At 40.4% G+C, this 71,785-nt stretch overlaps 2 protein-coding genes across 7 annotated transcripts; one reads left to right on the top strand and one right to left on the bottom strand.

Annotated features, from left to right (window-relative positions):
- The first annotated feature begins 16,668 nt into the window (after positions 1 to 16,668).
- Positions 16,669 to 33,481, top strand: METAP2 (methionyl aminopeptidase 2). Of its 2 annotated transcripts, XM_074902719.1 has the most exons (11): positions 16,669 to 16,917; positions 17,740 to 17,841; positions 21,045 to 21,110; positions 21,446 to 21,548; positions 25,993 to 26,154; positions 27,834 to 28,015; positions 28,100 to 28,194; positions 28,282 to 28,378; positions 28,885 to 28,988; positions 31,404 to 31,519; positions 32,691 to 33,481. In XM_074902719.1, exons 1-11 carry the CDS (start codon positions 16,737 to 16,739, stop codon positions 32,941 to 32,943), a joined length of 1,461 nt encoding a protein of 486 aa, XP_074758820.1. In that variant the 5' UTR covers positions 16,669 to 16,736; the 3' UTR covers positions 32,944 to 33,481. The 2 variants fall into 2 exon arrangements, with proteins under 2 accessions (XP_074758820.1, XP_074758821.1); XM_074902720.1 differs by lacking the exon at positions 21,045 to 21,110.
- Positions 33,482 to 39,725: 6,244 nt separating this feature from the next.
- On the bottom strand, positions 39,726 to 60,740 carry USP44 (ubiquitin specific peptidase 44). Of its 5 annotated transcripts, XM_074902718.1 has the most exons (7): positions 59,116 to 59,213; positions 54,170 to 55,111; positions 53,600 to 53,857; positions 43,040 to 43,238; positions 42,467 to 42,575; positions 41,493 to 41,698; positions 39,726 to 41,106 (listed from the first exon to the last, which is right to left on the bottom strand). In XM_074902718.1, exons 1-7 carry the CDS (start codon positions 59,140 to 59,142, stop codon positions 40,907 to 40,909), a joined length of 1,941 nt encoding a protein of 646 aa, XP_074758819.1. In that variant the 5' UTR covers positions 59,143 to 59,213; the 3' UTR covers positions 39,726 to 40,906. The 5 variants fall into 5 exon arrangements, with proteins under 5 accessions (XP_074758819.1, XP_074758817.1, XP_074758818.1 ...); XM_074902716.1 differs by lacking the exon at positions 59,116 to 59,213 and adding an exon at positions 60,650 to 60,740 and having other exon boundaries at positions 53,600 to 55,111; XM_074902717.1 differs by lacking the exon at positions 59,116 to 59,213 and adding an exon at positions 60,415 to 60,453 and having other exon boundaries at positions 53,600 to 55,105.
- Positions 60,741 to 71,785: the final 11,045 nt, after the last annotated feature.

Here is a 71,785-nt window from a genome sequence, read left to right as displayed (position 1 = left end):
ACGTTTTTTCTTGAGTTTCCACTGGGTTTTGAAAAATAAATGCATACATATTAACAAGGACAAAGCAAGATGCACCAGGAATCCTGAGATTTAATGTTTGCACCTTATATTTTCAGTGTATTTTTGCTTTCTTTCCATAATGTAAGGTTGGCTGGTGTAGGTAAATTTGCTTGGTTTGATTTTATATCCTAGTTGAGAAGTGTTTTAAACCAGCATTTTTAAATATCTTTGACTTCTAGTCTTTTTTTAATAAACAAGGGTCAGCCCCTTCCAGTAGTTATGAGGGCACTGAACTCCTTTTAAAGTCCTTTTATACAAGAGCTGAACAATCTTTCTCTGCATAGCTCCAATAAAAGTATTTCTCGAATCTCAAGAGCTCATTCATCAAGAGCTCATTCAGGAGGGTAAGCCAATGAAGTTGACTTCTTTAAAAATGAAGCTGCAAGTTAATGTGTCCCTCATTTATAGCTACTGTTCCTCTCTGCAGAGCATAAAATTTTGATTCCAGATGTCTTGAGCACTCCAAAGTCACTAAAGGAGCGTAACAAGGAAAAGACTGTGCTGTAAGTAATCTTTTCTTGTATCATGTAAAGGTGCAGAGAACTACACAGAGGGATACAGTTAGTAACACTACCCAGAAGAGAACTGTTGATGCATAATTTACATGCTCTAGTGTGCCTGAAACTTCAGAGAAAATCACCTGTGTGTATGCTTTCCACAAGTGGAAATCTGCTCTTTACAACTGCATTTGAAATCAACACAGAGGATATTGAGAATACCAGTGTTCATCTTTCAGCTTTTGTTAGACAGGTTTTTAATGACAGACCAACCTATGACCCTTTAGATAGCGAACTCACCCACAAAAGGAAGAAAGCTGTATAGAAGGATAAGTATCCAAACAAATCCCTACAACTATGTTAACGAGATGATGTAACACAAACCTGAGAGAATAAATAAAACCCAGTGAAAGAAATAGAATCACGATGAAAATGCAAAACCATGAGCAATACTTTTTAAAGGACTTTTCTTAAAACATTCATCTAACTAAGATCTAGAGAAGGCAATTATAGCCTTAATTTCCATCCTTATTAACAACAGACCATAGAAAAAGGAGCTGGAAGGGACTTAAAGAAGTCACTCAGACACATTTAAATAGAGGGAGGGACCAAACAACTTTGCGAATACTTGGTGGTGGCCTGGCACAAAGATTCTTTAAGAACAAAGTTCTTAGTTGTGTGTAAATTATTCCAAATTATGACAGTACTCCTAATTTCTCCATAAAGTTATGCCAATTCTTAATACATAAAATCGTAATGATGATTGAGCAATACATATAACAAATAGCATTTGATCAGCTCTTTTTATGACCTATATAATGCACTGCATTGTGAGGCACTAAGTGGCAGCAGGGAAGGAGGGAAAAGGGTGTTTGCAATTTGTCTGTGTGGAATACCCACGTGCAGCTCATGTCACAACTCAAGGCACCTAGAAGGCTGGCTCCCAATTGCCTGTTGTCTCCTTTGTATGTGTAAATTTTCTAGTAAACCAAAGTGCATCCTATCCTCACAGCATTGCTTTCACAAATGGTAAATTCCACTTTCAAAGTGACTTCTGTCTAGCTTAGCAATTTAGATATTGTAACATAGTGCTTTTGGGCTGCTTGAAAAAATGGTGGCATTTGACTCCTAGCGGGGACTTGTAGAGGGGACAGGTTCCTGCACCTCCACATTCCTTCACTCTAGACAACCTGCAAACAAGATGGAAATAGTGTTTTTCATCTTTCATGACACGTGTAGATATCAGTCTCCTCCAATGCCAAATTCGCCATGAACTATCAGTCTGTCTGAATGAAAGTTTGGTCACCAAAGACTATGCCTGGCTTTACTTTTTAGAGTGAAGAGGGTAGATGAAAAACAACCAACCAAAATAAACCCAACCCATTGTTAGGCACCCAACTAAGATATGACACTAATCTGCAGAAAAAAAATTGTGTTGCACAACATACCACCTTTCTCATTTCAGTTATGGTTTTGAACACTGTTCACATCCTCGTATAACTTCATGCTCTCTGCTCTAATTTGTAGCATCAAAGAAGTGCTCATAGTGCATCTACCTACCTGCTAGGAAGGCAGATGCTGCCATGTCCAAAAGGGGTGAAAGTTCCAACTATAGAGTGATCTGGGGAAGCGCTAAATATGTTGGTATAGAAACCCCCACATGGGAGATTGCAGCAGCTCTGGCAAACAGCAAGGTACTCAGAAGGATAGCTAAAATGAGAGTCAAGGAGTTAATTTATCATTCTCTAGTTTCATGGCTTCTGTTACATGCTCCGGCAGAGAACACAGGGTCTAACACTCTCTATCAGCTCTATATCCTGGGTGTTGGGTCCGGGTACATACAGATAAGTCAAGCTACTAACCCACTCATGTCCTTCCTCGAACAAGTGAGTTGGGAGGGATGGAGGATGGGCAGAGCTCTCAGTACAGTCCACCCACCTGGCTAACCTAACATGGCTGGTAGAGGCCAAAAGTGACCTTTACAGGAGCAACATGAATCAGATATATGTTTATGAAGCACAATATCTTTGGTGGTTTTCTCTGTGACAGAGCAGACTGTTCCTAATCCAGTTTGAACTGGTTTTGAACTGGTTTGACTGATAAAGTGATCTTTGTTCAAGATAAGGTTACACCCTAAATGGATTGCAGTTTGATGACACTAAGTTGTAACTGCATTTTTCATTCTGGAATGTTTCTTTCTGAGGCACGTCCACCCACCTGACACATATTGGGCTTTGTTGTTATAATCTGACTAGCTGGCTATAGCTCTGGTACCATATAAATACAGTCTGATAAGTAACAAAAGAATGATGTCCTGTTCTTTTTCATGTAGTGGAGTCTTGGAAGCTGTCCAATGACACATTGTCTGAGTCCTCCCCCTGTAGAAGTTCTCCCACTACTCCTCACACTCTTGCTAGAATTCATATCTGCTGTGTAAACAGAAAGGATATTAAATGAAAGACGAGCCATCGTTCAGCCCATAGTGCAGTTTTCTCTGTGCTGTGCCTGCTTTCTTGACCACTGGGATCTGAGGTTTGCCATATGTCAGCTCTGGTGTGACAGTCATGCCAGTCTGAACATTCCATGTCCTGGAGAAAGTTTCTTCTCTATGATCACCATAATGCCGGATAATAATTGGCTTGTCAGACCCTACTTCTTTCAGCTTGGATGTTTGCTCCTCTCTGTTTACATGAGGGAGGAAAAAAATTACACCTCTGATTAGTTCTTGCTCAGCAGAATCATCAGGCAATACTTCCATTATGTTTAGAATGAAGGTTGACCGAGCAGAAAACATACCTTAATTTGTAAGTTTCTCAGCTGAGGTAGAAATTATCAGGGTTACCAATTTAGCTAGAAATTCAGGCAGCCTCACAAGCATCAGTGAACAGCCCCATCACCTGTTAAATTTGCTACAGACATGTCAGTGCTTTGTGAATGGACTCAGCCCATGAGTTGCAGTAGAGTGTGGAGGTTCAGACTTCTTACTCATCAGCATGGCCAGCGTGACTGTGAAAATCTCTGGTTTAAAGTCTCAGCTATTGTACACTTAGCAATTCACTAGGTTTATATCTTCAACTACAGTATGAGTAAAATGCGCCTGAATGATTGTTCTTCTCTAATCTCCTCCTTCCTATTTAATTCAGAAGAACCTGAGGATCTCCCAATTCCCTCCCCAAGCAATATCAGCCTGAAGTGGCAGATTTCTGTTTTGTTTCATCAATAATCTTTCATTAGGACCTCTCTACAGCTAATGATATGATTTTGCACTCTTCCAACTTGTTTTTCAAATGAGAATCCTGAGGAGTTTTGTAAACATTGATGATAGGTATTATTAAACACATTACTCGCAGACAGAAAAGCATCAGGAACATTGCCCAAGATCACATAATTCGCTTGTGGTTAAGCTGGCACTAGAACTGACTGCACCAACCCTCTACACATGTACGTAGCAGAAATCCTTTGATGCTGAGGGGCAGTCAACTTCACCCCTGTTGAAAGTCTGTCTACCTGATTCTTTTCCTTCACCTTTACTGTCCTGGATTCCATACACCTATTGTGTACTCTTCATATTGCTTACTTCATCCTCCTGGGAAAGAACAATACTTAAATATTTAAATATTTCTTTATCTAACAGCCAAACTTTTATCTATTTCAGTCCTGTGACTGATCTTGAGAAAGAAACAGAGAGTTTGAGGCTGGCTAAATTAATCCAGACCTAGGATGTTCTGCATGTACTATTCTACATGTATATATGAGCACATGCATCCATACTTTTATCAATTAGTCTTTAAGCAGTTATAAAAATATGTAGGTCATCACAGTAGTATTAGGTAAAACCATTAAAGGAAAAAAAATAAGCACAAAAGCTGGGCAATTTTGAGGCAAGCTAATTATGTAAAACATCAGCTGACAGAAATCAGAGGAATATTTTTGTCTTCAAGCCCATTTTTCTTGCTGTTTCAATTTTACCATAAAATATTGCTTAGTATAAACTTTTTGCCAGGCTAAGCATAAATATTCAGGAACACTAAGCCAACTCTCATGGCGCTGACACAGGAATCTGGTGACAGCATCAGGGTATTGCAATACGAGGAGCAGCATTTTACTTCCAACCTGATGGGCCAGCAGGGTCTGCAAATCCTGAAAACATGCTCAAGTCCTGTGAAAGTAAACACTGCTTGTCGGGACACCCTATGACCCTATTCGTGGCATAAATGTTTTTTTCAATTAGATGATTAAATCAGCTGACTGCAGAGCTTTTGGGAACAGTAATATAGCAGACCCCAGAACAGTTGCACCACAGACAACCACAGGTATCCTCAGTGTCTGGATGAGCTCCATCCAGTTCTTAACAACTGCAGGCTGGAGTGTATCAAAACCCAGAATCCAGGAGGATGAAGGGCAGACACATTTCAGAGTGTTCTCTAAAATCGGTAATTCTAAGACACGACATGTCTCAAGGGTGGGAAGACAACAGGACTCATTTAAACAATAAGAAAATACGATGTTTCCAGTATGAGCTGAAATGCTTTGCAAGCACATTATATAGCTACTGGAGGGTGACATACAAAGGTTGGTCAAACTATGCAAGCTCCAGTTTTAGATGCAGCATCAATTATTTTGGACTTTGGGCTACTCAGTTCCCAAGGAATAAAGCAGCGATACTAACCCGTTTCACGATGAACAATATGCTAGTATACTATATTGTACAATGTACAATACATTGTAGCATATACACTCTTACACGCTGAAAACGGCTTGATTTTATACCACCACTAGCTGCTAAACCTATTGTTATGAATGATGATTTCTCACCTAAGATACAATGCAGATTTTATTAAATCTGAATACGTTTATAATTTTGCCAGTTAAATAGCAGGATACATAACAGCTGAAATTCAGAAGCTGTGCTGTAGATACAAAATTATACAGGTTAACTTTAATAACTGTCCTTGTGAGTAATTAATGTTTATAATTAGTTATCAGCAAAATTTGTTTTCATTTAAAACTAGCCTGCTTTATAAATTCCAGTACTTCTTCCTCAGAGAATTGATCAGGCGGGGTAAATCCTAGCTATTTCTGACAGGAAACTAAATCTTAACTATTTCTCCTCCATCCCTTGATACTATTTTAGCACTATAGTTTGTACTCACAGAATGGCTGATGCATTTGGAAGCTACCATACATTTTAAACACATGACCAGTCCTCCATGGGGAGCCTCCAGGGTTTTAAGGCTATCTTGTGCTATGTAAAAGTAGAAAACTTAAGTATAAGTATCATAAAGAAGTCTAAAGCCACAATATCTATGGCAATCTTCTTTCAGGCCCTGGCAAGGCAACAGGCTACAGATCACAGCAAATTATCAAAATGCAAAACGGTTTCATGGAGAATGGTTTCATTTGCAAAAGAAATTCAAACAGTTTTTCACAACTGTTGCAGATTAATCATGATCTGAAAACGTTGTCTCACCACTAATCCCTGAAAGTGTCTCTGTTGGGATAATTCTTATCTTCCATTATAGTAGCTAAAATAAAACTAGATGTTTCTCTCTCATGCATAGTGAAATGTTAAGCAGAACCCTATGAGTTTTCAAAGCAATAGCACTCTCCAGACTAGCATGTTCGTTTGGTTAAGTGGTCTCCCATAATCCATATTCTACATCACGAAAATATTGCCATTTATTCTAATTTTGCTTATGAAAGTAAAAACCTCGGTTTGTTACATTTGGTTTTGAATTTGTTCTAACCTCTCCAGTGTCCCCACATAAGGCAGCTTCTCGTGAACATCTTCAGAATTCAAGTCAGAAAGTTGGAAAATCCAACCTAGAGAAACAGAATGAGAGATCAGAGTTAGATGCATAAATAAAGACTGATGTTAATGTCAGTCCTGTTCTATGGCATCTGTCAACAGAATGTTAAGGTTCATTCATATGAATACAAAGTGATGAAGCTTTGGAATTGCCTTCTTAAACAGATTAAACAGATTCTTTGCCCTGAAGAATACAATGGGAGAAAGAGGGAATGTGCATTGTACATGCCTTCAATTCAAAACCAGAAAATTATGTCTAGGAAGAAGATGGGCGTACAGAAAAATTGGTTATTCAGATAAATTTCAGGTCAGACCTTCAGATGAACTACATTAACTTCTCACATCAATCCCAGTAACTGTTTGACTTGTGTACAGCCCAGGATCAGGATGCAGGTAATGCAGACTCTTAAACTATTCTCAGCATCGATCTGGAGTAGTTGGAAAATTAAGCCATGCATCATCACTTTAACCAGCAGGGGCACAGAGTTCTTTTAGTGCGCATTTCTGTAAAGAGATCTGTGGTTGCAGCTGCACTACGGCAGGTGTATTTTAGTTAGTTCTCATCTGCAGCATTTGTAGTGATTTCAGGAGGCCTGTGGGAGTGTGGAGGAAGATGTTCCTTAACTTCTGGAGATTCTCAGTTGCTCTCACTCGATTTTCTAAAAAGGTGAGAATTCGCCCAAGATGAATGGTCAGGGTGTGATTTCTATTCAGTCTGAACATCTGTTGCAATGATTATTATCAGGAAACCAGATTACTTGATGTGAAAGTCCAAATTAAGTGACAAAGAATGGCTACAGACACAGACTGCTAGTGAGGGGACCAAGCAATTGTTAAAATTAATGCAGGGAAGCTCAGTTTCCCTAGATTTACTGTTTCACTACGAACAAGTTGAAAAGCAAGTGATCAGAAACAAGAATTCAGTGGGTTAGAATTGCAGTCACAGAAATGCATGGCCTGCTGCTGGGCATTCCCTTCACCAAATAAAAAATAAAGCGTGACAACAGACCAAGCAAATGGGAGTTCCCAAGTCATAGGAAAGGGTAGGGAGAGTTTAGTGGAAGCTAACTCCTTTTCGACCCTTTAGATGTTCTTCTGTGATTAAGAAAACTCCAACAGCTGCCTGACTCTACAGTGCACTGGCAGATCCACTGGTGGAGCGCTGAAGGGAAGTGTGCACGATCTCAGGATCACTGAGACAGAATAAAGAGGCCGCCTGTGGGCACAAGAGCTAAAGGTAGAATCAATACTCTTGCAAACTTGATAGCTCAAAGACACCAAGAGCATGCAACACTACAGCAAAGCATTTCAGAAGTGCTGTTGCTTTGTCACAATCAGAAGAAACTGGATGCCACATTTTCAGAAAACAACAGAAGAGGGTATAATTCCCTTCGGTGCCTAGATATGTGTTTATGGAGTTATTCTTCCATGCGAGGATGCTGGGAGTCTCTGCAGCACTTTTAACCTTCACCAGCCAAGGAATTTTAGTTCTGCAGTCCTGGTGGCACCTGACCAACTTCATGGCCAGGATTTGGTTTTTGTTTTGTTTTCCACATGGCAATGTTCTTAAATCCATCCTGCTGAATAACAGTTCCTCCCTTCAGATGATCAAATTCGTCCACGTTTTAGGCAGAACTGGTATAATGCTTTGTGAAGAACTTTTCAGTTAGTTCATTAGTGCTCCCACTCAGAGCAAAAGTTATTAACTCAAATATATGTCGTCAGGTGCTTTCCCGTAGGGAAAGGCTTAAAAAAATATCCGAAAGCAGATATTCACCCAGTATTCTGCTAGCAAAGAGTAGTGGACCTGCAGTGGCTGTGTAGAAAACCCTGTTAACAGATGATCAGAGATAACAGAGAAGGACTGGGTACTTAAAACCAGATTGTTTCCAAAAAGTAGGGGGGTGAGAAATGGTTATTGCTTGACAATTACTCCTTTCTCATGCTAATCCATACTTCAGTTAATTCAGGCATTCAGAACAGCTGTCCAGGTACTGCATAATTCTAACCACCTCTGCTAAGCACCAGCCTCTAGCCAAGCTGCCTGTTACTCTTACCTCTCTCCTCACAAATGTTGGATGACAGTGAGAAGCTGATTGTGACGGGTGACTGGCCAGCATCATTTTGTACAACAGGAGCTAGACAGAAGAAAATAGAGCACACAATGTTTATGATCATACACGCAACGGTGAGTCAGCTTTCAAAAACATAAAACCAAAGATTTTTAAATTTTTTCAAATTTTTTTTTTTTTTTTTTTTTAAAGAGGAAGACTGCAGTAGCATCTGGAGAGCTGTAACAGACTTGACCTACAGTTCTGCACTGAGGATTACTGACGCTGAATGAAATGCTGTGGATGCAATGATTTTTACTGGCGCAATATGCTATGACTCTATCACTCACCTTGAAAGAGGAGACTAAAAATGCTTTGATAAATGGTTTGAAACATTGCCCAGTTTCACCGGCTTTGTTCTTCTAAGTGTTTGTAACTCTTGCTTGAGCTACAAAGCTATTTCATCATGTCCTAAAACAATGCTTTGCAAAAAGAACTGCAGTACAACAAGCTATAAAGTGGAGCATATTCACCTACGCAGCCCACAGAGAGTGTAGTCTTAACAGAAAAAGCCTACACTTTTCCCCTTTTGCAGCCAAACATTACAACACAACACGTTTACACAGCACGACCTTACCTTTACTTCCTAGAGACATGTTTAATGCCGTCTCAGGTTTTCTTTTTTCCTTTGTAGTGCAGGCTGGTAGTAGAGCACAGCTTTTCTTGTATTGTTCTCTTCTGATAGAAGTGATTTCACGCTCTGTACATTTGGACCCCAGAACACCACTCTTAACTTCCTCTGAGGCTTGGCTTCTCCTGGATTTCACACTTTTGTACGCTAGTGATTTCTGGTGACATTTATGGTAATTGATCCCCTCAGTGAGTTCTCTCCAGCTACAGGTTAGCACATTCGCAAGTTCCTGAGGGAAACCAGTCTCAGACCTAGCAAGGAGCTGCAACTTCTCTCCAAGCTCCTGTAACATGCTGTCAGTCACAGACTTACTCAACATGTTGAGTGGTGAGTCCTCATCCGCCTGTGGGATCAAAGATGCTTGGGAGATCTTTGGGTTTAAGTCCTTTGTAGTGGTTTTACACAGGGAATGACAAGATACTTGTTGCAAAATTGAGTTTTTTTCTTTTCTTGTTGTATCATCATTTAAGAAACCATTTTTGTACCTTTCTGTATGCTCCCCAGTACACATCCTGAAGGCACTCCTGCCTTCAATCGGGCTGAGGAGAAAAAAAAAAAGCTGTATCATTAAGAGAGAGCAGTAATAGTTAAAGAACACAGAAAAGAGACCTGTTAGCTTTGCTACCTGAAACGTATGTGGACAGGCTGGCAGTGCTCCCTTTCACAGTTGAGACTGAGCCACATTTCCTTCCAAGGAGCACACTCCTAGATCAAGCTCAGAAATACCTGTGCAGAGCAGCACAAGGATGTTTAGTGCTGCCATTGCCAAACCACGGAGTCTCTGCACTGACAACATATGCTTTGGACTATGCCTGCTGGAATGCAATGTAATGTAATGTAACATGCTGATTGATTTCTTCTCTCCTATGTAAAATTATCTTCTCTTGCCTCAGTAAAATGGTAATCAAATAAAACCAAAACATTGTTTCTTAGATGTGACGTGCAAAGAGCTTTTTGATGTAATAAACTCTGAGTGTCTAAAAAAGTCTTCTCTGGCAGCTGCTGATTCTATATACCCTATTTGGTGTTGGACTGTTTTTTCCCCTCAGTCTGGGAACTCTGATCTCCCATGGTTGTGAGAGGACCATCTTTATTTTAAACTATAACAGTTTAATTAGAAGACTGTCAATATGAATTATTAACAAGTTTTAGGAGTTTGAAAATCTAAAATACAAAGAAATTTACCAAACGGTCTTAGTCCTCAAGCCTCTAAACATACACAAGCTTAGCTGTAACCACAAGGTTACCCCCTCCAGTTTCAATAGTAGCTGCTTACACTCTTTAAGTGGCGTGCACACAAATGTGTTCATAGACTGAAACAATCTGAATAAATTTCAGAAATTCAAAAGCAAGGTAGGCAAAACAAGGTTTGACCTTGGCACAAAAATGTCAGTTTAAAGCAAATGTGATGAAACCTGAATTTAAAACTCAGTTATCCGGAGGAGTCACACCCCAGAGGAATGCTGTGAATACTAGCTCCCAGTACATCAGTCAGCAGACATGAACTTCATCAAATCCACAGAGCTCTGCACCTAGCAATGTGCTGTTGTTCAGTCCATGCCAAAACAGTAAAACAAGGCTATTATGTGCCATTCTTTAACTAACTACTCAAGGTTTATATATTAAATATATTAAATTCATGAAATGCTGACAGCAGAAATGAACATTAGGTACTACACCTCAGGGAGTTAAGCTTAGGTGTGGCAGGGTGACAATTGTGGTCATGTCCCTCCCCATCCCTGCCGTTCTGCCTTGGTCACATGTACCTTGGGACTCCTTTTTGTGTCTTCCCTGAAAAACTAGTTGACAGAAACTTCCCCACTCCCACCACTACTGGCATCACACTATTACCTGGGAGTAAAGCCATGGGAAAGATCTGTAGTGAAATATGAGGACAGTTCTTCTGGTATCATCTTGACCCTCTCTTTCATTCTAGTTTTCATCTACAACAAAATTAATGTTTTAAATTTAAGATTGGAGGAGATGTGAAGGGGAATGGGGAAGTAGAAGAATATCCTGGACGTAAAAGGAAATACCTGGTCAAAGAAATAGACAGGTCCTGCCTCCAGCACTGCAGCTGTAAACATTGGTTCCATTACTCCCTAGAATGAAGAAGGGGTGGAGCACCCCAGAGAATAGTTATGTCAGCAGGCTGTGAGAAAAAAAACTATTTGTTTTTTACACTAACAGTGAAGCTGAGGAATTACTTTCTGTGTGAGGCCTTGAAAATCTGCTTCAAATAATTCAGGAACCACTACTGTATGAATGGGAATACATTAATGTGTTAGCAGATTAAATTACATGAAGTTGATTACAGAACTGAAGATCAAAATATCAGCTTTTGATAATTTACATTCATAGAACACCAGTGTTTTCATGAGATATGACCTACAATTATTTCTGAGGATAGGCAATGTTTCAGTTTGTTTAGTGAAAAAGAGGACTGCTTGCATCTGCTGTTAGGACTCGGTATGTCAATAAATGTTTTATTTAAAAAAGGATTTTTATGACACCATCATAAATATAAAAAATCTTTTTTAAGATACCGGTGTAGGGACCCTACAGTCTTCCATTCCCTACCTACACATAGGCAGAGAGATCTGCTGCTCACGGTAGCATATCCTAACACACATATCTGCTTACATACTAATGCAATAGCTGCTTATCACAGAAATATAAGGAGTCTTTTTGAATCACTGCTCCAGACAAGGGATTGTTTTATTCATGTGAATCTTGCCACTTAAAAGCAATTTAAAAAATGAGCTCCAGAGGAGGCAATAAACTGACTTATTTTTATATTTCACAGCATGCATCTATTCATGCAAACTGAAAAGAGTTTGTTTTGTCCCAGTCTGAGTGCAAAAACTGGTCTGTGCTTCTCAAGGTGACTTTCAGCAGTAAAACAGATTTGTTTCTTTTTAGAAGCACTCCTTGCATCCTTTGAAAATCTGTCCTCCAAAGGATGTTGATGTTGTGACACTAGTTTATGCAAGCCAGGATGTTTGGATTACAGCTGACAGGCTATAATCAAAGTGGTGTTTGATAAAAAGAAATCACCAAGGAACATGTAAAGAAGTCCACAGTGAACAGTGTTAAACATGAATTCTGTGGCTGCTTTTGTCACTTTTAACTTTGATTTAGTTACTTCATCTAGGTTTTAGGTAATATCTTAGAGAAGGAGTGGTTTTAGAATTAAGGAAGTCCTGTATCTTGCCCCTGCTAAGGAAGACACATTTGGTGACAGCTGTCATTCCCATAGTAAATGCTATGGGTGATGATGGCTGAGAAAATACAAGTGTCCCCTGGCCTCAGCAATTGGTGAGGGGGATTATCTTTCCTTCTAGAGTTCATAAGGCATATTTGCTCTCATACAAGAAACATTGTCTACATCCAGCCTTTAGACCCAATGCTAAACCTCTAGTCATAAAAATTGTCCTGTTGAATTCAGTGGATTTTTAGAGCTGAGTAAGGACTATGAATTTTGGCCCTAAGATAGGGAAGAGTATTTAAGTGTCATAAACACATGAATAATGCATTAATCCCCCAAATACAAACAGAAACAAATATAACATCCCTCTGTTCAACTCTTTGGACTGGTATAAGCCACTTACTCCCTAGTTGTCCTTCCTCCCCCTCGTTCCAGGATTAAACTGCAGCTGTCAGAGACAGCTCCCCCACTCCATTCCATGCCATTTCTTGACAGTTACACACAGCTTGAAAAGAAAACACAAAAGAAAACATAACATACCCTGAAAGAAGACTTTTCTTGAAGATCGGAACTTCTTTTGCTAGAAAAATAGTGCAATGGGAGCTGCCTCTTTGGAAGACAAAGAAGAGGTGAGTCTCTATGTTGTCTTTCAGGAAAGTCCTGCTGCTTGGTTACCATGTTTTGGACTGCATTCAGCCCTTCCCCTAACTCCCCAACCACTGCCTGCCTTTGTATGGGACGCTGGTTCAGAAAAAGGAATAGCCACTGTGAGAAAACAGTATCTTTCTGCACCTAGAAAAAGTATTCACATCTCTCTTCTGCCTTATGGCCTGTCTGATACTGCCTTCTTGTCATGCTGCCTAGTATAGCATGAAACTGGAAAATGTATTTGTTAATATAGCATGTACTAAATGCTAGGAACAGATGACTGGCAATAACAGAAGAAGGACAAAAAAATCTGAGGTGGTGAGGGCATGCTACAACATGTGTGGCTTATTCTTTCTGCTTCTAAGAGAACAGGTCCTCTTAAAAGCAGCCAGATGGGTAACGTGCAGTCCAGTTGTCAGTCTGTTCATGTTAATGTTCTCTTTGTTAATGCAGTTCTTACTCCCCCTTTGCAATTTTTTCATTTCATTTGCATGTTGGTTATTAGGCTATTATCCTGATGGCTATTTATATATCACAGAGTATAGCACTAATTCTAGGGCTGGAAGCAGTGTAACCTGGAAGGTGCTTAACTTTGCTCCTTCCAACATGCCCTCTTCTGTGCAAGCCTAATGACCACAGTTTATGGAGCGTTCCTGGTCCCAGTAACAGCATATCACCTCAAACTATAGGGACAAATTGTTAATTCTGCCGCTTCTTAGCACTGCCAATTTTCTTTCACTCTCCTAGTTTTTATTCATATTCATTGTTAAGTAAAGTGTGACTCCCCTCTACAATTTATTTTCAGCCTACTTTTCTGAGGAAAGGAGGTAGATGCAAACATTCGGTTTCAGGCAGATTTGGCAGAATAACATACACAAAGATTATGACCCCTGGACACACCGTTAAAGTCAGCAGTTGGGTAGATGATAGAAGCCCAGGGAAGTGTCCCCACCAAGAAAAAGGCAAGCCAAACTCTGCTGAACTCTGTGGCACCAGTCAGCTGGCCAACTGCACATGCGGTACTAAAGCACAAACCATCTCTCTCTTCATTGGGGTACTTCAGTGATTATGAATGGTGCTGGAATGAGTCATTCTGGGGAGGAAAGAAACAACCCTCTAAGAAAACTGGCTTCATGAATTCAGAGTATCACAGAAATATTTGTTCTACTTGTTGTTCCTTTTCCTCTGATGCACTTACTTCTAGATCTTATGTCTGTAGCCAGTTCACAGGATCTACTCTTATCTGCCTTATTTTTCCTTTATCTATCTCTGGTCAGTATATCTCCTTCTGTATTCCTTGGCCTTCTGTAGACTTTACAGCCTCCTTTATCTGCGACTTCAGTTCTAGAGTCAACAAAATCCATGGTCTGGCAGCTTGTCTGTTTTGGCACATACCAGAGTGAGTGGAGCACAAGCTAGTAACTCTCTTTTTCAAGCTCTCAAAGTCACCAAAGGGGATACAGTGAGGGGTAAGAACAGCCTGGTACATGAGAGACTAATGGAATAAAATCAAACATCAAAGTAGAAACACTGCTATAGGATCTCTTGAGACCATTACAGTGCCCAGCTACAATAAATGTACAACAGCAAGATCTGACTCAGAACAGAGAATTCAGTGAACATGACCCCTGATGTTCCCCCTCCCCTGCCACCAACCACAAAAAGAACAGTTCTGTAGATTCTTTTTCTACCTAATTAGAAAACTAGAATGGAAAGCAATAAACAAAACATGTTCTAGGCAACATTAGTGCACATGCTTTTGTGTCATCCATTCTCAGTATGAGAAGGAGCTGTTCTTCCATGGCGCTCTTCATCAGCCTCAGACATCAACTCTGACTGGAGTAGGAGCAACAAAAAAGCCAGAAAATAACAGTGAACGTTAAATGGCTCACCTACTCTATCATGCAAGGTTTATTCCGCTTTAACCGTTGTAATAGGACCCTCCTGGAGGTGTCCAGTTGTACTGATTTGACACCAGCATGTAACGATGTGTTTTGAAGGGGGAACAAGTGGTACCACAGCAGTTCCCAACTGCTGAGGCACATCTCACTGCTTTGAACATGCCTCAAGCCCAGGGGAGTCAGCTTCCCTCCACCCATCCCAGTCCCATGAAAGGCCCAGCTGGATGTTTCCATGTTTGAGAGCTCTTACAAGCAAAAGCACTGGAGAACATGCTGCTGTGACACTTGCACAGATTGGGATGGAGTTGATCAGTACATTAGCTTAGTCTTTCAAAGCCTTCTGCTTGTTGAGAATTGTAGCAGGCCAGGAGTGAGGAGCTGTCCTTGGGTGTGAGCCATGGAGGAAAAATGGAAGTGAGCAGCCAGGCTCAGTGGGGCCAAGGGGACAAAATTTGTACCTCAGTAAGGTACAAGGCATTACCAGTTTTCCCAAGCAAAGTCCTGGCTGCAGAAGCATTTTAAAACACAGTTATGCAGTGTAAGGCCCATTTATAACCTTTATGTATTATAAATTAACACGACACTGTATTATACTATATACTATAAATACACCTCAAGCAACAGCTGTTAAAATACACCAGTAAGGAAGGGAAAAAAAAGAAAGCATTTTTAGCTAGCATGGTTATACTAGTAGAAAACCTGTGAAAAGTGTAAACTCAGTACAGGAATTTTAAGAAATAGGCTGATTTAATGAACCATTCGTAGATGCTGGTAATACCGATATTTCTTGGTTTTCTGGGTAGTTGTGGAAATAAGGCAGTGTCCTTTACCATGTGGCAGAAGCTTCCCTTTTTTGCTCCATTGGATTTGGAACAAGTTCTTTTTTTTTTCTTTTCTTACATCATTTTCTTTCGGTACAATTTATTTCTCCTGTGACTTAAGTTAATTTGTTCAGTGCTCTCAAGCTGTGAAATCTTAACAATCTTAAATGCTGTAAAACATTTAATGACAGCCATTCCTATTGGGAAGAGACTGCTGTGTTTCAGGAAGATTTTTTTTTAAATTTTATTTCCTCCGAAAGATGCTTGCTGATGAAGACAGAGTTAAGTCTTCTCTGCTGACCCTCAGCCTCCATTTCTGAAACTTTCCGACAGCTACCAGCTTGTCGTTATTTTTCCATGACTCTCTCCAGGGTAAAAAGGAGACCAGGTAAACCCTGGTATGTGTTTTGTGTCACTCAAGCCATCTTAACTGGACTCCCCCAATTCCAGATGGCTGGAAAATGCAGGAGACCAAAAAGGGCCTTTCAAACTCAAGGGCACATGCTGCCCCTGAAACACTTTAACACATGTAAAATGTCATCTGGTCATAGCTCTGCGTGTCAGTGGGGACTACAAATAGGAAGCAGGAGATGGCCGAGCACAGGACAGAGGCTGACGCCAGCGATGGCGCCGGCACCCAGCTGTGCCCCACGCCGCGAGCTGATGACTCAGGGGCTGGCTGCGGGGGACAGCGGGGCCGCCGGGCCGCGGCGCTCCGAGAACACAGCCGTGTGGGGCCCGGCACAGGCGGCCCGGCACAGGCGGCCCGGCACAGGCGGCCCGGCACAGGCGGCCCGGCACAGGCGGCCCGGCACAGGCGCCACACGCCCCCGGCACCCCCTCAGCCCGCCCGCGCAGCTCGGGCGCTGCGCGCGTGCGCGCCGGAGGGGCGGCACGCGGGGGGAGGCCCCTTCCTGCTCCCCTCCCCGGCGGAGTCCTCCAGCCTTCCCGGCGTGCCCCGCGCTCACCATAGAGCGGAGGGCCGGCCCCGCCGATCGGCCGCTCTCGCTCGCTCGCACCGTGCGTGGGAGGCGGCGCGGCCGCGGCGACATGGCGGGCGTGGGGCAGGCGGGCAGCGCTGCCGCCGAGGCGGAGAAGCACCTCAACGGCGAGCTGCCGCCGGAGCCTGAGGACAAGGACGGCGCGGAGGGCGGTGCGGCGGGGCTGGGTGCGGAGGATGGTGCCAAGAAGAAGCGCAAGAAGAAGAAGAAAGGCAAAGCGGGCCCCGCGGGTAGGGACCGGGCCGGGCCGGGCCCCTCCGCTGACAGGGCGGCTTGAGGGGGCTGCCACTCCTTAGAGCAGGCCTCGTGCGCGGCAGCGGGCTGCTGTGGGTGGCTACGGAGCCCTACCGTGCGGGGCGCGGGTAGGGTGATGGGCGCCGCCGAGGCCGCTATCCCGGTCCGTGGCGGGTGTGTGGGCTGAGGGAGATCCCCTTGGCGAGGAGGGGGCTGGCGAGTGTCGGGAGGATGCTGCTGCTGTTCAGCACCGGGGAAGTAGGGGCAAGAGAGGTCCTCCCTGCTCCGGCGCGTGTAGGAGAAGCCACCCCTTCTCTCATCCCCTCCTATGCCCTGAGGGTGGAAAGGCGTAAGACTGCCGCTGTAAAAGTCATCCCGCATGATGGAGTCTCTGTACCCCTCCCAGGTTCTCTGAGAGAGCTGGAGCAAGTCTGGGCAAATAGTGTAAAGGAACTACGGTTTGGGTTTGTTTTAGCAGGAGAGTAGTTAGTGATGATCATGCTGTGCATTTATAATTATCTACTTCACGCCCATATTATCTCACAAGAGCAGGCTGCTGCTATGGCAAGAAGAATTAGTTACCCTGGCTGAAAAAAGTAATCGGAACTGTCTGGATAATGCTACAAGTTTCAGTAACAGTACTTGTCACTGTAGTGCCATACAATCTTACACATTGGGTCTGCTTTAAAAAAGAAAAAGCATCATGTTCTCTGATATGTCGGATGAGTACAGCATATTTTTATAAAGTTTTTGGGGGTACTGTTTACTAATGTGGAGCTATCCTTTCACTGTAAATCATACTTTAATTTTACAAACAGGTCAAGAAACAGATAAAGAAATAGAAGGTTCTCTTGATGATGTAGCAAAACAATTGGATAAGCAAGCACTGGAGGAGAAAGAAAAAGATGATGATGATGAAGGCAAGTATAACATCTTTTATCTTAACATTTCCAGTTTCAACTCCTTTCCAGACTCCCATTTTAACAAACCTTTTACAGATGCCTTTTGATTAGATTGGTTTTGTTTTTTTTTTTTACTTGGGAGAGGTGAGATGCAACTATGTATACTTTTCACTTTTTTGGCAACAATTTAGCTGCCACACATGTGTGTGTATATATATATATATATATGAAAAATAACAGGGGTAACAGCTTTGTTAAAGCTTCTTATTTTCAGGGATCTTATTACCGAAGGGAAATACTTAGATTAAAATAAGGTAAACTATAAATCAGTCTCTCTTGCATTACCATGGTCAGTAGTAATTTATGTTCCAAATTACATCTCTTATTCTTGGCTTAGAACAAAAAATACATAGAAAATTTAAAGGGAGCATTTACACAAGCAGGGCATACACCTCCTGTGTTGCTTGTGCTGTGGAGCTGATGTTCTAAGCAAGTGCCTTGGAAGTGTCTGGTATTGAAATCCAGGCTGGATGCATCTTTTTTGTAGGAATATTAGGTAAAGAAGCTATATTTCGTTTGCTTTGGTGGATGGTTCTCAATAGAAATGGACACTGAAGAGAATACATTCCTTAAGTTAGTAATTTGGTTTCCTTCTTGTGAACTAGCATTTAAAGTTGGCTCAGCACCCTAAGATGTTTCTTAGTTGACTATTGCTGGAATTTGTCATTCCAGAACTTAATTTAATAAATCGGATATAGAAGCCTAAAAAAACCGAAATAAGTGTGCTGGCATGTATAAAATGACCAATAAATCGATCTTTTAACATTATTAATCTACATATAGCATCCAGTTTTATGCAATTACTTTCTGTAGAAGTGTATTCTGATGGTTTATTTGGTTTAGGGTATATTTCAGGTTATGGAGTTGAAAGATAATACAGTATGTGATTTGCCATCATTGTAACTAAAGAAAGAAGTATTGAGGAGGATAGTGAAAATTTTATGCAATGAAAAGAATTCTTTGAGAATTATTAGAATATAGTTCCATCTCAGGAGAAATAACACTGTTAGTAGCAGATCAAGTGCTGTGTTCATTTATTCTTTTTACAGTATTAGCAATTAGTATTACTGTTAGAAAGTATTAAAAAAAATATGAGGTGATGCTATTGCTGAAATAATAACCTTCCTTTTTCCACATACTAGACTTGGATATGTTTTTCTAAAAACAGTAACATTTTTGCAGAAAAATAAAAATTGCTTGTTTTTGAAGACAACTGTGTATTCTCGCCTGTACTGGTTCTCACCACTTCCCATCTTAATTGTGTAGTTTCAGAGGTGTTGCTTGAAACATGATGCTGCATTAAATGAAAACCAATAAAATACCTATTGCCCTCCCTCCCCTTTTATTTTTCTACCTTGATAAGCCCATAACTGAGGTGGCCTCAGAAATGAGACTGTATACCTTTGAAATCTGAGAGAGATGAGGAAGTGATCTTCAGATTTCCATTGCAGTGTTAAAACATGCTGATAAGTAACGTTTTTGTATTATATTAAGCTAAATTATTAAACAGCTATACCAAAATGGCATAAGGTTGGGCTTCAGTTTTGAAAAGGTCTTAAATTGCTTTTTTTTTTTTTTTGGTGAAAATTTTTTTCATTACTAAACCTGAGGACAAACAAGGTATTGGTCAGATACAGTAGTTATGTTTCTGGCAGTGCGGTTAGTCTGCAGCAGTCTTCAAGGATGTGAAAACATAGGCCTGGTTAGTTTGGCTTGCAGTTGGCAGATTCATGTGCAGTGATATGTGAAAAAGCCGCAATAAGCAGATAGCGACAGCAACATTTAAGAAATGCTGTAGTCTTTTGCAGTTTAGGCCTATTGTTTAAAAAACAAAGAAGACAAAAATCGCTTGGTGAAAGAACTGGAGTCACGTCTGGTTTATTCCTTGATGAATGGTTTGAGCACAGCTCGAGGTCAACAGAAATGTGGCAGTTACGACATTTTAAACAAATTTATATGTGCTGCTAAGGATTTTTGGCTGCCTATGAAATATGAATTGATGGGGAATCTGGTAGGCTGGAGTACATTGTAGTTACAAAGTATACTTGCAAATTTTTACAGAAATTTTAATTAAGATACTTAATGCTAAAATGAGCTGGAGAAGGGTGAGGGTGACACATTACTGAAATTTGCTTCAGCTGCAGGATTACAGTACTCACCATGGCATAAAAATGCAGATGACATTGACCATTATGAGAGGCTTGAAAACTAGTGACTGGAACAACTGGTCAGTGTTTTGGTTTGGTTTTGTTTTAAATAAATGAGCAAATACAAGTTTCTGTATAAGTTCATTCAAAATGGCAGTGCTTTGACTTGATTCTAAAAGTTCTTTCAATTTTACTTTTTGTTTTAGATAAAAATAAATGTTCTAAATGTAGATGACTAGTACTTGCTCAAGTGAACTTGTGTTTAGGTCCAGAAGGTTTAGTTAGATGGTACCACATTAGATAAATATTTCATTGTGTATTAAGCAACTAAGCATTAGATGTAGCCAGATATGAAGTCAGCAGGGTTACTGTTAACTCCCAGATGTGATTGTAACATGGTGTGGCCGATTCTTAGTGCCTATACGCTGTGCTCCCTGAAAGCCTCCTGCTGGTTCTTCCTACACGCTCTGTGTTTTGCTCAGTGATGGTTGTGACTTTCCCTGTTATCTCCAGATTAAACTCATCCTGACCTAAATGCTGTCATCTTTCCTTGTTTAGGTGTTTTTTGTCTTTCTGGATACGTTAAGTTCCTTTAACTGAAGCATCAGAAGATGGGTTTGAAATAATAGTTCTGAGTCTTTTCTTAGTTGTTGTGTCTAATACAGTTCTCTCTCATACCCTCCCCCAACACCAGACATCTTTTTGGGTGAAGTGAGAATAGAGGAGTTTGAAGTAGGACTTTTTGAAAACTCTTTCCCTGAGCTGCTTTTTCCTCTGTCTGCTGATATGTTTAAGTCAACAACTTTAAAAAGTATTTTCTTAGCTATGTGTTTGGTGTAGGCACTGCAAATGCTAATGGCTTGGTGGCAGCTTCTAGCTGTCTTCTTTTAATCCATTAAATTCTTCTGTGAAAGAAGTGTTCCAGATAGTCCAAACAGTTTTGTGTCTCATTGAAAATTCTTTGGTTCTTTAAGGGGTTTTTCTATGTTCACTTGAGCACTTTCTTTCCTGTAGATGGAGAGGGTGAAGGAGATGGAGCAACAGGGAAAAAAAAGAAGAAGAAGAAAAAGAAGAAAGGACGTAGGTATCGGGCACAAAAATAAAGATAGATGCATGAATATTTGGTATAAGCATGTGTAAGTGCTATTCTTGGCAGTTGAAACAGATTTTGGGATGCAGTTTGGGTTTGTAGGGTAAGTCTGAGTTTTCTTCTTTCTGGTATCCCTGAATGCCACCTTGAGCATTGGCCAAATAAAGTCATACAGAGGCATTGTGATACCATGTTGTTTTGGTACAAGCTCAAATTCTAGTAAGGGGACCTTAAGTAACTTCTACTGTTCAACTTTTATGGTTGAAATAAGATACTTAGTATTTCCAGTGTACCATGTAAAACTTTCTTAAATTATACTCAACAGCTAAGGTCCAGACGGATCCACCTTCTATTCCAATATGTGATCTATTTCCCAGCAACGTATTCCCAAAGGGAGAAGAATGTGAATACCCACCAACGCAAGATGGGTGAGTGCTTTAAGCTTAAAAAATGCTGTCATCTGGATGTGCTGAATTGCAGAACTGTTAATGTACAGCTAAATGGACAAAGTGAGTGGTAATGTGCGCTTTTTTTTTTTAAAAAAAAAGCAAAACCAAACAACTGGATCATCTAAGAACTTATGAATAGAAGTCTTCAGGCTATAAGTGTTCCTTCTTCCCTACCCTTTTAGTTCAGGTATAGCCTGTATGAGCAGAATTGCCATGAGGCAGGGGACTTTGAGACCCAGGGTAAGAACAGGATTTCAATAGGCAGCTTGTAAGAAAAATACAGTCTGAGTGAAGGTTTAAAATTTAGGCAGATGAGACACTTATGCAGCAGTTTTGGGGTCATCTAGATGTCAACTTCATGTTGGTTTGGGGTATTTTTTTTTGGTAGAGACATGTCAATCGGAGTATGAGACAGTCTTAATTTAAAAGCCTAAAAGTGATATATTCTGCACTTTGCTTCTCTTTGTTTGTATGAATATATAGTTATAACCTGAACTGTTTTTACAATTCATAGTGATGTGTGAATAATGTGCAGTTTCACTAGACAAGCAACAGCTTCTAGTGGTTTACTGGAATGGAGATCTTGCAGCCTTATGTTTTCATAGGGTACTACTATTTCCTTATGCTTTGTTGGGACTAAGGATATACAGCTTGACTGAGTTTCTTGCGTTTTTTTCTACATGAAGTGTTTGTGGAAGGTCATGTTTTACTCATGGGGTGGGGCAGTATCAGTTTGAATTGCATTAAAATCTGAATGAAAAGGCCAAGTATTATGAAAACTTAACTGGTCATTTTGAATCAAAACTCTGAAAAAATAGTTTTAGCCAAGGGGAGAGTGAATAGATAAATATTTGTATTTCTGAAAGCATTATTTAGTTTTGAGTGACTTCTTTTCAGAAAAATACTTTCTCATAGAGTGTCAGCAACATAGTTGAGTGTCTAGTACATCCTATAAATTGTGTTCAGATATTCACAGATAACATGGTTTCATTTTTATGAGATTAAAATTTGGTTCTGAGGAAGACTTGTCATCTCTTTAATGACTTCAGTTTGGTCACAAGGTGTGTTCAATTGATTTACGAATGGCTGCCTTGTTTGTATGCACAGTATTAGCAGGCTAATAAGGACTTTCACAGGGTAGTCCTGATGGGCTGTTGCAGGAGTGATTCCTTCATGCATAAGTATTTGCCATGCGGAAGGACGCAATTTAAGCAATCCAGGAAGTTAGATTATAAACATCTTAAGTATGTTTATAGTTTATTAACAAATTACACACTATTTTTACACCTCTTTTACGTACCTAGCTGTTGAAGATTAGTTGTTATACTCTGGGTTTGCTACTATTCATTTGAAAGGGGGGGAAAAAAAAACAAACCCCACAACACAAAACAACAAAAACAAAACACCTTTTCTAACAGGATTTAAGTGAGGCATCTTTTCTTTACCAAGCATGTTATGTTATGGAAGTTCCTATATGCTAAGGAACTTGAAATAGTTTCTTTATATAATTTGCTTAAGCAAATACATACTTCATTTTGTTCCTAATTTGAGAATTTAACTCTTATGATGCTACTTTAGCATTTCCTAACATTAGAAGCTACTTAAATTAATTGCTGATACGAATGCTAGGATATTTCCTATTCTAAATAATAGTTTCATTTTGTGTATTAGTGAAGCATTTTTGTGTGCCTCTTGCTTATTCATGCTGTAGTCAGTAGGGTTTTGTCTTTTTTTTTTTTTTTGAGTTGAACTTCTATTCGTAACTCTTGGTGTACATGCTTTCTAAAGTTACCTCTCATCAAGCTAGAATTGTGTATTTTGTGCAGGAAGCTGAACTAGAAAGTGGGTATAATTTTCAGGAGGGAAAATAGCAGAGAATTGATTCTTGTATAGGACAACAGGCTAACAGCTTTGATATTTTTATATCTTGGGTATTTAGTTGTTTGAAGGCTTGTATTTTTTGTTGAAGACACCTGAATTTGAAATCATGTGACAGGAAGAGTGGAAAAGTTATTAGCAATACTTCATGATAAACTGATTTTTGTTAAAGTGGGATTAAGGAATTCTTGTCCCTGCCTGCTTGTTTCTGCCTCTGTGCTGTTACCTGGGTTAAACTAATCCGTGGAAATTATTTTCTGAAATTCTTATCTTTGATCACTAAATTCTTGTTTATAGCATAATCCTTTAAAGATTTGAGCTAGTGAAAACTGAGGGCTGTGAACTGAAGAGATGGGGACAAATGTCTTGGAGCAAGAGATGAACTTTTAAGCAGATTTATGTGGTAGTCAGCACATTAGGAAACTGTCCTCAGAACACCAGACATGAAGTTCTCCACCTGGTAATTTGATTTTTCACATGTCCTGAAGTGCTTAGGCCCAAGCAGGATTTATTGTCGCCGCTTTTCCTGAGCTTCCAGGTGGCAGTGGTACAGCTTTGGCAGCAAAATGCGTTAGGTCTAATCCAGTATTTTCAAACGTAGAGGCTATTTTGTCTCCTAGTTGTCTTTTGTGGAGGGACTATATGCTGAAATAGAGTAGACAGATTGAGGACGGCTTCCTGCCAGTTTGGTGGACTTTGTACTTAAGTCTGTGTCTGGTGGTAGAGCAGCTGCCCAGACTCTCAGCAGCTCTTCCTACCAGAGGGTGAGTCTGAAAGGATCCTCAAGTCCCTCTTCTCCACTGTTTTTCTGCAGTTACGCCTTTTCCATCTTCTTGTGCTATGACTACTGTGCTGGCAGTAGTCCAATTTCCAAGTGCGGTAAGGGGGCTCAGGTGTTCCAGCCTGTTGCTTTTTTGATGGAATTTACCAGTGTTAAGGCATATTCTAAGAGTGGTATGTGTGATGCTTGCTATTGGAGCAAGAAAACTGCTTAGAAAAATAAGCATGGGATTTCTCCTTTGCAGTGTTGTTACTTTATATGAAAAGGAGCAGGAAGTTCAAGGGAAACGAGGAAGAGGGTCTCGAAGTATTTGGATCCTCTCGTCATTCTGAGAAGAATTGTCTAGAATAGCCTGTTATCCTTTATCTTTTCAACTCTGCTTTAGGATTGCAGCCTCTTAACGCTATAAATACTCAGTTCAAAATGTAGCAGAATTGCAGGGCATAGTCTCTTGGCTCACTCATTCCTGTTTTGTGGCTGTGAAGGAAGAGTGGAGCCAAATTACATGTCTTATGAAACAGGTAAGTAGCTACACTTTTGGATTTCAAAAAGTAATCCTATTCAGTTGTTTGCTTAGAATCAGCTCGCTTACATAAAGGTAAAAGTTAATTTCTAAATCTGGAAACGTCGGCATAGTTCAGCATCTTTGGTCCATCTTGTCCCTCATCCCTTTTATGGCGCACCTACCATGATATGCAGCTATGTATTGCTTTTAGTAGTATTTGTCCTGCATAGCATGTATGCTTTGACTTATCACTAGGGTTTTTCGCATCATTACAGGCTTCAGTTTCACCTTTTGAAAGGTATCTCTACTTTTTAGTCAGAAGAGTAGTCTTTTAAGTTCTGACAGTTGCTGGAGTGCTTAAATTACTTTTTTGTTTGTCTGCTTTCTTGGAACCTTAGTTGTATTGTTTCTTGCATAATAAATATAGTCAAAACTAATATTTAGTCTTGTGCTGAAAATTATTCTTGTATTTGTTCTGTGAACCTACCAAAGAGCCAAACTGGTATTCTCATGGAACAAATGTTAATTCACTATTCAGCAGATTTAGACAGTAACTTCCTGGCATGTGTCACAGTTACTATGCGCTGTGTTAGGTGTTACTACCTAAATATTCTGAGGATAAGTGCAAGTAATACTGGAACTGCAAGCTCTTAAATCTTGAAGGAGCTTATTGTCTCCATGTCAGTAACAGTTTCTGGGCCAAGCAGCCACACTACAGTGCTGAGATTCTTCTCTGTACAGGAAGGGCATGGTCTGAGTAAGATTGTGCAAAAAATAAACTTTTTGCATGAGCAGAGCATGTTGCAGTGATTTGCCCTGCTAAACTCAAGGTAGAATTGCAGGTATTGATGTAAATTTTATATGCCTATTCTATCTTTTTTGAAAAGTATTATGCATCCTTCAAGCACACTGCTTCTCTGGGCTTTTGGGAGGGTTGGGAGGTAAGGCTTTTGAAAATGTAAAGGAAATAATATGGTTCATGGTCTAACTGAGTTTAGTTTCTATGTATATGTGATTATATTTTTCTTCTGCAATGTTAATGCCTTTCACAGGTGCCAGTCTGTGGTGTTGATGGATTATTTTTTTTTTTAAATAGGCTTCCTTTATTTTCAAAATTTTATAAACCAGGATTTTTTTCCATTGCACAGGGGAATGTAAACCTGACTGGTTAATAAGCACTTTGCAGTCTTTTTAGACAGAAGTTGTAATGACTACTGTAACTACTATAGTAACTTTTCATAACACACTTTATTTTGAAGGCGGACTGCTGCTTGGAGAACAACTAGTGAAGAAAAGAAAGCTCTAGACCAAGCCAGTGAGGAAATCTGGAATGACTTTCGGGAGGCTGCAGAGGCACACAGACAAGTGAGGAAATACGTTATGAGCTGGATAAAACCTGGAATGACAATGATAGAAATCTGGTGAGGACACAGATCTTCTCAAAGACATCTTCATTCTTCTGGAGGGGAAGGGATTCAGTCTCAATTTTTTCACTGTGTCAGGAGTGTTGGAGGGATTTCTGTTTGAACTACACAACCAGTATCTCCAATTACTTCCTTTAAGTTCACACTTAGAACATATTCTTATCTTATGCAGCTTTGCAGGGCCTGGGATCATACTGAATTTCAAACTAATCTTTCAGTTCACTTATTTTGAGCACATGCTTTATTTTAATGTTCAGTGCCTTACTATTCTTGCAAATCAGTTCTGCAGTGGTGCTGAGAGAAGCAATAACAGTAGTAAACATCCTGGTTTTTGCCAGAATTGTCAGTGAAATGCTGTGTGGATGAGCAATGTAGGTGCAGTCTGCAGCTGGGAGCTGGTGAAGAGGCATAAAAATGTGTACTCAGTCCAGTGCAGGAAGATTTTTGGCTATATTTAGTCTTCATTGACTGATGTTTCTGGACAAACACAGTGTTTCTTTGTGTTACTCGCAGTTAGTAAGAAATAATTGAGCGAATGGATTAAGATAAACATGAGTTTGATTAAGGTAAAGTTTAAAGAAATAATTAGCCTGGACTGATTCTCTTGACTCTTCCAACTATTCCTTTTTCTGTCCTTCAGCTTATCTAGAGTGAATGTCTACTCTCCAGGTACTGCACTGATCTAGGACAATTTAGCTTCCAAAATCAGGTGCTTTCAGTCTGGTATGACTGAGGACTGTGCTGACAAAAGTAGGATAGTAAGAAAGCTGATCAGACCTGATCCCCAAGGTAACTGTGTGAGGATATCTGGAAAAAAATAATATACCATCAGAGAAAGTGCAAGACACATCTGCCTTAATCACTAGTCTGGCTGAAACAAATCTGTTTTACTGAATTACACAGTTTGACTGTTACAGTTTTAAGCAATAATTTTCTCAAAACATGACTTTTCTTTCCAAAGTACCTCAGACTACGGGGACTTGCCTGTTAAAATAAGCTCTCTTCTTTTTGCAGATTGCTGTGAGTGAATAGCTTTCTTAAATAAAATCAGAGTACGGTGCACTGATGTGAGCTGCAGTTTACATCGTTTGCTGCCCCTATAGGAGTATGCACTGGTGGACATGTATCTGTAGCTTTCCAGGAGCTAACAGCTTGAGATAGACAAAAACCAGGAATAAATGCTAGTCTCAAGGTTTTATTTTATCACAGTTAAATTTTAAAAATATTATTATCCTTCTTAAATTAGAAAATTGTAATAAATGAGGCCTCTTTTTTTTTCTATTTTAAATATCAGTAATTGAAAAAATACAACTAATTTGCTTAAACATTAGTTATATAACCTCTGCTGCTCATGAAGAATGGGTTAAATGTAGCTCGTAAAAGATGCATAGTTTAAATTCAGAGTAAAAACACTAGCGAAGTACTCAGTTTTGCCCAAGGAAGGGTAGCAGAAACAACACCAAGCACTGAAGATTGTTATGTGGTGCTTACACTTTCCACTCTAGGGTCTCCCTCTAGTTAGCATACAAGTAGTTTAAGACTTCAGATTAAAACAGTTGCTTGAGTATTTTTCTGAGGTTTTAATCTTGTGTTGATTTATTTGAAGTCATCATAAGAAATATTAATGGCAACTGTTATGTTCTCTGTTTTTCTTCTCTTTCCCCTCTGCCTTTTAGTGAAAAACTAGAAGACTGCTCACGTAAGCTGATAAAGGAAAATGGTTTAAATGCAGGTCTTGCATTTCCTACTGGGTGCTCTCTCAACAATTGTGCCGCCCACTACACTCCCAATGCCGGAGATCTGACAGTCCTACAGTATGATGATATTTGCAAAATAGATTTTGGGACACATATTAGTGGTTAGTTTTCATTTATGAATTAAAACTTTGAGAACATTCTTCAGTGCAAAGACTGTGAAGCTAACTAACTTCTGCTGATTTCAGGTCGTATTATTGACTGTGCTTTTACAGTCACATTCAATCCAAAATACGACAGACTATTACAAGCTGTAAAGGATGCTACAAATACTGGAATAAAGGTATGATCATTATGTAAGTAATTTACCAAGTCTTTTACAGTAAACTTTACTGCTATTTTCTATTTATATTGCACTTTTTATTTTCAGTGTGCTGGAATAGATGTACGTCTCTGTGATGTGGGGGAGGCTATACAAGAAGTTATGGAGTCTTATGAGGTTGAAATTGATGGCAAAACATACCAAGGCAAGTTCTTTTCTTTATCTAAGGATAGTTGCTCTTAAGAATATATATATTTGTACAAATATTGATTTATTTGTATCATATTGAAAAGACCTTCGTACTAGAAGCATGGTATGAATGACTTGCATAAGTATGTGTTTCTGTCTGGCTTGCCATTCCTCTGGAGGAATGTTCTTGGCTTATCTTTCCAACTGTTGTATCCTTAATAGACAAGATGAAGGCTGAACAATGTCAAAATGTACAAATTATTTGATACCTGCTGTTTGCCTTATTAATAAACTTTTGTGACTGTTGGAGTTGCTAGTCTTTAATAATGAAGTTTTGATATAGCATACAAAATACAAGTTGTGTCTTGGCTGGAATTTGTACGAGATGTGTGGATAGTTTTGTGTTTAGTTCCTCTGCACTATGATGAGTCGCTATTTTCATTATGGGCTAACAAACCCAATTGCTTTAAAGGGTTTAACATGTTAGGAAATAGCCTGTAATATTAATGTTTTCTTCAAAAGTGAAACCAATACGCAATTTGAATGGACACTCGATTGGGCCATATAGGATACACGCTGGAAAAACGGTGCCCATTGTGAAAGGAGGAGAAGCCACAAGAATGGAGGTAAATGGAATTCTTAAATCTTTCTGTTAAGTTTCCCCAACTGCCACTGCAAGAATGATACTTCCTGTGCAGTTCTAATGCGTAGTATTTGTGATTCTGGTGGATAATAGCAGCAGAGGAAAAACTTTGCTGTACCCTGTAGTCTTCTTGTAAAGGAGTGATCACTCTTGTTTCATCTCAGTGGCTTCTCCATTTAGCCCTGGAGTGTTCTGGTATCTAACACTTTCTGAAATTGAAGGCTTGGAACCCTGCTATTTAAGAAAAAACCCCAAATACAACAGTTAAAAAAACACCCCAACTTGAAATTGGATGGCCTTAGTGATGTTTATGGAAGCTCTTGCGTATTTATTTCTCAGTGTGTGTGTGTTACTTAAATGCAGTGTTGGAATGTTGCACTTGGGAGCAGGGAAAAGGACAGGAATTCAGATTTTGGGGTGAACTTGAGGAACCAGAGTTTTCCTGAAAGGTATTTGGACTTGCCAGTCATTCACACTTGTTTATTCACTCTGTAATTAAAAATACAAAAGAACAATCTTCCATTGCTCCAGTAATTCTTGAGAAATATATGTAGCTTTGGATGACTTTTTGCAAGTAGTTAGATATGGTATCTTTAAAAGCTTCTGGTATGGTGGATCTTTGCAGATACAGAATAATTAAGCGTATTTCTAGTTAATGTGAGAAGCTAGATGAAAGGTATTGTTTGAATAGTGTTAGAGCAGGGAAAGAGAAATTACTGTACATGATGTGGCAAACTATACCAATCAGAAAGGCAGTATTAAAATATGTAACCTGAGATTTAGCCACCATTTTGATGTAAGCTTGTGTTCTAACAAGATAAGAAGGCTTATTTAAAAGATTAGTAATGAGATAAGGGGCTTTTAATTTGATTCTAAGCCTGATCACTGATCAGCCACGATCACTAGTAAGCCTCTCAGAGTAAAAAAGACTTGCAAGAGCTGAATAGGAACAAGTGTGATCTGGACAGGATTGTTTCTTGAGGTAGGCTCACTCTCATCACCCAAAATTTGTATTATAATTGTTGATCACCTTGTTAATGATGTGAGCAAAAAGACAAAAGTTTTAACTGTCATCTTATCTATAGGAGTGTGCAGAGGAAATAAAGAGGATTGGAAAAGGAAGGTTGAAAAAGCTTGTGTGCCCTTCTTGTTTTGGTTCAGTGAATCATTGTGTCTTCTATATCATCCATCATCAGTATAAACCAGTGTTCTTTAAGCAAATCTTACTTAAAGATTTCAGAGCTTTGAGATTGTTTTAATTGAATATCCAGACACTGGGGAGAAGACTTTTTTTAAAAATTTCTTCAGGTTCTGTAGGTTACTTAGGACAAAATCCTACATCGTTAAAGACAGTGAGTCTTGCCAATGAAGAATGTGGAGCATAGCCAATCTCTTACTGTACTGTACTACTTACAGTATCAAACTGCAATCCAGTGAGTTTTTGTGATGGAGAGAAATATAGCCTCTGATGATCCTTATTTTGAAAAAGTTGTTAAAAAGTGAATTTTTTTTTGTGTCATTGTATGGGTTTTTTTGTGGTTTTGTGTTTTGCTTTTTTAATGAAATTAATATTCAGGGCATCTTTAAGAGTTCATCTTGAATTTGAAGCCATGATACTGCTTTTCATATGGCTTCTTATTTTGGGGTGTGACTTTCAAAACAGCTTAACAAACTGAAAAACTCAGCTCCCACTGTCCATTCATGTTTGTCCTATCTTGTTAAGTCCCTTTCACAGTCCTACCATTAAGGATATGTGAATGCACTTGGCAGAAATGAGTTTATGTAACGGCATTTCAGTATGTTCTTGGCTAGAATTTTGATAATGCCCTTGCAGATATATATCACCTTCATTTCTTGAAGAAATTCATCTTGTGGAGTGGAAATGAGCAGGTTAAGGGTTTATACTAGCAGCTGTTACCAGAAAATTCTTGCAGAAATTGGGCAGAAAGTTCTTCAGTGCAGTAAGTCCCTGTAATCAACATCTATTTGCTATATCTAAACTATACATTTCCTAGGACTTCTCTCTGAATAGTAAAAGGAGAAATACGGCCAGTTAGCAAATGTTTTGCTGCAGAATGTAGTTTCTTAGTTATGTTAAATGTATGCTTCGACAGTGTTTTAACTGTAATGACTTTGAGAAATTGTGACTAGAAATGTGCTGATATTTATGTCTTGAAACAAATAAATGGTACTAACAAATAGCTGATGATTTGGAGATGTCTGTTAACTTTACTGTGTGAAATCTCCGTACTGAATTTTTCTCTACATTGATTTGGGATTGAATCTATTCATCTTCAATTACTTGTATTCAGAAGTTGTTATACTGAGATTGTGGTATCAGAATGGCCCAATGTCACTTATTCTCAACATGTTCCCTTTTTTTTTTTCCTCTCCTTAGGAAGGTGAAGTATATGCTATAGAAACCTTCGGTAGCACAGGAAAAGGTGTTGTTCATGATGATATGGAGTGTTCTCATTATATGAAGAACTTTGATGTTGGGCATGTGCCAATAAGGTTGGGTTTTGTTGTTTTTTGTTGGTATATTGTGCTAGAGCTATCACCCTCTTAAGATTCAAATTTGATACAATGCAGCTTCTTCACTAATTAATAAAGCTGTCAGAGGACACAAAGGGTGCTGTTAGCAATGTTTTTGTTATGAAATGTGGTGTGGTTGTAAATCTGGAACAATATTGAATTATTCCAAAGAATCTGGAAATGGAAAAAATACATGATTATGTCTTCAGAAATATAGATTGGTTTTTAACAATCTTCCTATCATTATTAATTTTTTATAATTAACAATATATAGATTGTGTTTGTATATTAGTCTATGTATTAAATGAATATATTTTTTAAAAAAATCAACATCTGCATTATGACTGTGTGCCACAGTCTTTGTCTTAGTGCTGTTCCCAGAATATATCAAGCTATTCATGTGATCAGTCTGTATTTATATGAATCTTTTGTGGGTTTTAAGTTCTTGTTTCAGCCTATTGCTATAAAATGAAATAGATTATTTCATTTTTCAGTGAAAAAAATGCACTGGGATTGCATTTTGTCATTTCTAAGAGTGCAACATATTTTCTGAAGTGTAGGATATTATGGTTAGAAATAGCAGGCAGACATGCTTTTCCAGATAGTTCTATTTTGGTTCCATAGAACAATCTAGTAATATGAAAATGGGGAGGGGAGAATTAGTCTACGGGTTGGAAAGGAACTGCTTATGTTTGGAAATTAAACATTTCTTAGCAGATCTAGGAATCTGTAATGTTCACGTTTATATATCGTAAGAAGTATGAATAAAAAGCTTGCTGAGTATTTGTCTTCAGAACTAAAACATGAATTGTCCTTTTAGGAGAATGATTCCTGTCCCTGAATTTAGTTTTGCTTGCATATTTAGATGCAGATACATTCACAGTGTAACTTTTTCTATTTGAAATGGATGACCAGGGTGTTTGGCAGCATTCATATTTGTTTGGAAGGATATCTTTTTGCAGAAGGAAAATGCACTTTCTTTCCTGAACTGATAAAGTCATCCCACACTGGGCAGTCTTAAAGTACAGTGAAATCTAACCCTTTTCTTAATGGGTGTGTCTTACTTCTGTAGTGAATGTTTCCTGGTGATACCGATTTGTTCTCAAACGTTGTTGTTTGGTGTTTTGTTTTGTTTTTTTTTTTTTTTCAGGCTTCCAAGAGCAAAACACTTGCTAAATGTTATCAATGAAAACTTTGGTACTCTTGCCTTCTGCCGCAGATGGCTAGATCGCCTGGGAGAGAGTAAATACCTAATGGCACTGAAGAACCTGTGCGACCTGGGTATAGTGGATCCGTACCCTCCCTTATGCGACATTAAAGGCTCATACACGGCACAGTTTGAGCATACTATACTGTTGCGCCCAACATGCAAGGAGGTTGTCAGCAGAGGAGATGACTACTAAACTCAAAGCCACCTCAGCACCTTTATACTCTAAGCGTTGTTGAAACATACTATACCAGAATTAATTTGCAACATATTGTCCGTTTTAACAGTGGACTGATGTAATACTTTCCATATTTGGAAAGGAAGGAATTTAATCAAAGGCAAGTCTTCTAATGTAACTAACCAAGGAAAAAGCTTTCAGGCCTTTAGAAATATTTCAAAAGTCACTTATTTTTTCTGTTCAGGGAAATATGTGCTATAAAGCTCAATTTTTAGTTTGGAATGAGTTATACATTTTGTTTTGAACATTTATGATAAAAGATGCTTTTCAAATATTTATATTACCATATTCCTACTTGAATGCTTTGAATGACTACACCTGATTTCTGCACCCACGTCCTCTATGATATTGCCTTTTAAACTTCCTGGAATCCATTTTGTAAAAAATAAAGACAAATTTTCAGATCTAAAAATATATATACTTTTTAGAAGTCTGGTTATGATTCTGGTCAGGAATCTGCTGGGAAACTGCTCTATTAAATATTTTACAAACTTGATTTGCCATTTCTTATTATTCAGCAGGACCTGTCTTACCCTTAATATGAAACTTGGCCTTATTCAAATAGTCTTGTCAGTGCTGGAATACAGGAAGAGATGTCATCAGCTCTTCACAGGACAGAATGTGGCAATGCATGGTGTGATTTGGGGAGGGATTTTTTTTGTGGTTTTGTTTTTTTCAGTGTGCCACCCTTCAGTTTAGACTTCAGTGGTATTGGAACATGTCAAATGCACGTAGTTGTCTCTGTCGCTGTTACCAGCAACATACAACTTCAGGCTGAAGTCAACTTTGAATACTAGTATATATCCCTACGTATTCTTTGCCATTGGCATGTCCTCTGGCATGGAGTAAAATTTTCATTTGTGCTTCCCAGTCTCCTTGAAGTTCACGTTTGGTTGGACAAGTTGTGGAGATAGTGAAAACATTTATTTATTTTGGTGTGCAGAATTCTTCCATACAGGCACACTAATCTGGAGTATTTGATGTTTTCTTAACGTAAGAAGTCATTATCTGTCTTCCTGCTGCAGTGAATCTGACTGTTGAACCTCGCTTGTGAGGTGAATCCCAGGCCTTAAACATAACTGCTTAGGAAACAGAGACACTCCACCTGCTCCTTTATAGTGACACCTGGTGTTTATTTTTTGGAGGAGTTCATATTAATTCATATTAATTTAGAAATATCAGTTCTTCCCCATCTGTCTTGTGGTAAAAGCTGCATTTTTGTCCTTGAAAACCAGAGTCTGTGAGCTGAAGTTTAGAGGAGAGAGCTGTGTCATCTGGTGCCTACAGTTTTAAAATGGACATTGGTGTGGTTTTTTTCCCAATTGTAAGTATTGTTTAAACTTGGTACTGTGGTTGAAAATGGATGAAATAACTGAAATGTGTATTTCTGTTGTTGCTCTGTGAGGCTTGGCATCCCAGCAATGAATTTTAAGCAATTTATGCAGTTGTGTGGGCATGTATGTCTCAACTTCCAAATAGTAGCTAGTGTACACACTTGTACACTGCAAAGTAAAAACTGGCATTTGAAAGAATCTGTGAGGAACGGGGCTGCTGGGTACATCGGCTGCTGCTATTTTTATTCACGCTAATGGTACTGCTGATGCACTTTTTGACTTGATAACGGGTGAGTTCTGGTAGAACGGATGGCTTCCATTCTAAGCTCGCTTACCTATTTTTGTAATGAGCCTCAAACCAATTGACAAACCTGCTTCAGTTTTTAGCTTCTCATCCGCTAATTCCAGTCTTTTTTCTCTCTAGAAAGATAGTCTGTTAGTAGCTCAGTGGTACTTGATACTGTTCCTGCAGCTTAAGGCTTTTTTATCTTCATTGGTGGTTACTTCAAGAACACTTAGTATTACCGGTCAGTGATTTCTTTTCCTCTTTTTTTTTCTTTACCTGAACATAATAGGAAGATCCAGACTAGCAGAGCTACTTTAGAGTACGGCTTGTTCTTTTAACTTTTTGACTTACTGGCTGTTTGCTGATTCATATATGGAAGCTGATAATCATGCGTAACAAGTTGTAGAAGAAATGCCTCAGGAAAAATACTTGCAGAACATCATCATTTGTTGCCATTAAATTAAATTTCATTTGTCTGGATATGTGCTTCCCATGCTGCTGACCATCCTGCATTTACACCTGTCAATCTAGAAGGCAAGCTCTATTTCTACCTCCATGCATAAAAATAAAAATAAAAATGCTGCTTTCATGTTCTTTAGGCTGCCTTTTCCTACTGCTGGAAGTGTAGTTATAAAGTCCTGGCCATGCTGACTGATAACTAGACCCTACTGTCTTGTCACTTGACAAAATCAAAAAGTTTTATCAACAGATTTTTGAGCTCTAGGTATTGTATCTTCCTCAAATACCCAGAAGATGGGGGTCATCTTGTTTCTTGAGTATGTGCAGCACCAGAAATGGTAATTTTTTGTAGCGAGTACATCTATTAGAAGTGCCAAAGTAGAGTGTTCAGAACCTACTTTGCAGGGTGTTTCCTTCATCCAGACCTTGAGACACGTGTCATCAGAGAATGTACAGCTAGACCTCATGATCTGCCCTTTTGGTGGAGGGTGTGGCCTAAGATTTTCTTAACCAGGAGACTAACTTTAAATTCAAACAACATACCTCTTGGATGTGGGGTTTGTGGTTTGGGTTTTTTCCTTGCTTTTTGATCACCTGCTTTAATAAATTCTGTGTTTCATGGAGACTTGTACTAGGTTTCTGACTGAAAAACAGTAAAGTTACTTTGGCTTGTGTTTAACTGCATTAGCAGCAGCCTCAGGCCAAGCATGTGCTCTGCAGGCAGCCCACACTGTCAGTCTGTGGCCCTCTTTACCGGGTGGTTGAAATGTTTAAAGCCTGTCCCCCCCTACCTGCACAAAAGGAGCAGCATGAGGCAGAAACTCTTGACCGCGGTGTACAAAAGTAAAGTGAACTTGACTGTCCCAAAACAAAAAGCTCTGTTGCGTTTGTTTAGGTGAAATCCTCTAGCCAAGGTTGCCAAGAAAGCGGCTGCCTGCAGCAAACAGCCAGCACGGCAAGGCCGTGTCGAATGCCTTTTATAGGCTGGGACCAGGAAGACAGCGGTGGTAGATACAAATGCAGATAGCCCTGAAGTGGAAGTCTTTCGTGGAGGGATGGGTTTGGTTGTAGGTTTCTCAGAGCTTCTGCAGCATGGGTACTTTGTAGTAAACAAATTTTGTTAAACTACAGGGGTTTTCCATCTGAAGGCCATATCCTACTGCTTTCAGTCACAGGTCCTTTTTTAAAACTATTTTTCTGATTGTGTGTTGACAGTTGATTTCCTTGGAGTTTGGTACTTCATGTTTTGACTTAAAAATACCACAAGAAAGATCAGGGTTTTCCCTTTTAAACGGCAGATTTTATTAAAAATGGAAATACACTTGGTGCTAAGTAGCAACTGTAAGGTACAGCTGTAGGGACATACTCTTACACTTCAGATTCTAAGCTTGTGAAATAGCGAAGCAGTTCCAGCACTGGCTTTGTGGAAGCTGCTGTGTAGCAACCTGGCTTGCAAGGGAGCAGGTATTTTAAGGGTAAGGGTGAGTATAACTTTTCAAAGAGGCTGAAACTGTGCATCTAGGGAGGCAGGTAAAGTTGCTGATACAGTGAGAAAACTGCTCATTGTGTGATGTTGCCTTCAGTATATCAAAGTAATATCCACATTGCGTAACAGTACAAAAAGAGTAAGATGGTATAATGGAAACTTAATGATGTGATGTGCAAACATGACTGGAATTTGTTAGGGCTTTTTTTACGGGTGGTGGTTGGAGGTAGATAAACTTTGCCAAATCCTGCTTATTTCAAATATTTTTCTTATAGGAAGGATGAAGAGTTAGGCTTTTTATAGTTAATCATTCATCAGGATTTTGCACTTCCAACTTGTTGGCACTTGGTATTCTGTGGAACATCAATCAGGTTTCCATAAACAAAGGCAGGCAGTGTTTTTTCTTAAGTCATTCACATAATTTTTCTGCCAAAGGGTTTTATGAAGGTGTGTTTAAAGACCATGTAACTCCAGAAAAGCATAGCATGCTTCAAATTGAAGCAGGATATTATTTTTACATGATTTTTTTCTGGAAAAAATTATTTTCTACAAAGAATCAAGACAGTTCTGGTTTTATAACTTAGTGAGTACTTTAAAAGAAAAAATATAACTGTGCTGTGACTCTTTCAAGACTTGTAGTAAAAATTGATTTGTGGTTTTGCTGTGACAGCTACCCAACTCTTGCAGCTAAGGTTAAGTCATATAGCTTTTAGCTTTGCTTTTATATTGATGCTGACTCCTCTCTTCTTTTGCAAAGCTAGTGCTTTAAAAAAAAAATAAAAACACAACCCCCCCCCCAACAAACCTGCATAGACTAGTCAGCAGTTAAAGTAACAGAAGCCTTTTACCTAGCTCTTCGTGAGCTTTAGAAGCCTGCTTCCCCAGTTTTTGAAATTACTCTATTTCTCAGGATGGATTTCTGAGAGCTAAATAGAAGCCTCGTTTACCATCAGATCAAAATGGACACACAATCCCACTGCACACTGCCTGCATGTGTACATCCATGACCATCTGGGACTGGAAAAGGGTATTGCTTTTCTGTTTAAGAATGGGCTGATTTGACCTGCAGGCTGTGTCAGACAGCACTCAGCCAGCGTGCAGATGATACAAAGCGGGGGTTGGGGGTGGCTGACAGACCAGCTGTGGGCACTGACCCCTGGGGAAGCGGGACAGGCTGGGAAAGGAGCCCACGGGCTCCTCGGGCAGTTCTGCCCAGGGAGATGCCAAGTCCTGTGCCTGTGCAGGAATAACCCCGGGCACCAGTACAGGCCAGGAAGCAGCTCCCCAGAGAAGGAAACGGGGGTGGAGGGGAGGAGACAAGCAAACCATGAGCCAGCAACTTGCCCTTACCGTCTCCAGGGCTGTGTTAGGCAGAGCACTGCCGGCAGGTCGAGGGACGTGATCCTTCTTGCCTCAGCACTGGTGAGATACAGCTGGAGGGCTGGGTCCAGTGCTGCCTTTCCCAGTACAAGAAAAAATTTACTGGAGAGTCCACCAAAGAGCTACAAAGATGATGAAAGGGCTTGGAGCATCTGACAAGAGGTTGAGAGAGCTGGGAGTATTCAGCCTGGAGAAAGGAAGCTCCGGGGGATCCAATCCTTGAGTATAAATATCTGATGGGGGGAGTAAGGAAGATGGAGCCAGTCTCTTCTCAGTGGTGCTCAGTGACAGGACAAGAGGAAATGGGCACAAACTGAAACACAGGAGGTTCCGTTCAGACAGAATAAACTGTTTTTACTGTGAGGATGGTCTAGTGCTGGCCCAGGCTGCCCGGAGAGGTTGTGGTGTCTCCAGCCTTGGTTGCTATTTAAAACCTGACTGCCCACAGCCCAGAGCAACCTGTTCCAGCTGACCTTGTTTTGAGCAGACCTGGACTCCACAATCTCCAGAGGCCCCTTCTGCTACCAATAGTTTTGTGTACAGTCCTCAAATGCACTTAGTAGGTGACTAGTTAAGGCACTGTAACCACTTCTCTTGTGTACCTGGGGAAAATGTCCAGCCTCTCCTGAAGGACAGAGGAAGTGAGCAGGAAGTGATCTCAAAAACGCATGTAAAACTGTAATTACTGGAAACAGTTCTGTCTTGAGGAATAGTCTGTGTCCATGTTCACAGTGTGGTTGGCTGCCAAATTACTACATAGGGAGTGTTACCATGTGTGTGAGGGGGTCCTGAACCTTTCACTAACAGTAATTGCTGCACAATTCTTTACCAAATGTCTCCAAGCACTGCTTGATTGTGCAGTGAGAGGAAATGCAAGGGCAGCGTATGGAGCTGTAGGTAATTAGGTATCTGGCTGGAGACAGCTCTTAGCAAGGTAGCAATGGAGCTGAACCTTTAACCTGAACCAATTTTTCTGAATGCAGATTATAATGAATGGGCAGAGTTGAGGAGTCAAGGGTTATGGCTTCTGGAGATTTAGTAATGCTGCAGTGAGAGCAAATGCAGGGGAACAGCCATAAGCACAGCCCAGGCTGTCCTAAAAAAAAAAAAAGGGGGGCGGGGGAAGGGGTGCAGGGCAGGATAAGATTCTTTCTAAGGGACTTGAATATGCACTTAATACTCATAATTCAGGCTAATGAACACACACGCACACCCCCCATTGTTCTCTACAATTCCCTAGACAGACTCTTCTATTATTAATGCTTGAGTCTCTTAGGACCCCTACCTACCTGGTTGAGATGCTCTTGGGGGAAGAAAATATATCAGAAGTCTGAAAGGTAACTAGCACAACTCTTTCCCCTTCCTTTCTATTTCCCTGAACTATCTGTAAGTAGAAAGAAGTGTTTAAACTACATTAATTTCTTCCTCAGAAAGGACAGCAGAGAAGGAAAGTATCTGAAAGATGGCACAGCCCTAACAAGTAGATTTGTCAGATCATTTCATTTCAGTAGGTGGTCCTACGAAAAAAAGACCAAACTGATTTTGGTCTTCATTAGGATAAAGACAAGGTGAAGAAAGTTTGAGATCTGAGGCCACTATGTGCTTGCTCAAATACAGAATCTTTCAGAAACAGATGGAAATGGTAGGGAAACTAAAACCAGCTGTCAAATCAGTGACAGATGGCCAAAGCAGTTAATGCCTTAAACCAAAACAAAGTTTAAAAATACTTCTTTTAAAAGAGATTGTGATGATAATGTAGGAACTAATTCCAGTACACACATGCTTTTCTGTCCACATCAAGGCATTTTATTGAGGTATAAACTTTGCAGAAGATGAGGTAACAATTTGCATAGGACTTATGCAAAATAACTTCACAATTCAAATTTACTTGGCATTAACTACTGTAGGTGGAGAAAGACAGATAATGCCTGCTTGTTAGATTCTCCTTACTGAACGGTTCTGTTAATGCTAGTGGTAGGACCATGGAGAAGGTACAGCAGTTGTGGCTAAGGAAACCAGTCAGACTGAAAATGCTTTCATACAAATTTTACAGCTGCTTTTTAGTGGTTTGTGTTAAAGATTACTGAAACAGACAACATTTGCTACAATTTAAAGTTAAGCTTGTCCAATGCAAGAAAGAAGGTGCTGATGTTCTTGTAGCAATGACAGTGGGGTGGGGAAGTGTGGTTTTATGTTTAAGAAAGCTCTTGAAGTTACTGGAATAAAAGGCCCCTGGGTTGTCAAAGTTAGTACTCTGAATTTGGCACTTGAGTTGTCAGGTTTGTCAAGGCTAAAATTTGGTAAAGATACATTCTTGTGCTATTAAACGCTCCTCTTATTTTCATATAAGTATATAAATAGCTGCTTTATTTCCTCCATTTCAGATTTTAAGAATTTCTATCAATGTATCTTTAGTGTAGTTCCCTTGAAGCTTGCAAAATAATTTTAGTCATGAAAAATATACAGAAAGGTTTCTACAAAAAGTTCAGTTACTCTTTACATGTAAAATGTTCCTTGCTGATGAATGTTAATAGTCTAAGACCTAGTGGCAATTCCTGCAGGCAGTAAGAATCATAATATGATTAGAACTATACTATAAAATGTACACAAGCATATATAGAAAATTAACTAGAGAAACATCAGTTGTCCATTAAAGTTCATTTTTCTAAACCAATTCAAGAAAATTATCAATATACAAAACCAGCTTTAAAAAACAGCCTGAGGTAAGAGTTAAATGCAAATAGCAATCTTTTTCTTAAAAAAATAGCTGTATTGAAATTCTAGGTACTTAGAAAGTTACTTACTGTCAATAAAAACCTTTACTAACAATTGTAAAGAGTACTTTAACTAATACAAAAGTATATCAACATTGTATAGGATTCAAAGTAAAAAAAGCACAATACTGTACTTTCATTTAAAAATATATAGTTATGACAATTCAAACTTTTACCACACACACAGTTAACTGGCTTTGTATTAACTGCTACTGCTGTCCACAGAACAGTCAGCTAATTCTGTGTGCTGCTGACTTTCAGCTGTGCTAGGACACAGTATTTTACCACGTCCATTTGCCTGAGTAAGTCGTTGGCTGTAAAACAAAATGTAGGCTTGAGCCTTGCATACTTCTTCCATAGTGCACATGTTGAGTTTTGAATCATTGCAGTGTACCCAAAATCCTGCAGTAAAGAAATACACCAAAACAAATCATGAGGACAGTGATTTGAAGTAATGGCATTATATTTATTAAATGGGACTGAACACTAATTACTGAGTTGTGTACAAATAGCATACTGTTTCAGTTGATCTAGTATATTTGGCTCTACGTTTTAAAAGCCCAGCTTAGCCTCCTCAGATTTACAGGACAGTTTATAGCCAGAACATGTTTAACAAGCCAATACAAAAATTTTAACTGTTTGGTCTACAGAACTGCAATTCTCATTCCAGGCAGTTCAGCTACAAGTGACTCCCATTTGCTTTTGAGAAAAGGCAGTAAGCTTATCATTTAGAATGACAAACACGCCTTTCTCCCACACTCCTTACTTATTTCACAGCTGGTTCCTACCTCCTTCTGAATTGTAGCAGTAGGCAGTGTAGTGCCCTGAGCCAAATCCTTTCCCATGATGCATTACCACAGCAGACAAGTCGTAGATAAAACAGTCAGGTAGGAGGGACTTGAGGGATTCTCTGCAGCAATAAGGCTCCATGTTCAGCATTTGATCAAAATTAACATGTACACCAATCTTCTCACGATGATTCCGTCCTGACCACCTGGAAAGTTAAGTCAAATGAAAGTTTTTCAAAGAAAGAAGACAGCATTCTGCATTATGTTTTAACATAATAACTGTTATCTTCACTACTGTGTGCACAAAATAAATGCTAATTTGCATATTTTTTTCTTCTTCCTAGGCTGCTGCTTCTACTTCTTTATCTCAAGGCCTTTTAAAATATATCTATGGTACCTACTATTATCATCTTCTGAAATACTTATCTTAAGATCTGTGTAATGGTAAGTGGGAAGCATTTCACACATATTACATCGCATTCGTGTTTTTCCTTAATTCCATCTCATTTTTGGTTTCCTTTGTATTCTGGACAGACACTCTACTAATGTGTGGACTGAGAGTTCACAGAGATGCAGTCTCACTTACTCTCAGGCTCATACATTAATGTATTTGGTTATATGAAGGATATACGAGACTTCTGCTGAATACAATCTCAGTTTGTGTTTTACCTGAAGATAACACAAGATTAATTTTTAGCTACAGAGTTCACAGCAAGTTAGTAGGTTTTGACTGAAAAGAAGGCTAAAATAATTTTGGTATTAAAGTAGCAAGTAGTTGGAATCCAAAAGGTCAGTTCTCTACTTATAGCACATCTCATTGATGTTTAAACAAGAAAAAGAAGTTTCTGATAACTATGTCTCATCATCCTTGTAAATGAAATGAAACTGATGCTGAAAAACACTGATACCAAACAATGGAAGAGCAGGACTGAATTAATCAATTTGCAACACTTGTTAATTGTGGTACTACTTACCTAAACCGTTTAAGGTGTAATCTGAGAACCTGAGGTAGTCGACACACCATAAGCTGCTTCTGAGCTTCTGTGAGTATAACTGGTTTAGAAGAAAACTTCCTTCGTTTTGCTGAAGCCAAACACACAGTTACACAATACAAATCTCAATTAACAGCCTTGTATTTCAGTCTAAAATTTATCCACCAAATTCGTGTGGACCTGAATAGGTACTGTATGTGCCTCCTTAAAAGGGATACACTCTTAAGAGCCATTCTGCAAGAATTATTTTATGATGTATGTATAAAATACTTGTGGTCACTTAGGTTAGTCACCTTAATTTTAAAAGCTGAAGGGTTCTTCAGCTGGAGTATCAGAATCCCGATTAGTGTGATCAGACTTCATCTAGGAGAAACATCACACTTCAAAACATCCTTTGAACAATACCCTCTTCTAGGTGGTAATAGCTGTCAAGTAACCACACCAGGACACAAGGAGGACTCTGTTTGCAACATAGACTTTCAGTATTTTCCTTCTACACTTCTCTTGTATTTTACACAGAGAATGTATGCATGAGTACATACTGCCTTTACTCACTGTTGCACTGATCACATGCATATATCTTTCCTTCCAAAGCTTCAGTTTCTGTAAACTTGGCCAGCATTTCTGTCAGCAGACATGGATACTGAGATGACATCTCCTTGCCGTTGCAGTGATACCTCTCAGGAAACTCCAGGGACAGGTCCCAGAAAGGTTCTACAGTATTTGATTTATTGTCACAGGCAAGACATGTAACCTGTAAAACAGTATTTCACCAGTTGCTTAACACTCAAAAACTTATAGCAAAGTAAGTACAATAACATAGCTCTAAAAAACCAAACAAAAGTGTTTTTTCCTAGAGATAACCAACGCAACCAAAGATAAGGCAGAGTCATTTAACAAAAGAAATGATACACCTAATTTATTTTCTCTGAAGCAGCAGGTTCAATGCTGTTGTTCTCACAAACAGGTAGTGTTCTTATGTTTTACTGAGAAAGAAAAGCAGTGTCAAAATGGTCTGTCTGGGACTGTCCGAGAGAAAGCAGCTGATGGAGTCTCAGGAGTCTTTTCTCCAGAAAGAAACACTCCAAAAGAAAAATTTACATGAAAGAAACTATAGTTTAGGTTATTAAAAAAAAAAAAAAAAAACAACAAAAAACCAAACCAACACAAAACACCAACAACAGCTGGGGATTTAAAGTGATATCCTTCTTACTTTGTAAGTCTTCCAGGGAAGCCTGGATTAGGAAGCACACTTCTTCAAAGAAAAATTAACAGGTAAAAATAATTTATTTCTTCTTTCAGTAAGTGGATCCATCGTCACACTAGGGAAAGGACAAGCAGTAAGACAACATAAATAAAATGTCAAGTGAAGTAAGTCAACCTGGAAAATGCAGATAATACAGCAGGAGACAATTTATGGTAACATTAAATATTTAGGAGAGTAAGTTAAAAGCAGTAGCTCTTCTATGCTGTAATGGCAACACATTAGATGTTGATTTGCACTCTTCTAAAAGCCAGCTCAAGCTGCTTATAGGAGAGTGTCACATCATTTGAGTCTTCCTCCAAAGGACCTCTACCCTTCCACGATCCATCTTCTATCAGGCAGCTGAACCTGTGCAGTAGTGAAACTCTGTTTAGACTGCAACAAGCATAGTTCATAAAGGCTATAAAGAAATACCAGTAAATATCAAGTGTGTGAGACCAAAGGCACATTCACCTTGGTATGTTCCATGCAACAAAGTACAACACAATCCTGAAGAGTGACTACCTGAGTTTTCTACTGTTAATGTATTTATTGGCTTAAAACTTGCAGCAGACCACTAACTCAAGCAAAGCAGCTTTAACCTCACTGCTCTAGAAAAGGTGCATTCTGTAAAGAAGTTGAATTTTAATTGGGCTTAGACAGATAGCTTTGAGAGAACTTCCAGAAGCATCCAACATGTTCCCAGCCCCTTCCACAACAATTAAACTTCTCCACCAAAAAGATGAAAGCAACTCTAAATTTTCATATAGGACCTCCTGTCAAGATAGTTATTTATCAGCTCAGAATAACAGCCGGGTGTGACAAGACACGACCATGTTTTACAGTAAATGGAATATCAAGTATCTCCTTAAGTTTGCACCACAAGGGTAAATAGTTGACAAATCTCTATAAGCATGCTTCCTGTTTAGGAAAATACTGAAAGTTGTTTGGAACAACTAATACAAAGATGTAGTAATAAAGGAATGAAGTACCACGAGGGATCTAAATACTCTTATTTCACAGGCACGCCTTTGTGTTGCCATTCTACATAAATTCAGGGTAGTTCTCTTCAGCTAGGTTAAAATAAGCCTTCTCAAGTGTAAAAACACACTCAGTTTTGTTCAAGAGCTCCTTTACTTTCCTCTGAAGGTTTGCTGTTATGTAATTATTCACCTTGTTTTGTCTGTTACTTCATGATCATTTATACAAGGACAGATCTGTCACCTTATGGTACCTTCCTCCTAGGTGTTCTTGTGAGGAATTAATGCATTCATTAGCTACAACAGCTTATACCTGCATTAGCTACCTCATGCACATGGGTATTGGTGTACCAGGCACGTGTTTAGTAGTGGAGTTAAGAAAGCTGTTAGTTGCTTTAAGTTCTACAAAGAAGGAAACACCACTGCCTTGTTCTTAGAAAACAAAACTTTGGACTTACATGGCAAAAAAAGAGAATCTTCTGTTTTAATTTACACTGACAGGAGATTCTTTTCTAAGTGCTAACATCTGGCAACGTTTCAAAGCCACAAACTATTAGTAATTCAGAGCTGGAATTTAGACTTGGAGACAAAATAATATGTTTGGCCACAGTTCAAGCTAACTCCAGCATAAACACAGAATGACTAATAGATTTCTGCTGTACAAATGGGTGATTCTGCTGGGCCAAAACTTTATTTAATTGACAAGCTGCTTAAGAATTTGTTACACATGAATGCACACTGAGGTTTAACAAGCTCAAGATGAAGTACATACATGAACTCAGTACAGATAATTTTAACAAGTTCTGAGGTTCAAAATTTAGTGCATAATGTTAATAATCTCAGTTATTTTAATACTCTTTCACAACTCTCCCAAAGAAAAAGGAACAAATAATCGATCCACCTTCCAATTTTTTGCCTCTCAAAAAAACAAACAAGAAACTGATGCAATAGTGCTGCTTTTCATCATGCAACTGTGAGCAAAGCTGATTTATGTCAACAAATTCCTGTGCTGGTAAGAGAGCTGCACTTACTTCCTCAAATGCAAGCCATTCCTCCTCACCATGATGCTGCAGAAGAATTAAATTCTGAATAGTTACCTGGGATTTGCATACTTGAAAACAGCCAAGTAACCTGACCTATTTGGATAAGCATACACCCAGCCACATCAGCCACTGCATGCTAACTGCTCCCGTACACAGAGGTAAATGAGAGCTGGAGCAAAGGTTGAAATGAAAGTACTCTTCTTAGCCAGACCCGAGCTTACAAATTGGATTCCTCAGCAAGTAGGAGGATCCCTACCCTTCTGCAGAATCCATCTGCACTGGCCTGTCCATCAGCACGGGCTTCACAACACTCCCATCACTTTCTGTCCTAAATGGGACTCCTTTAGACCTCATGCTCCACTACCATTCACACAGTATAACCCAGATTTTATTTTTTAATGAAAAGCAGTGAAATTTTATAAACTGCTTGAAAGTTTAACAGATGCGATATTTTTATAAAAAACAAAAACCCCAAACATGAACTCAAAGTGCCTGGCAAAAGCTTTCTGTATCTGTCCAATGTCACTTTTTATAGTACGAGCATGCAGAAGAGTAATAGGGAAACAAGTCTGCCCGAGCAATCTGGTTAGTGATGTCTATATTTTACAAATGCAGAGTTTGATTTCTCATTATATTCCATAATTGCTATTTTAAGAAGCCTTAATGCTGTCATTTATAACAAAGTTACATGAGAAGTTTACATTAGAGCAAAGAAAGTAAACTGCTGTTTTTAGCTAGTCTGAAAACTCTACCTTATGTTCTGCCCTGACCACCCTCTCATGCTTTGAAACATGGGTACTATATACAATTGTTTGGTTAAAGCTCAGTATTCAATCATGAGCCAAAGGCTAGACTGAAAAGAGCTGGATCAAGTTGCTGGATTCAAGCTAAGCATGGAGGCCACTCAGACAAGCATCATTGTGCCCATAGCAATTTGATGGACAGCCACTGCCCCGGATGGCATTCAGCCTCAATGCAGCCAAAGAAAACAGTTAACATATTGCTGCAGAAGCAGCCAACTCCACCATAAACTGTTTTGCTGATGTTCCCTGCACTTGCATGGAAGAAAGACAGCTGTTACCGCCTCTGCTTTAATTGTTTTTTAGTTTTTAAGAACAGTAAGATGGCCACTCCTACTCTTGTGCTTTCACTACTAAAGTTTTCCCTATGTGAAGACTGTCATGGTTTAAGCCCAGAAGGCCAACTGAGCACCATGCAGCTGCCCGCTCATTCTGCTCAAATTCCATCTTAAACATGATCAGAAAGTAATCAAATGATTTGGGGTTTTTTTTAAGTATGCCTAGAGATATCAAAAGCTAGTTCTCACTAGGCATTGCTATAGTAAATGTTGAGTTATTGGGAAAAAACCTCACAGCCCAAGACAGGTTTGTTCTAAGAAATGGTAACTAATCTTGCTGTAGAGGAAACACATTACTACACCAGCAGAGCCACTGCTCTTCACTTTCACTGCTGTTTGGTGCTGCTGTAACAGAAATTTAGGCAAAGAGCTTTATATAAGGCATCAGATTCAAAAGCAGTGGAATCCTCACAAAAGACTTTCAAAACCCACCCCCAAAAAAACCCCAGTTTCTAAAGGGTTCCTCACCACTCCAGAAAGATGTTAAAATTACATCAGCTAGGTATTTCTTTGATCATTTACATTAAATTTGAATTTAATCAATAGCACTTTGTAAAGAAATCATCAACAGCTATTTACTGCTTTGCAACATGTGCCCATTCAGTAAAACACTGCATTCATAATTCAAATTTAATTTTCTTCCTTGAATTAAGTACCCAAGCAGCCTTCATATAAATCAGCACAAACCCTATTTTTTCTCCTCCCTTACTTGGCTGCCTCTAGCCACAAAAAATATCAACTGTCCTTCTGCTTGCCTGGAATTAGAAACTATCCTGGATTAAACTGAAAGGACAGAAGGAGCTGGTTGATGGTATTGCAAGATCATTCTCTATCTTTGAAAGGTCCTGGCAATCAGGGAAGGTTCCCAAGGACAGAAAGAAAGCAAGTCTCACTCCTGTCTTCAAGAAGGAGGATGTGAGGAACTACAAGATGATCATCATCACCTTGATCAGTGGAAAAGCTGATGGAACAAATAATTCTGGAAAGCATTTGCAAAGATGATGAGTGGGAGAGACACCATGACGGGAAAATCGTGCTTGACCAACCTGACACCCCCCTCTTCCTACAATGAGATGACTGGTACAGATGAGTGGAAAACAGTGGATGTTGTTTATCTTCAGTAAGACTTTCAACACTGTATCCCATAACATGACCACAGAAAAAAAATTATTAAGTGCAGGCTAGATAAATGGACAGCAAGGTGGACTGAGAACTAAATGAACTGCCAGGCTCAATGCAGAGCTCTATGCTGGGGCCAATTCTGTTAAATCTCACCAAGTTTGCAGTGACACAAACGTGGGCAGAGATACACCAGAGGGTCGTGCTGCCCACCCCCGGGGAAGCAGGACAGGACAGGAAATGGGCCAACGGGAGCCTTGGGCAGTTCTGTAAAGGGAAATGCCAAGTCCTGTGCCTGGGCAGAAACAACCCTGGGCACCAGGAAGCAGCTCCCCAGAGAAGGAACGGGGAGGGGGGAGGAGTGTTCTGAGGCACAAGTAAACCACAAGCCAGCAACATGCCTTTACCACAAAGCAGGCCAACAGCCTCCAGGGGCATCTTCAAGGAGGTGATCCTTCCCCTCCTGGTGAGATACAGCTGGAGGGCTGGGTCCAGTGCTGCCTTTCCCAGTACAAGAAAAAATTTACTGGAGAGTCCACCAAAGAGCTACAAAGATGATGAAAGGGCTTGGAGCATCTGACAAGAGGTTGAGAGAGCTGGGAGTATTCAGCCTGGAGAAAGGAAGCTCCGGGGGATCCAATCCTTGAGTATAAATATCTGATGGGGGGAGTAAGGAAGATGGAGCCAGTCTCTTCTCAGTGGTGCTCAGTGACAGGACAAGAGGAAATGGGCACAAACTGAAACACAGGAGGTTCCGTTCAGACAGAATAAACTGTTTTTACTGTGAGGATGGTCTAGTGCTGGCCCAGGCTGCCCGGAGAGGTTGTGGTGTCTCCAAACCTTGGTGCTATTTAAAAACTTGACTGCCCACAGTCCTGAGTAACCTGTTCCAGCTGACCTTGTTTTGAGCAGAGCTGGAATAGATTTCCAAAGGTCCTTTCCAACCTCAAGAATTCTGTGTGTGCATGCATGTGCATAAGTACACATGAATTTATCTGTCAGGAAGTTATAAGAAAAATGAAGAATGAAAGCCAAGCAACTGAGGGAAGACACACCATCTTTGGTAACAAAAGTTTTCTAAAATAATAATTTGACCTTCAGTGACTATTTAGACACGTTATTTTGTTATTATACTCAAATATACCTTTACATCTTTTCACACACAGAGTACTAAGAGATTCAATACTGTGAATTATTATTTAGGCATTATTTAAACATATGTGAAAATATTTAGAATCATCCTGTCTGGCTTACAGAAAAGTAATTTTTTTCCTGGCAATTTTCACAATGAGGCTCAATTTGAACTTTACGAAGTTTAAAGTTTTACCAACACAGTGGTAAAAGTTTTACCAATGCAGTAGCCAAAAAGCACAAGCTATAAGAAACATCCAGTATCTATTTTACTTAGTAACTACGACTTCTCAGTTCCAGAAAGCTTTGTACTACATGGGTTGAACTGGGAGACAAGTTATATTGGGCAATTAATTTGAGACATATATATGCTATACTCCAATGTCAAGAGTGCCTCCAAATCAGCCGTATCAGAAACACATTTCTATTCTTTCACCATTTTTGAGGTCTTGATAGTCTGGACTCAGACTTTATGTGAATATTAAAATCTTCAGAAATACTACCTAAAATGGCCCTCTACCTTTCAAGCAATAAAGACCTGTGTACTCAATATTACCTTAAAGGTAAACCAGATTAGTTAAAAAGCTGAAGAGGTAAAAGCTGTGTCTACACATAAGATACCTGCATATTTCCCAGATTTGCTAGGCTAGCTTCCTAGATCAGCTAGATTGTCTAAATCAGCTTTCATAAATACTTCATACTAGTTTCCCTCTCCCCCCAGTATAAGTCATTCTGATGAAAAATTTAATACTGGTATAACTACGCACACCAGTTTCTGCTAGCATGATTTCTGTGGACACGTGGAACACAATTTTCCCAAAGCAGTGCTGAAAATACACATTTACTTTGGAAGCTAAAATCTACCATTTCAGTTTCTGGATTTTTAAAAATATACCTGCCCATTTCCTTGCTTAATATGGACAAAGTTTGAAATAAAGATACTTTTAAAATTGCTGCATACTGTGCTATTTAGCTGGGACCATTTAAAAAACACAAGCCAAAAAACTCTTGACAGACAGTAGCTAACCTACTTGAGCTCTTTAAGTGTACTTCAGAGATCTGTGTATCAGTATGGTCCAGTTTACCACTGGCACATAACTCCATAGTGCAGCATTTTCTCCTTTCCCATTGAAGGATCAAGGACAGGAGACAGCAGGTACCTTCCACAAGAGTACAAGCTCTGAGGGATTGAAAACAACTCAGATTTTAATAGAAGTATTTGCATCTGCTTACAGTTCCAATGGGGTTCAGTGGGTCGAGTCACTGCTCCAGCAGCTCTGCCTCTGAAAGCACAGGTTTACAAGATACAGACTCCTCTGCCCAGTAAGTGCTATAGCACAACTCTCCCCACGCCATCACTGGAAGAAGGCTAGCATGTGAAAAAGGACTAGAGGGGAAGACATTTGTAGCTATATATCCTATCTTTACTTCCCTTAGATGTACCAGGTATTGAAGTTTCACAGTCTGTACTGCAGAGTAAAAAAAAGCTATAATCCTAAAAAGGACATTGGAATAAACAAAAAAATTTTTAAAAAGTTAAGGGGCAATCCACTCATGCTATTCCTAGAGCTACTCACTACCTAAACTAGTATTCCATAGAATAGTAAATTTCAAGTAGTAGAAGAGGAAGATTTACTTTAAATCAGCTGCAAACATAACAAACCAAAACCAACTAACTCATATAAAATATGTAATGGTTTTGACATCACCTATAACTTTTTACAGTTATCAAGAAGTAATCTGCATTAAATTCTTACACACCCAATTTTCTCCTTTCTCAATCTTGCATCCTAAATTCAGTTAGTGGTGAACACGCAGCCATTTCAATAGCAACAGACTGATGGCAAACTCAGGATTATGACTTCCCTTCAAGTTAAAATAGAACAGCTAGAAGAAGGAAAATGTTTTATTGCACATGTGAAAGTAATGTGAAACCTAAGTAAACATACAGCTTATCTGCATTGTAAGTGATACTCTGTGTACCATAGAAAAACTAGTTCATAGTATTCCTGAGGTTTGAAGGTCAAGAAGATTGACTTCACTGCACTTGAGCATCTCACAGAATCAAGTATCTTTAACTAGTATTTTCAGTACAAAGGGATAGTAAATGTAACTTTTTTAGTGATCCTAAACCAGAAGGCAACTGCTGCACAGAAGCAAGCTTCTCCTTATTAACTGAATTAAGATGTAGTTTATAAAATACTCTAGACTAAAATCCCATCCTATTTTTAATAAATGCAGCAGGCTATGGCTCTAACTATCTTCTAGAGAGAAAGTGTAATATTGTTACAGCTTGTAGGTAAAGTTAAGCTTACAAGGGCAGAGCATACATTCTCCTTGCTCTTAAGTACTAACATTGTCAAAGGCATGGTGATATAACAAGTCTTTCCTATTTTTCTTCAGACCTTCATGGGTGTTTTCACGCCCTTTTGTTAACTTCATTATAGCCGTATGTGCCAGTTCTGACAAATGCCTAGCGACATCATGATGCAGGAATCTTACTAACAAGAGGAAAGAAATTGCCTGGTAAGAGTTTTTAAAGCTCATCCTTCCATGTGCAAACACTAGGGTCTGAATCATTAAGATGACCCGAATAAATTTTATCGAGGAGGAAATGTAAACCTTAGAAGTTACCTTTTGCTTTTAATATTTATCATGTTCAAAGGTGCTAGTGAAGACTAAAGTGAAACAAAGGAGTGGTAGAAGACAAAGGGAACATTAGGAGGTAAAGTGCTGGTCACTGCCTAAGGAGCCAGGGAAAAATTGCTACAGATAATAGCCTCAATACTTTTTTCCTCCTTCCTCTCACTTGAGGCATTCTCAAGTTCATCAAGGCTGTATTTTGCACACAGACAGTAACCAGCTGCAGTAAGAGAGCTGTGTGTTGTAGTCACAGAAGTCACAGGATAGCTCAAAACTGTTTAATTCCCTTTCAGTCTTACTCAGTGACACTTGAATGAATTCTCACTATTCCCCTCCCTGGTTTCAGGAAAGTGGGAGGGTTTCTAGTCACAAGCCTTTTCACATTACAAAACTGAAAACATGTAAAAGAAGTGGTACTGCTGAAATAATGCTTAGTGTCTTCAGAGACTTGAAAATTCTTCAAGAAAAAATGAGTCCTGTTAGAAGGCTTGGAATGCAACCAATCCTTGCCAGTATACTTAAGCAATTACTTTGTTTTACTATTTTGGAGAGGAATGTGATTTTCAAATAGAAAGCTTTAATGGCATAATATACTAGACACTTACATTAAAAGAACTCCGATACAAGATATGTTAACTACCCCAAGGAAAGGAAGTACACTACAGAAATGTTCTTACACTGGGCCAAATGGAAGGTAGAGAATGACCTGGTTTTATTAGTAGATATAACAGTTTGTAGTAGTTATGCAAAGCCTAAGATGATCTAAAAGCTAACATATGCTGCAAACAATCCCAATTTTAAAAGTCCTGTCATCTTATTATGAAGTTTATAGATATGGCAGTAAACAATCCTGCCTTCATCAAAAACCACCTGGATTTCTAGCTTCACATTCTAAAACGCTGAACCATCAAATAGTCAGAATAAACACAACATTCACATTTTTATTCGTTTGTGTTAAACCTCTACTCCTTTACACAACATATCAATTAAATGCTTCTACGTTCCCTCAATAACATGTGCATGCATACTAATGACCAATTCCAGGGAGCCAAGACTTTCTCAACCGGTGTTCCTGCTGCAATGTGGTTAGTTTTTAGATTAATTCAACAGAGCCCAGCTTTTGTTTCATCGGTCAGCTCTCACACGTTTATACACGCACACAGTTGGAATATGCATAGCAGTAAGTGGACACATGGAAGTACTTAAGAGGAAGACGAAAAGAAAAAAAAGGAAAGTAGCCAGGCAGAAAAAAGGCAAACAGCCGTAGCCTCCACCCCGCAAATTCGGTTCCTGTATTGACAGCCTTCTGTATCTTTGTAAGAGAAAAGTAGTATTCCTGTACATAGCATCATGACATGCAATTACTCTCTAGTAATCTCAAATTCAAATTACTTACTGAAACAATTCCCTGCTCGACATCCATTACCTAATCTCGTCTAAGTGGAAACGGATTAACGCCTTCCTTAACACCTTTTATCTAGTATCACTATAGCGATAAACTAGATGCTTAAAATCGTAAATTCTTTATCCCTGCAAATTAGTTGGTGCTTAATAGCAAATTCCCGTGTTTCCCAGTAATTGCAAAGGTGTGCTTTAAAACAACAAATTTAACATTTTTATGTTTTATCAGGCGACTCTTCTACTGAAAGATTTAGTACCCAAATGACCTTTCTTCTGAAATTGTGTGTATTATATCCTCCCCATCCCTCTTCAGCAGTTACAAATGTATTAACCTTTTAAGCATGCCCTTCACTGACCAGTAAAAATCCATAACTACAAAATCATTACACACCTTAAAAAATAAATTATAAAACATACCTGACTTAATAGCTGTCCATGAAAAATGTTGTTAACCACATTCAAAACCTGTTTTATAAGTTTTCTTTGAGAAGCAGGAATGAGAGCCGGGTATCTGCTCCCTGTAGTCTCCAGTTCCTGCTGCACTTTATCCAAAAGTTCACAGAGAAATTCCTGAGCATCTTGTTGGGCATATCCTCTGAAGGCTGGAATTAGTCTCCACACAGAATGAAGCATGGCAAAAGGAGACACCAGCGCCCATTTGCCAGACCACATAACCTGGAACAGAGTATGCAGCTCATGACAGAGGGAAATATGCTTTGAACTGGGCTCTCTAGGCTGAATAAGTTCCATATTTCTACTTTTTGATGCTCCTCCACTTAATCCAGAGGACAAACTAGGCCGCCTCACAGAAGATGATCTCTTTACTTTTTCTTGATTCTCATTCACGTGTAATGTTGAGGCAGCTATTGCCAAGTGTTTAGATGAAGATCTGGTTTTACCATTGGTTGCTGTTGCCAGCAGTTCCTGAGTTTGGTTGAGATCAAGCTTCAAAAAGCATTCTCGAAAAATAAGTAAGTGACTTAATACCTGCAGGATAGAATTCATATAGCATGTATTTCCGAGGTTTCTCAGTCCTGTTACCCCAGGAGTCACCGTGGGCCTTCGTTTAATTGGAGAGTCACTTATTTTTTTCAATCTTACTTCATTTGAGGTATAAGTTTTTTTCAACTCTACCACAGATTCCATTTTCTGTGATGTTTTTTGCAGGCAGGGTGCTGTTTCTGATGACATTCTAATCTGATTTTGTAAACGACTGCTCTTCCTTGGAGGCATCTTTTCCATCTCTGCTTTCAACTCACGCTTTCGTTCTTGTCTTCTCTTCCTAGCTTTGTTCCTTCTTTCTTCTGCTTCTTCCCGATGCCTTTCTTCTTCCAAAATCTTTTTTCCAGTAGGTGTCAACTCAAGCCACGATCTGAATATTTTGCCCAGGAACGCATGCCGTCGGTGCCAGAGAGCTGTGAACATGCGATCTTCATTGCGAAGCAAGGCTTGGGCACCACCATGTGAAAGGTAAGAATCATCACTTGTACCCATAGAACGCAAAGTCCTCCCACTTCGAGTAATGCACTCATAGTTTTGACTCTTGATTGCACTTAATGTACTTCGCAACAGTTTTAAATCACCAGTTGCGTTATCATTAAGAACGTAATCATCACAGAGATAACAGAAAACATATAGCTCATTTACTTCCAATGCCACCGGGTGACCGCTCTCCTGAAAGTGCTTTAGTGCATGTTCCTCAATGTATCTTCCACATGCCACGTGGGAGCAGCTGAGGCACGCCCACACAGATTCGGTAGTGTTGCAGTCCACACAATGCCATTTCTGAGGATTGAGAATGGAGTGATCTTGGGCCAGTCGCAGACGTCCCACATGCTTACACTTATCCATTGTTAAAACTGAAATTGCAGAGATATGCTGGTGAAACACATAATCCAAACTATTTTCTGTCCATATTTCAATCTGCAACTAAAAAAAAATAATTGTCAGTTACAGTTCATAAGTATCCAACCATATCACTTTGACAGGTGTCAGTATACCAAATGCGTACTTGAGGTTAAGATCATGATGGTCCTCCAGCTAAGTCCCACCAAATACATGAAGCAGTCAGTTCCATGCAGCTACAGTCAACATCACCAACAGCAGTTCTATGTTCAGACTAAATGGTCTGAATACCACTGTTTATATTCCCAGTAACTCACGCTCAGGACTGAAGCATACTAGCTACACTTTAGATTGGGTCTGTTGTTTTTCAAAGGAGAAATTATTTAGTTAAAAGACACTGTTACAGAGTTTGGATACAAACACAACATAAAATGGGACAGGTTTCCCAGAGAAGCTGTGGATGCCCCTCCCTGGAAGTGTTCAAGGCCAGGTTGGATGGGGCTTTAAGCAACCTGGTCTATCTAGTGGAAGGTGTCCCTGCCCATGGCAAGGGGGCTGAAACTACGTGATCTCTGAAGATCCCTTCCAACCCAAACCATTCTTGATTCTATGATTCTAAAATGCTCCTATTAATTCTATCCCTAAGCATACAGGTGCAGAAGTGCAAAGTTCACTTGAATTGACTATGTGTTTATACAGTTCCAACGGTTCAGACAAATGAGGCTTTATACAACTCAAACCCTTAATTAAACCACACCTTTAATTAAATCACTGCACTTTGTGGTCAGGCAAGCCCATTATATCAGCGCTTGCTACAACAACGGGTATCTTCACTAAGTCCATTTTAACATGCCACACTAACACCTCTGAAAGAAGAGGGGTGACCTGAAAAGGCAGAATTTGTTTTCTTTGTAAGACAGGAATACCATTAGACATCTATCTCAGTTGATGCAAACTTTATAAACACCTGCATTTTTAACAGATCTTTCTAATCCATGTCTTAAAAAAAAAAATTAAAAATTTAGCTAGCACTGGCTTATGTACTTTAATAAGTTGATGTGGTAGTACTTATTTGTTCAAAGCTGCTGTATTTGCTTTCTCCTATAAGGTGCATTTACTAAAACAAACAGGCAGTCCCTGACTAACAAAAATTAAAGAGACAGCAATGCATTATTTCTTTATGTTTTTACCATCTTTCTTTCAACTATCTCTAGTTGAGAGATATCACTTGGAGACAGACAATGCGTCAGGAAGCAATTATATTTGATCTGGGGTGTTCGTGACCATGATGTCACTGACTAGAAGGGCTAAACAGCACCAGTATCGCTATGTGCGGGTACTTGCCAGATGGAACGGCTAATTCATCCAAGGAGAACCAAGGGTTTGTCAAATATCCAAGCTATGCCAAGCAACATGCATACTGTGGACCAGACCTAGGCTGTACAATATCAAGGTCCAGGATTCTATGTTTTACAGATAAGTAAGCCATGCTACAAAAATACTGAGTGATTTAGACAACTCTGGATAGAGCCCCAAAAATTTATATTCTTATGTTCCAGTTATTATCCCTAAATATGCTACTATTTCTCCATTTTTACAGTTCTGAAATACAGAAGGTTATTCACTTTAGAACAGATGTCTAGGTTAGAAAAATTAAACTGACAGAACCCTAACATACAATGACAAGGCACCACTAAGGAAGGGAAACAGGCAAAAAGTTGCAGCTGGATAGGAAAGAAGCTTTCATTTTCATCCGACACTTAAGACTAAAAACTCTAGTTAAAAGATTTAACAAAAAAATGACTTTGTTTGGTTAATTGGCCCACAGGTAGTGCCTTTTAAAATGTTACAATACAGATACCAGCATAAGAGCCATAGCAACTCTCTAAGCACATAATCAGCATCCAGCATTGCATGTGTTGTGTAGGTCTTATCCTGTAATACAGAAAAGGCTGAGCCAGTTGTAGCAAAACTAATGAAAGTGTACATTTTTACATGCCCATATTAATCAATCAATTTATTTAAGAGTTGTCTGCACCGCACTAGAGAATTTCAGGCACCATGACCTCTGGGCACCCATTCATTAATTCCCAGATTAAGTACCAGCCATAGTGTATTACGGGAGGTCGAGATCCCTTGTGTGCTGTGGTCAACAGATCACAAAAATAATGGCTTGCTGAACTTTTTCATCTTGCTAGCATCCGTAACATCCATTCCTTCTAAAATTGACAGTCTATTCGTAGGCTGCTAATGAGATCCTTTAACAAACAGTTGTGCATACTAAGTTTGCTTTTTATACTGTCTTTATAAATAAGACCACTAGAGCTATTCCATGTCTTCTAGTCTGAGAACCTGTTTTCCCCAACAAAGCCAAGCTTCTCTAACACATATACAATTCACATACATTTCACAGTTGAACTATGTATGTTAATTCTTCCTGGACTATTAAAAGTAAAGGGTGCTGCAAGAATTAAGTATGGTAGACAAGATTTTAAGAGACAACACTCATCTTTGTGGTTTGGGGCTAACAGAAATAAATTTTCCTGCATAATATATTAGTAACGGTCCTTTCCATCAGGCCAGAAAAGAACACTAAACCTTACCTTCCCACAGGGCTGTCACACACAGCAATGCTGTCAGTCAGAGGAGTCTGACAGGTCGACCCTTTCTGGTTTTGTTAAAGTCACCATGTAAACACTGTGCCTTATTTTTCTTTCTTTTTAATGTCACATGGTCAGAAAACTTGTTTTTCTCCATTTCAAAAACACTATCAAGAGTGAAACTACTTACATGCCTCAATGTAAGCAGATATTGGACTGAGGACAAAAGCAGTCCGCTGATTTCAGGACGACCACTGTGTAAACCAGGGTTGCACAATCAAGCTCTTCATTCAAAAGCAACACGATTCTACGAAAGCGCAAGATCAGCGCCTTGAAGAGAAAAACCTAAAATCCCAGCTCCCCCACCAGCAACCAAACCAGCATGACATTTTCCCACCTACGTCGATAAGACGCGGTGGAAAGGGGGAGGGGGAGGAAACATCTTGGCATGGGAGAAGTCTTTCTTTGAAGAAAATGTGAAGAAATCAAAATGCAGTTTGGTCAAAAAGGCAGAAATATCTCAAAAGACAAAGCTAAGAGTACAAAACTGAGACCAAGAAAACTTCAGCTGAATGTCAAGCAGCACAATGACAGCATCAGTGTTTTAAAGACATGGAGCACTGAAGTACTGAGACTACACCAAGTCACAAAATTTTAAAACTTGGAACCAAGCCTTGACAAGATACAACAGCTTAGGAAAAAAACAGGAGTGAAGTGACGGATAATGGTAGAAGGAACCTAAAAAAGTACTGCATACTCATTCTCACACCTACTAGAAAGCCACAGCTGAAATAAAATAGTACAAGTAAATGCTCCAACGTTAAAATTCCCTAAAGAGTTATTCAGCGCCTGTTTCTGCATTCTTCTCTCCCGAGGTTCAGTTCTGTGCACACACACAAAGAAACTGTGAATTAGCTGACCAGCACTTCAGAGATCAAGCCCCCCAGTGTTCTTAGCACAGACCTGAGCTGAAGTAGTAAGCAAAATAACAATACATACTAACATACAGAATACCACTGCTGAAAGCATTTAAGTTGTCTGGGAAAACAAGAGATAGACAAAAGCCTTTTCTTGCGCCAATGTTTCACAAGCTAGAAATAAAGATATACAGAGAATAGGATTTTTTTTTTCATTGAACCATATCTCAACGTTATTGATGTGCTTGTTTCTTTAGTTCCACTAAAGAAAGGCTGTCAAAATGCACATTTTGGGGTGACTCATGAGCTGAAAAAGTACTCGATGTCAAAACCCAACAGCTTAGAAGTCAAGAAAACAGATGTTTTTCTTCCATTTGTATTCCATGGAAACAAGATTCATCTCCACAGCTAATAAATTTTAAAATTGTAACCCTAAATATAAACAAAAGGAAATCTTTTTCCCCTAGTCACTACTTTTGTAATTAATTGCTTGGCATGTACATGAAAAATCAGTCTATTCTCAAGCGTTATACTAGAAACGCAGTACATAATTTTACTTATATATACATACGCATGTGTGCTCATGTGTCCCATTCATATTCTGGCTTCTATATCAGATGACAGTTTACCAACTGATTTTCATCAGGTTCAGAGTACCTGTTTCATACCTGAAAAAACAGGAATCATAGGTACTTGGACAACTGAAAGTTTCAGATAACAAGTATGCTAACTAGAAGGCAGATACACTGCTTTACCACTTTCTTAAAACTTCTTTTTTAAGAAAACAACCCAGTGAAACGTTGATGTGCTTAATTTCAAGGTGCAGTACAGTAAGCAGCACTTCAAAAAGAAATTTTGTATATTATTTCCGATTTTTAACAGCACAGCCTTTGACAGAAACCCCCAGCCTCCTCTCTTTGGAGCCATACAGACCGCCACTTAACTCTTTTTGCTCTTTTTTTCGCCAACTAAGGAAGGTACATGCAGTATGCTGCCTAGAAGTAGCCATTTACACCAGGACACCAGTACAGCATTACATTCGATGTCTCTTACTGCAAATAACCGCGCATTTCCTGCACTTGTGAATTCAAGGTAAACAAATAGTTCAGACTGAAGCACTTCCACAGAAGCATGAAAAACACGGCATTTCTGTGACAATCTGGATTTACACTTGACGGTTCTTCCCATTTAGAAAAACGGGCATCTCTGCCTGCCCTGACAGCTCCTCTGACAACGCCTGGCTTCTGTTCTGCAAGTAAAGACACTCCAGGGAAGTTCGCCCGTGGCTCGATGCCGCAGGACGAGCGTACCCACGAGTGAAACGCGCAGGGAGGTCCAGCGCTGCCCAGCGCCCTGCGACATGGCGCAACTTCTTCACCCCTGGCCGACAAGCGGGGCTGGCCCGGCAGCTCTGCTGCCCGCCCCGCGGCTCACCGCCACCCTCTCCCTCCTTCTCCTCCTCACCCCGGTCTCCCCCTCACCTGGACGCCTTTCCGACCCCTCCGAGACGGGTGAGGGGACGGGGCCCAGCGGTTTCCCCGCCCCACACACCAAGAACGACGGGGAGGCGGCGGGACGCCTCCTACCCGCGGGCGGCGGGGGAAAACGGTCCCGGGGGCCCCGATCCCCCGCCGGAGCCGTGGCACGGCCGCAGCCCCCTCGCTCCCACCCCGGCGGCTCTCCCCGCCACACGCCGTGCCCGCCTCGCTCCCGCGGAACCTCCTCAGGTGCCCCTCCGTGAGCACCGCGCCGCCGCTATCGCCCGCCCCCGGGGGAAAGGCTGTCGCCACCGGCCGCCCTTCGCTCCCCTCCGCCGGCGGCGGAGCGGCAGAACCGTCGTCCCGCTCCCGCCGGCCGCCCCAGCACGCACCCGTCACCCGCCGCTGCCGCCATCTTGGGCGCCCCGCGCCGCTGCCTCCTCGGAGCGGCCCCTCGGCGACGTCACCGCCGCGCAGAGGCCGCCCCCCCCGCGGGGATCCCCGCTCCCGCCTCCCCTCGGCCGCGGCCGCCCGCCCACGGCAGGGGGGGGCAGCGGCGAAACAAGCGCCGTCGAGCCGGCGGGGGAAGCGCCGCCAGGGCCCCCCTCACGGCAGCTCCGCACCCACCTGCCAAGCGCGGGACGGGAGAGGCCGATCGCCATGTGCCGCCGGCGGGTCTGTCACCAGATTTGTAGTGGCAACCGAAGTCCTTCCCACGTCTCCTCCCACCCCCCCCGGCCTCCCCCGCCCGCCGCCGCTGGCCCGCAGCCGGGCCAAGCGGGCCGGTCCCGCGGGGCCGCGCGCCGGAAGCCGGGCGGGGCCACCGCCCTGGCAGGGGGCTGAGGCGGGGGGGCCTTGGGAGCCGGTTCCCGGGGCACCGAGGAGCTGCCTCAGCCCCTGGCCTGTGCCCGCAGGGCACCTGTTTTTCCTGAGGCGGGTCTGTACCCAGCCCGAAAGACGAGGGGGCTTAGGCTTTCCCCGCAGCAGGTTTCCTTATTTTCCTTCCAGCGTTTCATTCGTGTCTTGCCTTGGGTGGCATCGCCCTTGCTCGGCCGGAGTCAGACCTCTGTTTGCCCATCCCCACGCGAGACAGGGGCAGCGCTGCACCCCCGGCTCGCAGGTGCTGCCAGGCGCCGGTTCTGGCCTCACCGCTGCCAGGGTCTGTCTGCCAAGACGCGACTGTGGGGGACTTCAGTCCGTGAAGCTCCTTCACACCTCGAAGCACGTATTGTTGTGGACACTTCCGCGGGGCAGCTCACACGCACACGCACACAAAAAAGCTCTTAGGTCCCTGCTTACGCATCTACCCAGTACCTTTTCAGTCTCGGGTTTCATTACACGGTCTTAAATAGGCAAGAACTTGTAAACTCACATCCTGCAGATGTCCTAGTTTGTAAATTTGAAGCGTTCTTGCACTGGTACTCTTAAAACTAAAGTTTCTGAAACGCAGCCAGCTCTTTTTAGCTGCTTTCCAGTTCTGCTTGTCCCGAATTGAGTTAATTTACACGCACATGCCTTCTGCGCTGCCCCGAGATGTACTGGGCAGCTGTGCACAGGCTGTCTGCAGGCTGTCTGTGTTTGGGGCAAGCGGTATCTGGTGAAAACTCCCTCCTGACTGGGCCGGTGTCATTTGTTGCATCCACGCGGAAGCAAGTTGGCTTTTGGTTTACGTGAATCTGCCCAGAAGAATGGTGCACAGTGCTGTTGGCAATTGCAGAACGTGGTCTCGGAGTGTGCACGCTGCTTCTTAGCATGACAAACAAGCGGTGATTTGATGACGAGCGTGAGCACTTCAGATACCCCCCCCCTCGTTTTGAATCTATTATGCATCAGGATGTTTTCATGACGGCATCAAAATCTCACACATCTGTTTCTGTGTTTCTAATTGTGTCATCGCAGAAAATGTGTTTTAGTTTAAAACTTTAAATTAAATCTATAGGCCCTGGTAGTGATCAGTTCTCCTCAAATAGTGCTTTCCAGTTCTTGCTGTTTCTAATGAGGGTGCTGGGGCAGTGTTAGCAGGATGTCACCGAGAGTTTTTCTGCAGGGTCACTTTATCATGGTGCTTTCAGAAGCTCATAAAAAGAGTATACGGATGAAGTAAATTCACCAGGCTTCTCTCATGATGCCAATGTGTTTCTAATGTCAATGTGTTTGTAATGTCAAAGTGAGGAATACTGTTGCCTAATCAAAATATTTATGAAAACTGTTCATGCACAGTGATTCCACGTACTTGCACATCCCTCTTAAGTGTTTTTAGGACAACTTTCACAATTTTCGAATAACTATGTTTATTTTTGTCAAGTTACTACCTCCATCTTTAACAGAAGCAGTTTCTTCTTCAGTCATAGTTGGCAAACTAACCTTCCCCATAGTGATACGTTGCTGGAATCCTGTTACAATATTCTCACACTCAATATCTAAATTCAATTATGTGTGCATGTCTGTCTATTAAATGTATGCTAGATCTGCTTTCAAAACCATACTGACCTGCCATCCCTGCCGTAACCTCCTTCTGGCACCTGAGCACCTCAGCCCCTGTAAATCTCTAGAGAGGGAGAGCGCGACCTCCTGATGCCTCTACACACGATGGAGGTCTTGTCCGTGTAGTCTGAGTGGAGGAAGACTAGGTGAGGCTCAGGGTATTATCATTCAGGGCACTGAGAAATAATCCCAAATCCTGTTTTCCCTAAACATCCATGGGAGTCTTTGATCCTGGGCCGCTCACAGGAAGGCTAGGGCCAGCAATGTAAATGGGAAATGGTGGCTTTCAGCCATGCATATGCTTAACCCCACTCCAGAGTCAATTACTCATTCAGATGTAGCCTGAGGCCTTGTCACCAACCTCTTTATGCCCTAAATGGCCACTTTTAGCAGCCATTCCCAAAGTGATTATGATCCTCAGAAATTCTCATTTATTTATGCTGCTTTTATGTCTTGGTAGCCTATGATCTCCCTGACCCACAGTACTACCCCGTTCTCTTACACCAAATAGCGCCTATCTTTCAAAACTCTGTTCTAGTGATAAGAGAGATTTGCCATGTTTCTGCTATCTCTGCACAGTATCTGATTTAACACAGAATAAAGTTCCCTTTTTTCTTTTTTTTTTTTTTTTGGGGGGGTGGGGGGGTGGGGAGGTGGGTGTCCCTGTGTTAATGGACAATATTTCAACTGTTTTTCACTAAGCACACTTCATACCCTTATTGGGTTAGAGCAACCTTCAATCTGTTCTTACCACATTGGCTAATCCATTGCAAACTACTGATTTGGAATTGGCATTTGACTCTGGCATAACGGGTAAATCACTGAATTGCTATGTGCTGCTCTTACTATATCTATCCTGCTTCATGTGTGCCTTTTGTGACATCCCCCTTAAAATTTTTCACCTTCCTTTAACCTTTCTCACAGTCATGTATTAATTCTCCTAAATAATGGCCACATTAAAAACACTCGAGGCTGGTAAGAGAGTTCCTGAGACTTAGGAACACATATAAGATCCAGATCCTTTCCACCATCCAGACATTACAACTAAAATATTTGTGATTTATTGAGACAGCCAGAAACTTATTTCCCAAATGTAATTTAATTTTAATTCACTGGGCATTTATGAAAATGAATGCCAGATATAGAATATATTGTCAAGAAATGAGCAAATGTAATAAATGCCTAAAAGTAATGTAACCTCATATCTTCCTATTATGTGTAAAAACGTTCTCTGGAGGAGAAACCACCACCTCTGACTCAATGTTAAAACCTTTCCAATATGGCAAATAAATAGCTTTAATGTATTTTTTAAGGGCTCCCTGGCATTACATACACTGTGTGCACTTACTGCATTAATAACACTCAAAGAATATTTACTTAGTCCATTTGATGGATGGAGGCATCATTAGCTGTTCTTTTGAATGGGGCTTCTAACTTTTACAAATGCCTGAAAATTTAAATTTCTGTGAAATATAAACATAATTATAAAATAGTAATAGGTTTTGATACTCAAGGACAACAAAAGGATAGGTTAACCAAATCTAAATCTATCTGAAAAGAGAGTTAATGTGATATAGCAGATCAGTAAAGACTGGATGCATAGGCACCTTTGTCTCCACTAGGTTTGGTCTAGTTTTGTGGTTTGAATGTTCAAAACTGGTGAAAAGGGAGAGACAAAGGGAAAGCCTGCCTGATGTAAAATAAAGAAATTAAAAGAGAGCTTTAAACAAATCCAGAGCCACCTTTTGCTCTTGGCGATGTGAACGCTGTTACTTGTTTGCAGCTCCCAGTTCGCAGTGGTGCCCATGCATGCCCACGGCGCTTGCAGGGTATGATGTCACCCTGGCAGCCACATTGCTCAGATGTGAGGTCATGTTTGTGTTTGTCACTGCTCTGGTCTTAAGCTGCCTGCATCCACACTGCTTGCACCAGAAACTATTTTGAGTTCAAGCTGCTACTATATGAAATTTCTTCTCCTGGAGAGGCAGCCAGCTCCCCTGAAGTGCAAAGCAATAATAGTGATCAGGAAATGTTTTCTTTTGCTTTTAAGACAGTACAGACATGTCCTGTGTAGACATAAGCAGATGGAGCTGACAATATGGAGTTCATTGCACATCTGAGGCACAGAAAATAGATGGGATGAGGGGAGCAATAATACATCACAAAGTTGCATATGTTAATGGTTCGCAGAAAAAAAGACTCTACAACTCGAATAGAGTTATAAAGCAGGTATGTTTACTCCGGCCGGGGTGCAAGGGGATTTCTCCACAAAGCTTGCACACCCACCCTACATTTTACCAAAACTTATAGAGTGTGGATATCCATATTCATTGGGTTACATAACACATACATATGCATGAGTAAGGCTGGGTTAGTTCGAAAGGCTGGTGTCAGTAGTTTATATTCTCTTTGCACCTGCGCATTGCCTCCTGGTGGGCGTCTTCAGGGGTCTTTGGGAGGAAGGCTCGTAGTCTTTCTCACCCTGTTTTTTCCACGGAACATGCGCAAATTCTCTTGGCCAATTTCTTGAATGACAAAAGTGTTTTTCAGACGGTTTATTTTTCTATCTTATCTAAGAGAACCAACAGAACTTCTACCATTCGTTTATGACTATCTCTACTCATTAGCAAAATTCCAACTAGTTAGAGCCAGCCACCTGTTCCTCAAGGACAGAGCATAATATTTTGCTGAACATTGTAGCCCCTGGTAGATTTTCACAGTAAACTGTTTTGTTTTGATGAACACTATAGTCCTTGGTAAAATTCCACAGAATAGTCTGAGCAAGCAGGATTCTTAACAATATTAAAAACCACTATAAGCAAGTAAATAAGTTGCTAAACAGTTTTCTATAAGTAAATAAGTAAATAAATCTTAAAACAAGTAATCATTTCTCCGTATCATTAATATGAGCAGCTTGATGGTTTCCAGCTCAGCCCTGGATGATAAATAGAAAACTTAATTTTTTTTTTTTTCAGAAACAGTGGGAGAATTTTAAAACAGCATATAAGGAGGGGAATCTTGAAAAGCTAATCTAAAAGCTTGATGCACATATGCACCCGTATTTGTATGTTTTGGGAATGCTTATGTGCTTACCTTAATGCAACATCTGCACTGGGCATTTGTTGTGTTGCCATGTTTCTTGATGCAAACAAAATATTTGAACTGATCTATAAACAGATTCAAGACTCAAAGGAAAATTCTCTGTGTATGTGATCCTGAAAATAACACAGGATTTTCTCCAGTGCCCATTAAACTTTTGGGCTGCAGTTCAGTTTAAGATGAAGATATATACATGTTGGTGTCTACATGCAAAGTAGGTGTCTTAATTTCCATTAGAGCTGGTAGGGGGCTTGCATCAGTTTTATCTGAGGTAATTCTGGTGTGTGAGGCATTCAGACAGGGCTGGCCAACCTGGCACACAACCTACAGGACTGTAGTGCCCTTCTGGAGCAGCAGCTGGAGACAAGATGGGGTAGCCTATAGCCTCTCAAATGGTATTGGGTGCCACGACAGCTGAACTGAGCGATAGATATCTCCTCAGGTTGACCCTAAGCAGATAACTGATGGCTGGTTAAAATGAATCAATCTCTAGACTTCTTTGAATACACTGACCAAGAGCTCAAAAAATTCTGTGAACATCTAATGCCAGTTGAGAGGCTATGGGATGTCCTACCTGGTCTCAGGCTACACTTCTGGAAAGGCATCAGTTCCCATATGTCCTGTGCCATATCTGCTATCTGTCTCAGACAACTTAGGGGTTCTCACATTGCTTTAGATGCCAAATTGTAGGCAACTGAATCAAGCCCTGCATCTCTACTGGCTATAACAGGAATGCAGACATGTTTAGTTGGCTAAATATAGGCCCTAGAAATGGCCATGGTCAACAAAGGCATGCTCAGAGGCTGACTGGCATGATGGAGGGTCTGCAAAAGAACCAAACCTTTCTGAAGCTGCCTGTGGGCCTGGGCACTTCTACCCAGCCCAGCTCCCTCAATGGTGACAGATGTCTTATCCTTAGGCAATTGAATCCTGCACTTAGCCTGTGTGTGGATACATAGGTTTGGGTGTCTGCCTGGTGCACTGGATCCCACCCCCTACTTACTTCATAGAACTTCAACTGAATCCGAGCATAGAAGACATATTTTGCAAATATGTATTTTTCACAAATGGGATGAAAGTTTGGGAGGGTTCCTGAGTCGTGAAATGATCTGCAGGTTTAAAAACAAAGCAAAAAATATAAAGTGTACATATGATATTATTTTTCCAATAATTTCCCTACTTTTCTGCATAAGAATAAAGAAACCAGAAAATATGCATTTTAATGCTGATTTGAGGGAAAATTGTCATCGTCAGGGTTAATGCCATGCTTATTCCCCTTCTCTTCCTCCCATTCTACTTCACTTCTTCACGTTGGCTTTGCCAGGCAATGAAGACAAACCCATCCCAATGGCTAAAATGGCTTAACAGTAAGGAAGTATTTGGGCCCAGGGCCTTGAAGGCCTCTTCACAGTGTTAAATACACCAAAATGCTTAATGACACTTTGGTATTTTTTGCTTATTATTTCTCATTTTTCAAAATGAGCTTGAAACAGAAGTGAAAATTCAACAAACAGTTGTTTAGGCAGGTGCTATTGATTTTAACTGAAAGGTCTGACACTCGAAGGTTCCTTTTCATTATTAGGCATTTGACTTGCTCTCCTTGTGCTGCTGGTGAGTTTCTGAGTCTGAGCTCTAAGACAAATATTGTTACTAAAAATGCTCAGACAGGCCCTCTTCTTCCCAGTCTTCATAGAAATGAAATGAACATGCATTGGAAGTACCAAGAGACAGATTTTAATGCAACAAAAATGTATCAATCAGATCTTGCTACTGCTCCTTGTAAGGACAAGCATTTTAAATTTTCAGACTCAGGAGTCACCCTCTACAAGTCTGAATACAACATTTTGCCAATATTTTCCTCATCTGCTCTAGTGAGACGTGCTCTACTACTATACACAAAGGTGCTGAGAAGGAGCATGTGATGTGATGGACATCTGATTTTGTTAAAACTTACATTAGATCTGACTTTGAATCTAGACACCAGAAGGAGATTTCTTAGTTGTTGGAGTTAACAACAAAAGGAATGTTGTTCTGATTAACTCTTAGTTCAAGGGCAGTTTTACACTCCTATCAACCAGAAGGAAAGATAAGGGCCCTTCCTCCGCATGCACCTTCATATTCTGTTTCCAGCTCCCAGATGAGACAGTGCTCAGAATCTCTCGCATTTTCTCTTTCCCTAAACCCTATATTTATTTTCTCTTTCTCTAAGCCCCATATTCCTCCGCCTTTGCTCTGCATGAGCCTGGAGAGCCATCGTCCCACGTCCTCCCTAGAATACAAAGCACCCTCAGTGCATGACCCCACTCCTTGGCCAAATGCTGAGTCCTTTTCTTCTGCTTGTTCTGCATGACAGTGCCTGTGTCTTTAACACGTCTTTTGTGTGGCAAGTTCTGCCCTAAGATTTGCTATGGATCTCCCATCGAGGTCAATGGATGTGGTAAGTATGTCTGCATAGTTCAACCCTGCTTTACTGTAAGTGCAAAGAAAGGCAAAGTGCTCGGATGTGATAAATGTGTCATTCTCCACTCTGGAGGCCATCTATTACAGCTACTGTAGCTCCTTGGCTCCTCAGAGGGAAGAATGGGGCACAGTTTGCTTTGCCCCGAGCCCTTCTCCTACTCTCATTCTCCCAAGCCTCCTTTGGAGCATCCACACAGTCATGCAGTGTGACTCTATCCCAGATGTCCTTATTCCTCCTTCCTTATCACAAAGGACCAGATCAAACCAGACCCACTGATGGGTTTGGAGTTAAATGATTCTAAGACACAGAGTTTGCTTCAGCCAAGCCGAAGATTCAGCTTCAGTTTATTTCAGCTGCAAGTGCATATGTCCATGGACTTCAGTGGGAGCTGTGTCTGTGGATAGACCTGAACCTGCAGATATTCAAGCTGGCAAAACAAACTGGACTTGATTTGGCCCCTAACAATCTAGAATTCCATTAAAGAAGCAGAAGGAGGACATGCTTGATCCATTTGTTTTGCTACTACATATATTTTTATTAGTTTTGTAGCTCACATTGGATGGCGCGTTATTCCCCTTGATTTTATCTGGTGCCTGTCTTCATTGCTCTGCGTTCGTACCGTACCCTTTAATAGCTGTTTTAAACTATAATAAGCTTATTAAATAAGCTTTTTGTTAATGAATATACCCGACTTTGCTTGGTACCTCAACTAAGAACCAGCTCATTGAAACACCTCTGCAGCTGTAAAGAATAATGTCTGAAAAAAAATAAATTTGAATTTTGGGGAATTATTGCTGACATTGCACCTCATGATACACAGTCAGTGCCAGTATTTCTGCCTTCAAATGTAAATGCCTGTAAATGCTGCTTTTCAATTAAACTGTAGTACAATTCGTTGAAGTTTAGCCAAAGAATGCCTATGAATGGAAACACTTAAACGATACATTGGGGTTTAGTTACAGACTTTGCATTTGTTGTCTCAACCTAATGTAAAACAATTGTGTAGTGGCCCATAGGAGAGAACATTGTACTTGGGTTTTGTTTGAGCGTCAGTATTAACGATCAGTGCTCAAGCGTTTTAGATTTCAATCTTAAATTAGCAATTTAAAGACAACAAAGAATGATTTTCATGCTTGTCAGTTCTGATTAATGTAACATTAACCCCTAGAGAACAGTATATTGCTCCAGTATTTTATTTCAAGTTGCAAGAGACCAGTCCTGGGAAACAATGAAAGGCTGTTTTGGGCTGGGGTTTTTTTGTGGTTTTTCGTCAACACCCCCCCAACACCCCCCCCCCTTTTTTTTTTTTTTTTTTTATCAACTGTAATTGCAAAGTTATATTCTGTTGCTATCACTCTTACTTCTTGCGGGTCTTGTGGCTGTTATTTTCCAAAGTATGTAACAACTAGAGATTTGCTAAATTACACCCCTACCAAGTTAATGCCATTTCATTGCTTCCTACAGATCCCAGCGCTGATTTTGCCGCTCCCGTGTTGATCCCGAGGAGCCCCAGCTCGCTGGGGGCTAATCTGAACTTTCAAGGGCAAAACTGCTGGGAGCATCCACAGGAAATTTATATGTTTCTCCCCTGCTGAGTAAATTACAGAGAGAGGAAACAAAATCAGAATGTGAAAGTGGCACATAACACAAGAGCAGTTTTGCTGTAAAAGTGGTTGCTTTTTGATAAACGCCTGTAAAACCAAAACTTGCTGTAATTTCCCTGACAGAAGAACAGCAGTTTAAATGTCTTCTGTTCGTTATCCTCAGTTTGGTGATGGTGGGATAGGCATACACAGGCGTATAAGGAGGATGACAGTGATAAGGAGAGGCCTTGCAATAGTGCATTTGTCCTGTGGGGTGAATTAGGATGTGAATGGGGCCCTCTGGTTCCCCTGGTCCCTTCCCAGAGTAGGGTCAGACAGAAATTTCGTCCATGTGAGACAGCAAGAGATCTGTCTTTGACATAGATACTGTCCCCTAGAATGAACTGTTGGAAACGTGGTGCTATGTTTGCAATTTGCTCAGTCAACTCTGCATAAAATGCTCCTCATGCATGTTTAAATGAGAGCTTTCATTCAGGAAAAAGATGTTGGATGAGAAGAAAAAAAAAAAAGAAAAAGCCTTGGAAAGTTTCCAAATTGCACCAATTAGATGAACAGTTTTGTATACAAACTTCGGAAGACTTAAAAATAAATCAAATAGATCCTCTGGTGCTTGCAATCTTTCTCACTCAGCCAGTCCCTCTGAGGGAGAAGCAAAGACCATAAAACCTCAGTGGGGGCATGGAAAAAAAGAGTTTCTTCCATCCCAGCTGTTTATATTTACTTGTGCATTTCCAGGGATTTAGACCACATTTTGTTTTTCTTCCTTTCTGTTACTACCTAAACATTGGGAGTGGAGAGCCAACAGCTGCCTCACATGAGCCCATCAAGCAGCAATGAAGGCAAAGAAATAAATATTCACTGAACAATGTGCACTTTTTGTGCTTTCTGTATTTCCTTTGACTCCAGCGGGAGCTTGAGAATCTGCAAGAATCACAGTCCTGGTCTTGAAGGATGATTTATGCTTCATATATTTATTTTTCCATGGTATTTGTGTATTTGGAAATATTCACCAATTTGAGTGGAAGATCGGTGCATGCCAAAATACACATGTATGTATACATATGGAAGTAAGATGGTACATAATCCATGCAACAGGTAATCATAACTTTTTGTTTGTACCAGAACAGCATACCAGAACGTTTGTACCAGAGCCTCTGACACTGACCATGGATCTTTGGCATGACCTGGCATCTGAGTCTCTGCATGAGCCTTATGCCAGGAATGGGCAGCTGCCCTCAGAGATTCTGGAAGGGGGGAGCCCAAAGAGGGGCTGCAGGTCTGCCTCTGCACATGCATCTCACCCAGGCTCCTCCAAAGCCACTTGTAAGGCCCACGGGGAGATGTGTGCTGAGGTGCTCTTGCCACTGCCTCCCTCCTTTCAGACATCCCCTACCAGCTCCAAGATGTTGGTGTATCAAAGCTACATCTGGATAGCAGGGCTCACAGATGGGTGCATGGGATGGGTGGGGAGCTGCAGCACAGCCCTGCAAGAGTGTAGGGGGCAGAAGAATGTGAGGAAGCAGCCATGTAAGTTCATCTCCTGCAAGACATGACAGACTGATGGCAACTTCCTGCTCCTTTAAGCACGGTACAAATGTGTAGCAAGAGGAAGTTCCTACAGCGAAGAAGCTGCATTTTAAGTTGCCCTAGGAAGAAGCATATGGTATTAATTTGTTGCAGTTGTCATCCTTTTTGTGCTGCTTCACCTGCAAGGGGCTAAGTACCAGTAAGTTCTTCTGGGTGACAGCTGGTTTCCCAAAACTTGAGGTGCCTTTCAGAAAACCCTTACATAAAGAAAAAAGAAAAAGAAAAATAATGAACATCTGGAAACATGCTGAAAAACATGGTATTTTCTCCAGAGGGTGAAAGTTCCCTCCTCAGATGATGATGAGGGGCCAGAGGAAAGGAGTGAAGCCTTGACTTCTCTGTGGAAGGAGCTCAGAGCTCTGCTCACCTGAGCCTTGGCCATGAACAAGAGGGAGGAAGAGGAAGGATGGCCACATCCAGGAGTGGGGGTGCTACCTCAGCCCCCAAAGGCAGTGTCTCCTAGCAAAGGAGGTGTCCTAGCAAAGGGGAGTGTCATGCCTGCTCCCAGTTTTATACATGCATGAAATA

The sequence above is a fragment of the Athene noctua genome, chromosome 3 (assembly GCF_965140245.1).
Source record: "Athene noctua chromosome 3, bAthNoc1.hap1.1, whole genome shotgun sequence".
NCBI classification, from domain to species: Eukaryota; Metazoa; Chordata; class Aves; order Strigiformes; family Strigidae; genus Athene; species Athene noctua.
Note: the sequence above shows the minus strand (reverse complement) of the source record. Positions and strands in the feature narration are given on the sequence as shown.

Coding starts and splice junctions, on each gene's coding strand:
- METAP2 (XM_074902719.1), top strand. CDS start 16,737: ATGGCGGGCGTGGGGCAGGCGGGCAGCGCTGCCGCCGAGGCGGAGAAG. Junction 21,549..25,992: donor TACCCACCAACGCAAGATGG/GTGAGTGCTTTA, acceptor TTTATTTTGAAG/GCGGACTGCTGCTTGGAGAA. Junction 31,520..32,690: donor GTTGGGCATGTGCCAATAAG/GTTGGGTTTTGT, acceptor TTTTTTTTTCAG/GCTTCCAAGAGCAAAACACT.
- USP44 (XM_074902714.1), bottom strand. CDS start 59,142: ATGAATGGGACACATGAGCACACATGC. Junction 55,112..59,115: donor GGACACATGAGCACACATGC/GTATGTATATAT, acceptor ATTTTTTTTTAG/TTGCAGATTGAAATATGGAC. Junction 41,699..42,466: donor TTACACCTTAAACGGTTTAG/GTAAGTAGTACC, acceptor TTAACTTTCCAG/GTGGTCAGGACGGAATCATC.